The sequence below is a fragment of the Centroberyx affinis genome, unplaced genomic scaffold (genome assembly GCF_046629955.1).
Source record: "Centroberyx affinis isolate AG114_WGS23_722 - 3 ecotype Tasmania unplaced genomic scaffold, CSIRO-AGI_Caff_v1 ptg002287l_1, whole genome shotgun sequence".
Lineage (NCBI taxonomy): Eukaryota > Metazoa > Chordata > Actinopteri > Beryciformes > Berycidae > Centroberyx > Centroberyx affinis.
In genome coordinates, this window is record NW_027280563.1 from 5,231 (window position 1) to 74,954 (window position 69,724).

Here is a 69,724-nt window from a genome sequence, read left to right on the forward strand (position 1 = left end):
GGAGAGAGGAGGAACAGGTAGAGGGAGACAGAGAGGCAGGTGGAGAGATCAGGGAGAGAGAGACAGACAGACAGACAGACAGATAGATAGAGAGATAGATATTCAGACAAGGTAAGGCAGAGCCAGCTTTCTCCTAATTATGATTGGTTGGAGATTGACGACGTCGGCTACCTCCTGAGATAACTCCGCCCACTTTACATCAGGTATCAGAAAAATGCCAAACCGTTAAATCGATTTTTTGAAGATCGGAGTATAATTGAATTTTCATATTTTGTATACAGTTTTTATATGCATTCAAGACCACAAATTACATATTTACAAGAAAATCACGGATTTGCCTTGCCAGGGGCTTTAAGAGAAAAGACATGAGGGGTTAAAGTCACCAGCAGGGTTGGCATGATGTTACAGGCTGAGACCTGCAGGGGCATCAACTGTATAAACTCCAAAGTCCCTTCAAATAATAACCTTTGCTAATAAAACTTTCAAACCGAACTTAAAAACACATTTCTGGGAGACTGACAGGATATTATTATTTGGTCAGTGTGATGAATTATTAGTCATACAGCTTAGAGGGAACATTGGTCCTGAATGCTCAAACTTATTTTTTTCGTCTCCAAATACATTTCTGGCAATTTTCTGCTTGATTTCTTCTCTCAATTGTAATGACAAAAGCCGCAAGATCAAATTTGGACTCATATTACTGGGTCAGTCTAAATATACTGTCTGACTAGAGCAGGTGGTATTTGTTTTGCACTGGGGTCAGCTTTTATTAATCAGTGAAGTGATAAAAAGGGGTTGGTGATGCCGCCAACCATGAAACTGACCCGGTAATTCATAGTTATGAATAAGAAAACACTCTACAGTGACGCTCTCAGCCCATAACTTCACACTAACCCTCCTGGTGAGTTTTATAAATAACCCCCTGTAACCTACGATTAGGTAGGTAACCTACCATTAGGTAGGTTACAGAGAGGGAGATAAGAGGGAGAGGGAGAAGGAGAAGAAGGAGGAGAAGAAGAAGAAGAAGAAGAAGAAGAAGAAGAAGAAGAAGAAGAAGAAGAAGATGAAGACGAAGAAGAAGAAAAAGACAAAGAAGAAGAAGTATAAAAAGATCCCCACCAATAATAGTAATAATCATAATCATAGCCTACTAATGGGCCTGGGTTTGAACAGTAAAGTGAATGGCCATCTAAATTTTGGGTATGTTTATGTAGAGAGGTTGACTTGTGGATGGAAAAATATGTTAATGTCTTTTTTCGACACAACTCAAAACAAGTGTGTATTTTACTCCAGTGTTTACAAACATCGCAAATATAAAGAAACATTTTAGAGCCTCAAAATACATAGCTGTCACATACCATCAGTGCTGGTATATAAAGGTCAGAGGAGGAAGAAAAATATCTTCAATCCAATAAATCGCTATGAAAACAAAGCCAGTGATGGTGGAATTAAAGGTTTATCTCTACCTGTGTGTTGACTTATTTTGTCAGAAGAAGCTTTACTGAGGTATCCGATATGTGAGACCTTTGAAGTACTGCAAAAGAGGGAACCTGACGCCAGACACACACACACACAAACACAGGTCTGTAGTTTCATGTTGCACACGTCAGCAGCGGCGTGTTTACCAGTTGGAGATAGTGTGTGTTTATCTCGGGAGGAGTCGGTCGATAGCAGAAAAGAAGCATTTTTGCTCTAACCACTTGGCAACGCTCTCAGCCTTCCGTCTGCCTCCATACGTGCCTGCAGGCCGCGAGGCCTCGCCTGCAGGTCCTCCTCACACCCGCATCACACTGCATCTGCAATGCATTTGTGCTGCAGTAAACTGTAACTCTGTGTGTTTTCACGAGTGAATAAAAAACTGGGAAAACAACACAGGTTTTTAGTTTACACATGCATAACGTCGCTGTTGGGTGAAAACCTCATCTTTTGTTTTCAGGTTTTAACTTCAATAGAAGGGTTACATGCTCCTCTATGGGTTTATGAAGCCATTTCAAACCCAATTGGATAAACTGAAATGGTGCATGGTGGTCAAGCTAAAAGCAAGGCTGTTTTTCATCACTCCTGAAAAGTTTTTGGGAGATACAAGGTTTTCACCCGACAACAGCAGTAATCACCACAGATATAGAAGAAATCCAACGCAATGCAATGAATCTTCAACCAGATGATGCAGCAGGAAAGGATTCTCTCATTCAAAATGAATGAAATTCCATCAGAGAGGAACACATTCACTACATTAGGTGTATAAGATGTAGAATATGACCGCCTTGGGACTTATAGGGTAGTTGGATTATGCACATAAGTCTGCAGTCGAGGTGCTTTGCATTATAAAGAAGCGAATCCCATTTACTTGCTGTCAGAGATGATAGTTTGCGTGTCAGAGGACATGCGGTGCGATGGGATCTCATGCATAACACTCCCATGTGATCTGGTATGAATACGGCAGCGACAAAAGCGGGACGACGCATCTAACAGATTGTCGACAATCTCAGGGAGAAAAAAAGAGAAGGAGGATAAAAGGAGGATACGTAAAGGAGGGAATAAGCGTTGGGAAAAGGGACGGAGAGAGAGAGAGAGAGAGAGAGAGAGTCCGACATCTAAAGGAGCCAAGACATGAAAAAGCAGGAAGTTGTTTGGGGCGGCGGTTTCGATGACAACGGGTCCCTGGTGTTTGCGTAGCGGCCGGGCTGAGTGACAGTCAGCAGATGGATTTGGATAAAGCCGCCCTGATCGTCTGAGGCTTCGGAGAGCGCTGCGGCTGCTCCTCCGCTGCCAGGCTGCTGCAGCCGACAGCTTCAGACAGGTGGATATCCCGCAAGGCTTACGCTGCAAAAAGATACCCATCTGAACAAGTCATTCCGTCTCATATTCACTCTTAAAAACATGTTTTTCTCAAAGCGAGTGAAGAATTCTGCTGATTGGGCAAGACGATACCACTTGTTTCCAATAGAGTTTTGCTTGTTTCAGGATTTTTTCTAGAAACGAAACATTCGTTATCTTGAAACACGGCAGAATAAAGCAGACCAGTTCACTAGTACTGAATATATTTGATGAGGGTAATAGTTCTTTGCAATGCACATCTGCACACTTAGACATTACACATACTGTATGTATGGCCTTCTGCACACCTGTTGACCTGACACACATCCTGCACATGATGTGTATAAGCTGTAAATTCATATTTTATTTGCTTCATATTCCCATATTCTTTCTCATTTGTATATATTGCATATATCTAGATATAGTTACAACTTTTTACTTATTTCATACTGCATATATTTAATTTAACGGCATATTTTCTTGTCATGAAAACTCTTTTTTTTCTTTGCCTCAGCATGTTCTTCCACTATTATTTTGCACACGCTCATAATGCTGTAATTCATATTTTTTCATACTTTCATTCATCCATTTCTTCTTTCTTCTTTTGACATCTGAATTGGGCTTCTGTATGGATGTTCACCTTGGATTATGGTACAAAAGATTGCAACATCAAATCCTGATGATTGGTAAAAAAAAAAAAAAAAGTTCCCTCCATCTACTATATTCTTATTTCAATTCCATTTTTCCTTGCTGTGTGCCATTACTATCTTGCTGCTGCAACAACCCAATTTCCCCACCAGGATCATTAAAGTTTCATCTTATCTTGGTAGCAAGAAAATGACACTTGATCCAAGAATATTCTTGAAAGCGTTGATTGGAAAAAAGTCAAATTATCTCACCCCACTGGCAGATTTGTTCACATGTGCTGAGAGAAATAAAAGTTTAATACTCAATACTAGACCAAGCGACTTATGGAGAGGCATATTTTGCCATGCACCAACTCTCTTTATCTCTCTCTGCTCTTTCCCTCTCCTCTTTTCTCGCTTCTATCCCCCTTTTCCCATCTTTCGTTCTCCATCTCCTTCCTCTCAGAGGCAGATGCAGGGAGCCTGACTCACAGCCATGTCCAATTAGCCCAACATGTGACTGGACTCAAAGCAGGAATCCAGGATTTTCCCTCCCGCTGCGTCACGGATTCACATTCATGTAGCTGACTTAGCCTGAGACGACCCTGCGACTTCACTGACAGAATATATAATCTCCCCCCTCTCTCTCTTTCTCTCTCTCCTTTCACTACTGTCTCTCCCTCTGCAGCAAGACAGCACCTGCAGCCTGTAAGACTCCAGTCAGTCCAGGCTTCCAGTCATTTTCACACATGACATGGAAATGGATGGATAACCCGAGACAACCCTGACACTCAAGTGTTCTTCTCTCTCTCTGACTCTCTTTTTCCTTTTTCCCCATGTCTCTTTTGCATTCTGTCACTCTTTCTTTATGTGTTTATGTCTCTCTCATTTTCATTTTCTTTCTCTCTGTGTCTCTCTCTCTCATTTGGCCAGGTAACGGCCCTCAAGAGAGACGAGAACAAACACAACACCCACTCTGCTCACTTACGTCAGTGGAGCAATTTTCTACTTAAGGACACTTTGACACAAAGCAGCTAACCTCCCAGCATGCACACGTACACACACACACACACACACACACACACAAACACTAACTCTCCATGCGTATCGTCAGTGCAACTCTCCTCCATCCCAAAGCCAATCACAGAGTAGATACAATAGCCAAACGTGGGCCAAGACATGCATGGACTCACACACACACACACACACACACACACACACACACACACACAAACAAGCCTCCACAGTAGCCAGATCCCTCTCTCTCCTCTCCTGTCTGGGGGGGGTCATTAGCAAGGCAGTTCCCATGGCAACGTACAGGTGACTCACCAGCCGGTGATGCAGTTGCCGTGACAACCTACAGTGTGTAGCATCGCTATGGGAGCTAAGTGAAAGGGGAGAACATATCGTGGGCGTTTGTTACAGTGGGTGTTGTTAAAGCATTACGCCACGGACCAAACAACTGTTGATCAAACTGAGCTGATTGAAACGTCCGAGGCCGGAGGATTACTTTACATTAAGTCTTATACTGATATTGGTAAAGTGAACTGAATCAAGAATCAAGCACTGAGTAGTAGGTGATTTTAGTCATGTATCCCAGGCTCTGCTACACTGTTTGAAACAAACTTCTGAAAGTGTGAATTAGATGCTTTTCCATCAGCCGGACTGAAGCAAATAAATAGGCTTCCTGAATGCAGCGATATTATAAAAAAACATCCACGAGAAAATGAAAAGAGCCTCTCAAGATAGTAGGTGTCATTGTTCTTTTGTGTCAGTTATTTTTTGCCAGATTTCATGCTGTCTGAAGATGAAAATACAAAAGAAATACACTTGGCAATATTCTAATGCACCAACTAAAGGCAGTACAACATGGGAGCCTGAGCAAAAGATGAGTTCTCTGGGAGATCGTCAGATATTTTACAGACAAATGTTGCTACATTTATTATTAATTCAACAAACACATTTCCATTTCTATTTATCACGTAATTTCTTCATCAACAAAAAACATTTCCACTTCAAGCAAGTATAGTTTCCATCCAGCCTAATTCAATAATTTATAAGATTATCCAGAAAGAAAAAAAATCCAAGGCGTACAAAAATTAAAAAGCCATTATTAATGTTGCCAATTCTTGTAATTCTAATTCTTATTCATGTGGCTGATGCATGGCAATAATTAAAAAACGCACTGTTTTTTAACTTTTGCCATACATCAGCTACATTAATAAAAGCTTTTTAATTTTTGTACGGAAGAGAGTGTGCCTTGGAATTTTTTCTTTCTGGATAATCTTGCATGTGTACCCAATTTTCCAACAAGTACCTCTCCATTGTTACGTTCACAAGTCAATAATTTCTAATATGCATAATTGAACAGAATGGAAGCCCATTTCTCTCACACACCCGTAGCGAACAGGGCAATGAGTGAAAGAGCTGTCAGCAAGGGTCACGACCCGCCACTGACGGGTCAAATCTAATACTGTGGTTAGACAGTAATTAAACATTTAGTGCTGGCTGTTAACTTTTTGTTCAAATTTTGCTTTTGGTCAGTCGGACATGGTCTGTTGACCCAGTTGCACGACCGCAGTTGGCTGACCGCCTGTTAGTTTTGTGTGACACAAGCATCCTTGTTGAGTCCTGTAAGTTTGTTGCTACTCTTTTCACTGCTGATATGCTGTAAAACCGCTCAACCACCATTAATCTATTAGCAGTTGGCTAAATTGGGCTTGGAAGGATACAGCAGTACCCTTTCTGACACGTGTGACTAAGTGTGGTTTAGGGGGGAATAAAAGCAACATCGCATACTTGTTGCACAGTAGAATACATTGAAATGCAAATAGCTAATACCTTTTTTTTTTTTTTTTTTCCAAAATCACTCTTACTTTGATGTCAGTAATCACTGTGTAAGAGAATGTGTCATTTTTTACCCAGATGGTAGATATCTCTATTTGGAATGGGACTCTTCTGACAGATTTTAGAGAAAAGATTATGGAGAAACAAACAACAGCAAACATATGAAGAGCATCATAAAAAAATCAGATATGCACCATTTGGAAAAAAAGTAACACCTAAACTGACTAAATGACTACTGATATGAAAGGAAAACTCACTATGCAGCATTATTAAAATGACTGACTATCATAGGGGAGAACTGTAACTTTTTGAGGGTGGAATATCTGAATTTTGAGTCATGAATTGCAGGTGAAATGTTAATTGCAGAGTACATGCGTGGAGTTTTATGTTCGTCCTACCATTGCGAGGGCAGGCGTTGAGCCGGTGGTTGATGTCAAGCGAGCAGGGTTTGCGCGTGACGGCGGTGGTCACAGACTCGTAAGGGTTGTCCTCGTCCTCTGGCAGGAAAACATCCAGAGACGGAGAGGTGACGATCTCCCCCGAACGCTTCGAGTCCTGGGTTCGAGGAGGAGAGAGGGATGGAGGGATAGACAGAAAGAGAGAGTGAGAGAGTGAAAGGTGAGGCGAATTTATTCAACTTATCACATTATCCAATAACGGAGCACATATAATTTGGTGGGCGCTTTTATCCAAAGTGCTTTTTTTTGCATTTTTTTTCAAGACAAATGGCTCTAGTGGGAATTGAACACCTAACCAAACAGACCCACATTGCATTAGTGAAATAATGTACTGTAACAATACTGAACCAGATGTTCTCTGTTCACATTATCCTTTCCAGTGGGTCGACCAGTACAGCAGTGTTTAGAAAGCAAAGTGAAGTGACCTCTTACTGTCTGTCAAACTTCGACAAGACACCGATTGATTTGATTTTATGAAAAATATGGAGGACTGAGCCGCAAAAGCAATAAAAACTGAGCACATAAATAAACAAAATAAAAAAACAGCTGAAAAAGAAATGATTCCATGTGGAATTTCAAATGTTTGGCAAAGCAGTGTCTACCCAGAGGCAGAGGTGCCCCTCACCTCAGGTGGTACCATCATTAAAAACAAAGAGAAAACAACAAAACCTCAGATCACCTCAGATCAGTGAGCTCTCAGTTCACCCCAAGGGCATTGTTCAAGCCCAACTGTTTCTGCACACTTGGTTTATCATAAAAGATTTAGGGCAATCTTCAAAGCAAACAATGAAAATAAAGGTTGGAAAAAGAGTGTTTCATTCTTTGGTTTGATATCTTATCATTGATCTTGGAGATTTCACTGTAGAGCCTCTTGACGGCTCCGTCAGGATTTTTGTGTTTTGTTCGTTTTGGTATTGCAACCAAATGAGCTTAAGTTGCTCTAAAAGTGTTGGGACTGGCAAGAAATTAGCAAGTCAGAGGACAAGCTTGTGATGACTTGCTTGCTGAAAATGAAAATTAGCAGTCCATTTTTTTTTTTTTATTTGAAGGGTTTTCTGTGGTTTTCTGTGGTAAAGGTGTAAGAAAACGTCAACACCACAAGCTTGTGTAATATTCCTGAAGAGGTTTCTATTTTGGAAAAAAAAAACATGTTACAATGTCCTTATGTCCTTGCCCATTGAATTAACAGATGGAAATAAATAATACTGTGTTTGTATCCACAAAAAAAAACTTACTAACCCTAACCCTGAACTTACAGTATGTTGTGTTGTTCATCCTTTTAAGTATGTGATTCATTAGCAGAATTTTCATTAAATATAAACTGCATACTTGCAATACTTTTCATGATTTAATCAATGCGCTAGAATAAAGACGCAGTCAAGTGTTGCCAAAAAATGTTACATTATGATCATCAAGCCACTGATGATAAAGGTGGCTGCTGTTGCACAAAGTTGTACTGAGAGTTTCCTGAACACTCGTCCTCCTGTCCTGCTACAGTACAGCTGCCGCAGGCTCTCGTCACATGGTGTGGATTAAAAAAACAAGAGCAAAACAACCTGAGAAATATGACAGAAAATCCCCTCTTCAAGTAAACACCAATAGAGTCAAAAGTCCTGATAAGCCTATCTTATGGCAGCACATGCAAGCGGATGTGCTGCCATAAGAAATTGCTTTTCACTTCCTTTCATTTGAAATACATGTTTAGATTAAAGATATCCACCATTTGAAAAAAGTGACACACACAAAATGACTGAAAGTGCAAAATTAAAACAAATCATTGTTTTAAGGATAGCAGGTATAGTTAAAGATAATGACATTCTTACAAACTAGATTCTCTATATTTTGGAGATAATAAATAAACAAATGGAAAATGGATTTACAGTGTTTTGGAAATTAACTCTGAATTGGGATTGACTGAATTTGGAGGTGATCGGTTCAGTCTAATACTGGAGCTACATTGAAGGAACCACAGTACATTTCTCTGGGCCTCTGTGTATTTGAGAGTTTCAGATTGCACTTCATTGCAGCACTGGTGAGAAAAGGTTGAGCCTCGCGGGGCTCAGAGAGACAAGCTCAGAACCAAAAGGTTCCCTATCTCAGAGGCCGGTGTGTACCCAGAAAGAATGAAAAGCAAGAGTGAGTGATGTGGAGCGGAGGAAAAGGTTACAGGGGGAGCGTCATTTCAGCAAGAGACAAAACATTTCTTTCCAGCGCCGCAGTCTCTGGACGTCTGCCTTTTTCCCAGAACGCAGCGCTCTATCATCGTTACTGAAGTGTCACTTGGCGGCCTGCTCCTGGTTGTACCGTCCCTGTTGGGATCAGCGGTAGAGTCACCATGGCGATGAGTTGTGGGTGTGGCTACGCCTGCGCTCTAACCCGCACCCTATTTATGTCTGAATCCTACTGACTCTATCTGTTCCCCCTCCGCCCCCTCCTCTGCCTGTCCAACAGCCATTACTCTTCCTGTCATCTTCTCCTACTACATTACCCAGACTGCACTAGCCCATCAATCACACACTGAGCGCACTCAAAAAGGATTAATCATCCTGGCTGATAGAACGATCACTCCCTGGATGATTTCTCTCTCTCTCACACACACACTCATACACTCTGTACTCAATTTGAGTCTTATTTCACACTGTACTTTATTAAAAGGCCAATAAACCCGAGCCCCCTCTCCGTCTCCCCTCCCTCCTCTATCCATCAGCGCTCAATTAGACTGCCATTACCAGCTAATGGAGATCCAGTCAGTCTTTTATGCCTGCTCTCCGCAGGTGGCCGGGGCCGGCTGACGGTGATTGGACGTGACAGCCTGGTTAGCTGCAGATTTCACTCACAGAACTGGAGGAAAGGCTAACAGCTCTCTGATGGATCCAAAAGGAGCTCCTTGAATGTTCCTTTCAGGGATGTGAAAGCTCTGCACTGCTCTGTTCACTGCTGCAATCACTATCGCAATGTGATGAAAGAAAGCAGAGTTAAAAACTAATCTGTGAGGGTTCAGATTAAAGGTGCTATACCTGTAGCATTATATCACCAATAAATCATCATCGGATTAGTTTTGAGACGTTTCCGTATCTACCATAATTACCGTAAACAAACAAGACTATCACCAAGAAGACAGCCTCTACACGTCATTTTACATTGTGTACCATTGGGTCAGATTTGGCGGGAAATCCGCTGGGTTGCTTTACGGCACAAAACAGGAGGAGGGCGCTGTTCCAGCACAAACAGAGCTAAAGCTTTCAGAGTTTCTCACAATGGCAGATGGTGGAAGGAGTGAAAGGCCCATATGAAAAAATCACTTCCAACATGGTTATCGTTTTCAGTAAAGCGAAACAGAAAACAACACCAGGAAGGGGGAGGGGAGACAGGAAGTGACAGGGTTTACGGCAAATGTGGTCCTACTTTTGAAAACAATATTACTGGCTTGAGATAGAGGCTATCAATCCATTTGTTTACTGTAGTTACACCCAAGATATCAAAATGAATCTGACAGTGACATATTGATGTAAAAAAAATGCTACACATAGCACTTTTAATAGACACATTAAAGAAAAACACAAGACATGCAGACAAGAGTTCCTTGAAAGAAACAGCTAAGGAAGGAGAACCTTCAAAAGTGCTCAGAGGAAAAGAGCGATAAAGATGCAAGATGAAAAGAGACGGAAAGGGAGAGGAAAGATAGAAGGCAGGAAATGAGTCAGAGAGAAGTTACTGAAGTCATCTTTGAGTGGACAGCGATCCACAGAGAAGAAGAGGAATCGGCCATGACGCACCTTAACTTAGTCGCCTCTTCTTTTTTTCCGGCTCTTTAGTTCACATTAATCTCTCATTCTCTCTCCACTTGTCTCTCCACTTAACTCTTTTGCTCTTTAAACGTTTGATTTCATAATCTACCCTCCTTCACTATTCTACCTCTCACATCTCCCTTCTACATCATCTCTCGTCACTCCTGTTAGACTAAATCTCCGGCTTCCACCCCGCTGGCTTAGGAAGAAAGTGAAAGAGGGAGGCCAAATCTGACAGAAGTAACAAAACAATCGCCTGGGAGAGAGGAAGACGGAGAGAGAAAAAGGGAAAAAGAGGAGAAAAGGAAGCCGGGATCCAACTCAAACTTACTTTGGAGTTTTAGTGTCAATTTCGCCAAATCCCAAGGACACGAGCACAAGAGAGACAGAGAGCGGGAAGAGAGAAATGAACTTGTTCTAAGGAAGGGAAGCAGAGGAAGTGGGAGTGCAGTGAGTTAGAAGCAGGGATTTCCTCACACACACACATTCACACACACACACACACACACACACACACAAACAGTGTTTATATGCACACAAGATACAGCAAGATAGGAATAGGAAACTCTCCAGTTCACCCACATCGAAGACAGCGATGACTCCAATAGAAAGCTTTTAAGCTCAAAGCTTGAGCAATTCCCTCGCCGGCGGGAAAACTACTTTGCGCTCGATCTCGCAGTTCGGCAAGAGAGAAACTGAAAGGAAAATCCCTCACGCTTGAGTCTGCGCGGCACAGCGAAGGCCGGGAGCCACCGAGGCTGCAGATGAAATGAATCCGGCGGCGGGATGACAGTTTAGCTACCTGCTATTTTGTTGACGTTTCCTCGCCGCTCGTCCTGCTCAGGGGGTCAGGAGGCTCCAAAAGTGGGAGAAAAGGCTTCTCGCGGTGCAATGTGAGCGGGCGCTCCAACAAACAAACACACACTCACACACTCTGTCTTCATTCATTTCCACCCCTCCCTCTCTCCCTCTCTCCCTCTCTCTCTCTCTCCCTCTCTATCAGGGCAGAGATAGGACACAGAGGAACTTGTGTCTGGGTTACAGGAAGAGAGCAGACAAACAGAGGCCTCCTCCTCTGGCCACTAATTAGCAGGTCGTATGCAGCTCCCGTCCAACTGCAAGGGCCAGATTAAACGTCTGAGTGTGTGTGAGTGTATGTGTGTATGTGTGTGTGCGCACACGTATGCATATGCATGGGTGCCTGCATGTGTGAGTGTATGCATGTATGCGATTGTGGGTGCTTATATCTATGTGTTTATGCAGTGCAGTATGTGTTTGTGTGAGTGTCTCCTTATATTATGTGTGTGTGTGTGTGTGTGTGTGTGATCATGTGAGAGCTTAGGTGGATGTGTTTCAATGTGTGTACACATATGTATGAGTGCATGCATAAGTGAGTGTATGTATGTGTGCAACTAGGTGTAAGTATTTCCCTGTTTGTGCGTAGGTGTCTGCTTGTACCACATTGCGTGTGTGTGTGTGTGTGTGTATGTGTGTGTGTGTGTGTGTGTGTGCAGAGCTGATAACCCAAATAGGAAATGTGCTGTTACTTTGGTCACGTCCCAGGAACTCCTATCTTGCAGTCCTAAAACCTGTGACTCCAATCTCTCTCTCTCTCTCCCTGTTAACCCTATACTGTAAATTCCACTTCACTGCCTGCACTCCTGTTGCTCAACACACTGTACAGAGAGTTCATAGGCCATCAGATATGAATAGAGGCTATAATTTGCTGGCATTTCCTCATGGAAGCTATTTGATTAGAGACAGCAGGGAGGGCTGGACACCACAGAGGACAATGGACCCTCTTAGGCCTTGAGAGATACGCTGCAGAAAAGAGTAATGGAAAGAAAGAGATGGTAGGTTTTAAAAAAAGAGAGACAGCAAAGAAAGCCCACCTCTCTCCCAGAGTAGTTAACTTGTTGGAGAATGGGAGAGATGAAGAGATTAGCGATAGAAAAAAAGATGAGAAAAAAGAGAGAAAGCAGTTGGTCAATCCGCTTGAGAGTCACAGAGGGAAAAGAAAGCAGGAGGAGGACAGAAAGAGAGAGATAGAGAGAGAGAGAGAGAGAGAGAGAGAGAGAGTAAGAGCGAGAGCCAACCCAAGAGCCAACATTGAAAACACGAGTGGAGCCAAGTGAGAGAGAGAGAGCGAGAGCGAGAGCGAGAGAGAGAGAGAGAGAGAGAGAGAGAGAGAGAGAGAGAGAGAGAGAGAGAGAGAGAGAGAGAGAGAGAGAGAGAGAGAGAGAGATATGCAGGTTGGTCAGAGCAGTGAGCAGAGATTGCCTTGCAGAATTGGATTTCCCTCCACGGCTGGCTAATCCCACAGAAATCAGCACTCCTCAGAAAATAACACCCTCACATTCCCCATGATGGCTCCTCTATTGAGCCCAGCTCAAACTGAGGTTTCCCCTGGCTCCACGCTTAATCCCACAGACACAGAGACACAGCCAGAGCCAATCCTGTGTGACCACCACAGAGATTTCACTATGTTTAAAGTCACAGTGAAATGAAAAATGACTTTGTCACCTTGCTAGCTAACTGTCCATGTCATAATATACACCTACTCTACCAGTCAAAAGTTTGGACACACACATTTCTTATATTTAAGATTCTTTATAGATTAGCCTTGATGGAAAGGCAAAGGCTTTGGAAAGACATAGATCATCATAGATCATACATAGGCATCAACTTAAAAAAAAAATTAAAAAAGATTTCAAGCATTTAAGCATAAGCCTTTAGATCAAAATGGCTTTAAGATAATGAAAAACAGGTGTGTCCAAACATTTGACAGGTAGTGTAAGTATTTAAAGGCATATTCAGTAGGATTTTGCTGCTTGTGGCTTGTAAACACAACTTTCAAAGTTGACCCTTCCTCCTTGCGGTTGTCAGAACGGTAAAAAACCAGTAAAAAAGTACAGCGAGGCAAAACGCCAAGCAGACACGGCTCGGTCTAAAACGAGAGTGAATCTGTTGGCTTTCACCCACTGGGGATGAAGAGTGACGCGGCGTCAGCCTGTTTTCTGTTGGACAGGTAGGTGCTGGTTAGCTTAGCTATCAGCTTTTCTACTACAACAAAGCTAGGCTAACGGTAGCTAGCTGCCAGCTAGTTACCAGTTTTAGAGATCGGGACCGCTACTGTAGCCAGCGTGGCTTTTAGATATAAAACAACTTAGCAGTGGTTTTGGTTGCAGAAATGCCCAGAAATGTCCCGAACATTCAGAAATGAGAAAATGCAGGCAGAAGGCAAGCTGGATGAGTTGATGCTATTTCAAGGGGGAAATCCTGCTCAGTATCTCAGTATGCCTTTCACAATAAATGAAATTTGATTTTGGTTGACTAGTTTACATTCTGATGGCATCAGATTAAATTTCTGTATTCTTGAAAAATTGTCATGTCAGATTGATACCCACTCAACAGGCTTTTACAGTGAGTTTGTACAATGACTTTCATAGGCCTTGAGACTAACACAGCACACTACGGCTCACCAAGGATTTGAAAAACAACAAAATTGGTATCATAAGATTTTCATCGAACAGCACGTCAATTTACATGTCAAGAGAAAAGCCAGCTAAAGACTTAAAAGGTTAGATCCCACTCGCTCCGGCACAAGCCGGCAGTATCAGACAGTCTATGGAGCTGGTTAAGAGCGCGCTCAGTGACTCATCTGTTTTGATGAAGTAGCGCTCCCTGTTCCTCGTGTACCCCGTAATTCACCCGAACCTCTCAGAGGAGGTGGAGGGGAGCACTCAAGATGACAGGAGTTCCCATTTATGAGACCATTAGATTGTATTTTCATAAGTACCCCGCCTTTTATGTCTCTATCATGATGCACGGCAATGCTTTTAAGGACGAGTACTGGTCCCCTCGTTGGTTTTGGAGCAATCCTGAACACACACACACACACACACACACACACACCTTAATGATGAGAGAGCAGGATAGCATGACAGCTGATCTGCCCTTGTTTTGATGGGGGGTGTTTTAGGGGGGGGGGGGTGAAATATATCGCATGTTGGGGCTCCGAAAAGCCCTTTTGGACGCGATTATTTTGACTGAGGTAGGGCCTGTAATTGTAATTATGACAAACGGCATCCGTGATTTTAATCCATTACGCATCTGCCATATACATAATTTTTTAAAGTCCGGAAAAATCCAGTTTCATGTAACAACTAAGAATGTTTTATAATAAGATATAATAAGATTTGTCCGTCCAGCAAGAGCAGAAGTCTAGATCATGACATTTTATATTTGAGAACTTTACATACAAGCAGTAATTAGAGGAAAATCACAGAGACCCTTTATCCTGTATGAATGATTGTCTGGCATTACACACATAGCGCCCATAAATATTACATTACAGGACCTCTCCCAGTAAAAATAATCCAGTTTCAATAGTGCTTAAGTGGGTTAGTTAAGGTGCATTCCTCATCCCCTATCATCTGTAAAGGGATAAAATCCCTTAGAGATGTTCAATCACACCAGAGAGACGGAGAGAGATGCAAACAGACTGTAAGTGAAGAAGAGAGAAAGAGAGGTAAAGAGCGAAGGAAGAAATGAGGGGAGGGAAGAGAGGAGAGAGGGAAGAGGAGGAGGAAGTGGAAGATTAGGCCCTGAATAATCCATCACAACTTCGTTCCCTTGAGAAATCCACTAAGCACCATTGAACAGCCACACACGACATAAGTCTGAACAGCAACAAGGCCCCTGGCATTCAGCTGCAGTTTGGAAACACAGCAGCTCCGATGGAGTCAGGAACTGGCTGTGATCTCCCAAGATGTCTCAGTTTAGAGCTGCTGAGGTTTCCACATGTGGTCTTGACAGTCAATTGCTCATCTGCTGTATATAATAATCATTAGATTAGATTAAATGAAACTTGAATGATCCCCGTAGAGAAACTGGGTTGTTTCAGCAGCAAATAATATGATACAGCAAATAAGTATACAGGGTATAAATGAGAATTGAGTAAATAACGGTATTAAAGGTAACGCAAGTGGCAAATACAACACTAGAATATGAATGAAAAAATAAAATCAGCAGTAAACACCACCCATGAATGATTAGTCCACCACTGGGCCAATCACATAACAAATTAGTGTAATTTTGAAACTGCTAGAGTGCTTTGGTGAGATTTAAGATAATTTCTCCAAGTTTCATTAAAATCCTGTTAGTGGTGTCTGAGATCAGAAAATTACAGCCAGAAATATATATACACACAAGAGAACAGCAGTAGAACTTACTGAGATAAACAAAAAACATTAATGGAAAATTTGAAAATAATTATGATATGAAATATGACAATATATAAGAATATACTGTATATTTGCAATAAATAACAAGGCAACAGTAAACACGTCTCTCCCCCCAAAATGACGCAATCCCCCTTCTGGGGGGGTAACAATATAAGTTTAAGTAACAAATATTTCACCTTGTTTTGACATGTAATTGTAGCGCCCCCCTCGGGTCAATCAGTGTCATTTTGAAACTAGTGGAACACAGTGGTGAGATGCATCATTCCTGCAAGTTATGTCAAAATCCAATCAGTGGCGTCTAAGATATCATGTGTGACGGACAGACAAACAAATAAACAAACAAACAAACAAATGGACGGATCCATAGACAAATATATGCAAAACTTTATTGATCCTTGTAGGGAAATTCTCTCTCCCTATGCTCTCCCTCACCCTACTGCTTCAATAATTCTGCACAAAGTTCATCACCTAAGCTAGCCGCCAGGAGGAGAAATGCTGTGTGGAATAGCAATCGTGTGCTAACTATATATTTACAAGTCCTCGGGAGCCACAATACAGCGCTGCATATGAAGATTAACTCAACACATTTAAATTTAAATTTCAGGACTCCGCTGTGTACGGATTATCGAGGAGTGTGCACAAATTCATCTAGATGTTCTGACGTACGGACGAACACACACTAACAGATGCGCCTGCACACACACACACACACACAATACATTTTCTATAAATACGAACTGTGGAAATCGCTAATCTTATTTGTCCTGTTTAAATATTAGGAACAGAAAAACCTAATTACACCGTCATTTATGCATACGCAAACACGCAAAAGAAATGTTCCCCTTATCTCTCTCTGTCACCTGTGTGTGTGTGTGATTTGCTTGGCTTGGAGACACACACACATTCACACATCTGACCAGTGAGTAACTCCCCTGAAGCATTCTGGGAGTTGAATGCCTTGCTTGAGTTGTGTTCTGTACCAGTGCTGTAGATCCCACCTATTCACCTCTGTAGTCTCTCTCTCTATTGGAGCTCGTATCCCTCTTTCTGCTATCTTTTCTCCCTTTCCTGTTTACCTCAGGGACAGTCACGCACACACACACACACACACACACACACACACACACACACAGCCATACAGCGAATTCCCATGTACTCAAGGGCAGTGTGTGTGTGCCACTCTATTCGGTACAAAGTATTTGACAGTGACTAGGTGTGTGTGTGTGTGTGTGTGTGTGTGTGTGTGTGTGTGTGAAGGTCAGGTTGACAGAAAGATAGTCTATAGCTGTAGAGTCTACAGGGGATAGAGCCATTAAAAACTACTGACTCTATATACAGAGAGAGAGAGAGAGAGAGAGAGAGAGAGAGAGAGAGAGAGAGAGAGAGAGAGAGAGAGAGAGAGAGAGAGAACAGGAGAAAGCTAATGGGGAAGTCTGAGTAAGTGTATATGACAGTGCGAGAAGGAGACAGAAAAAATATGGAGGAAGAACCAGTGGTAGCAAAATGAGCGAAATGCGGCAAGAAAACACAGTTGGGGACACTCTGGTGTGTGTGTGTGTGTGTGTGTGTGTGTGTGTGTGTGTGTGTGCGCACATGTGTGCGCAGTGCTCTGACGCACCTGTGCTGATGGTGGCTGAGATTTGTCAATGGCGGACATCCCACGCCTGACATGTTATGAATTTCTGCGTTGCCTGGCAACCATGCCAACCTCTCTCTATCTGCATGTTTTTCTTGCATTCCTTCTCTCTCTCTTTCTCTCTCTCTTTCTCTCTCTCTACATCTCTGTTTCAGAGGTCTGAACTTCTTCACTGCTTCAAAGTCTTCACTGCAGTGGAAACCTCTTCCTCCACATACTTTGGCGTCAGTCGGCGTTCACATGGCGGTGGTGGGAGGAAACCCGTGTTGTCGCTTGTGACGAAAATCCACAACAGGGGAACTTTCCTTACGCAGGCACGCATGCACGCGCACACACACACACACATACGCGCACACACACACATATCAAACAGCAAATGTGACAGACTTAGTAATGACATGCTAGATTATCTGGTTTGGAACAGAGCGGGCTCTCTCTATATCTTGCGGGTGCCTCAAGTCTGGCTATGGCTAATCTGTTACGAGGTGCCACCCCTAGAACGTGTACACACACACACACACACACACACACACGATCACCAACAAGCTAATGATGATATTATTCATACATGCACACATGCTCACACACGTGGCCGTACATACACACACACTTACAAAACAACTACAGAAACACTGTTCCTCATTTACGAAAAAAATAACATAGACTTGAATCCATTCTAAGATCATTTCAAATAATATGATGAAAAACAACGCACATGATGGATTGTGATAGAAAGTATTTTGCATACACACAGTGTTTAATTATATGAGACCCCAGGAGCCATGACATGCTAGACTAGTCCAATTCTTTCACTGAGTCTGAGTGACAGCTGGACGTCAAGGGAAACTCGCCGCTCAGACGATCGATACGAAGCTTAACACACTCCTATTGAGATGAATAGTGAGGGACGAAGTAGTCAGACACACAGAGAGAGAGAGAGAGAATGAAGATGGATAGAGAGGGATGGGAGAAAAAGTAGGTGAGGAGGAATTAGGCTGAGAAAATGAGGCGAATCTCATGTGGGTTGATGAGAGCGAGGGGTTGAGACCGACACGATGGGAGCGACAGCAGCAGGGAAACTTTTCAGCGGAGTGGCTCAGCCCGTCGGTCCTCCTCTCTCTTCATGTTAAATCACCTTATTCATAATTACACAGGCCAATTTTGCACTGTGTTAAATTTAATTATGCAATAACAACTCCATTTCTTTTTCCTCTCGGACTCCCTTCCTTCCTTCCTCTCTATCACTTAAGAAACACACAAACACACACAAACCCACCCACACAAACCCAAGATGATGCCACTCAACACACACACACACACACACACACACAAGACGATGCCACCTAACACATATACCCACTTGCTCACACACACACACTCCTGCACACAAGCGCACCCACACTAACAAACACAGAGGTGCTATTCTTTCCACGCACACAACACATTAATACTCACACACACACACACACACACATACACACACACACACATCCAGGTGCGATCCTCTCTAGGCAGCGTGCCAGTCAGTCAGGCAGGCGGCCAGCAGACAAGACAGAGTGTGTGTTGTGTTGTAAATGTCAGGTGTCCTGCTGTTTGAGCCAGGCCCCGTCCCAACGCTAAACACTCTCATCTGCACACACTTAACCACACTTATATACACACCATGGAGGAATGGGGAGGGGGGGTTGGAGGAAGGAGGGAAGGAAGGAAGGAAGGAATGAAGGAGGGAGAGAGGGAGGGAGGAGGGAAGAGGCTACAGCTGCCATAATGAAGCAGGAATACTAGAAAGTCGGGGAGGATTCGGATCAACTTACTTTTTCTCAACGGATCGGTAAAAGCTGCGCTAGTTGGCGGCTCCAGAATAGCGGAAGAGGTAATAGAAATCATGTAATGTGAGGTCAGTAAACACACAACCCGGCCGGTCTGTGATGCTTTATACCAACGATACCAAAGGGATGAGAGAGGACAAGATCTAACGTTGGTAAGTCCAGCTTTCTCTAGACGGAGCACTCACCGCTGTTTAGGGGACAGTTTGGATTTCTGGACACCAGAATTTGATCTATATCAAATTCTGTTGATCCATATGGTTTTATGGGTATATGGAGGGATATTGACATCTGATAGCCAGCAGTTCCTCCTGCTTGGAAAGCCTAGCCTAACAAAATGAACTGAGGGCAACCCGCAGTCTGGACTGATGAACATATTCAACTTTTTATTCATGGTACCTGGTATGAAGACCAAAGATGGTAAATTACGGCAAAGAGTGCAGACAAATCCATAGTTAAAGTTTCAGATTTGTTTTGACTCCTCTGCTCTCCGGCTGCCAAAATCTTAAATCTCGCTGGATGACAGGTTAACAAAATTCTGTCCAATAAACAAGCTACTTGTGAGTCCATGTGACTTTTTTTTACACTTTGCACTGGCTCACTTGTATTTGGGCAGTGTCAACCTAAACAAACCAAATACAAAAATGCTACAAAGTAAACTTTCCAACTATGGTTCGGACCAAAGAAAACCAACTGTAGGTGTGACGTACTTTTAGTGTCCCATGATGTGTCTCTTTCACTTTTCTTTGCTGTATCCTATTACTACTTGCTGCTGCAATGCAAAAATTCATTCTCATCTTATCTAATCTTTCAGTTCAACAATATTCATTTGCGTACGCTTGAAGTTTCTCCTATTCGTACCAGAAGGCGAGAGGCTAGAAAAAAAGGCGAGATAAGAGGGAGATTTTTAGAAATTTCTGATAAAGGAAGAGAGAGCATGAGCGCAGATGAAAGATAGGCAGCACTAAAACACGAGGTGTGAAAGCGAGGGAGCGAAACAAAGAGACAGATATCGAACCGACTATCCAGAGCTGCCAGGCGAGCCAGTCTCTCTAGTGACGGCTCATTCACTGTGTTCCCAAGGTAACCAGTGAAAGTATTCACTCAGAACAATGGCAATATTCACTAGCCTATCATTTCACAGTAGTGGAAGCAATGTGTGTGTGTGTGTGTGTGTGCGCGTGTGTGCGTGCTGCTGCATTACGTGTTGATTATAAAGTTATATGATGTGCGCACCGCAAAATAAGCAGTTACACGCAGACACACACACACACACAAGGAATCAGCTTCAACATAACACAATATCCTGTATGTGAGGGTTGTCCGATTAGTCGTTCAACTGAATTCAGATTGTGTGTGTGTGTGTGTGTGTGTGTGTGTGTGTGTGTTTGTATACCTGGGACAGGCTGGAGAAGCCCAGGTTGCGGCAGCCGTTGCAGGGTGTGAGCGCTTCCCAGAATCCCGTGGGGCCGCAGCTCTTCTCTGCCTCGTCCTCCTCCAGCGCCGTAGCAAGAGGGGGGGTGGGCCGCTGTTTACAGAAACACACACACAGTTTTCAATCATTTATGCACACCCTGATCCAGACTAATGATCTATACTTGAAACCAAATCTATACTAGGATCCATACAGATATGCAGCTATACTACATCTATATATGACATTACATTGTCATTTTTAGGCATCGAGTCACACTCTGACATTCAAGCTTCAGTTCCTAGATCACCAACATTATTAAGGAGTGCAAAGGTGCCACAAAGTGCCCCAACAACATTCATCTGACCCTTGAAACCTACTGGGAAAAGAAATAGAAGAGAGAGAGAAAGTGAAGTGAAAAGCACAGACACACAAACACTTATGTGAATAAATATGGATGAAGTATCTTTTCAGTCATTTCATCTCGTATTGAGTCTCAAAATCTTAATTTCCTTAAAACAAGGGAAAAAGTGGGGTGAGATAACTGCACTCGTTCCCCATTGCAAATCAACTTGTTTCAAGAATTTCATTGAATCAAGTTTCATTTTCTTGATACTAATGCAGTGATCTGCCTCATTCTGCCTCTTCTGCCATTCAGTTTCAAGATACTGACACTTGTTTTAAGGAAAATCCTGCAACAAGTGGAATTATTCCCCCTCTAAATTTTCAGACAGAATATGAGTGTAAATGACTTGTTAAGATTGACTTTTTTGCAGTGTGGACAACAAGGACTTTGTTATCCAGAGAGGAGGCTGTAAGAAGAAGAGACTAACTTTAACACACACACACGCACGCACACACACACGGTGCCCTTTCCTGGGGCTCTTTGGCTCCCTGGGGGCAGGTGTGACGATGAGCGATGTGACATGGGGCGTTAGAGGGCAGACACGGCCGACCTGATATCTCAGTGAACCGTACGATGCAGCAGAGGACGCAGGTCACAGCAGATTACACCTCCAACACAGACAGAGAAATATCACTGCAGTGTGTGACATGTGCACTGGCAAAAGGCAGAGAGCAAGGGCAGGTCCGGTGACGAGAGAAAGAAAATTAATCAATATAACCCAGAGGTCTAAAAGAAAAACAAAGAAATGTCCCGTGGGTAGAAGCAAAACAAAGAGAGGGCAAAGCAAATTGAAGCAAAAGAGGGAGAGGATGAAGAGGAGAAGGAACTTATAGAGGTGTTACAGGCGCCACTGGCAGGAGAAGCTGGAGAAAACTGCGAGAACAAAACAGAGGGAAGCGAGTGGGACAGGGACAGACAGATGGGACGAGCGAAAGAATGGCAGCGAGATTGGAGACGGATGCGGAAAATGAGGCTGGAACCAAAAGGTCACCAATCTTTCCAGATTGCAAAGGGCCCGCTGCAACACCGGCATACTGATCAATGCAAAATGGACTGCAATCCTCCCAGGAGACGTACTGTATGCATACACAATGAGGCCAGGCAGATGTATCGGACCTTTCATTAAGAACCATAGATGATATTAATTATTCATGATTAGTTACTGTATGATTGATTAATACTACATTGGTTGTCTATGGGAAGCCCTTAACCTGAATTACCAAGCTGCAAAGAATACGATTCTGAGGGGGAAAACTGACTGCTTGTGATTTTTTTTTTAATATTTTGACATGAAAATGGTCAAATTCAAAATATGATCAGTATCAGTAAAATATTGATTTCTGTGTCACCCAAAAACCCATACAGGTCTATCCCTAATGCACACACATACTGTATGTACGCACTTGCACATATGCACAAAGGTTATGTGTGCATTGTTCCGGTGGTCATGGGTTTTTCATATTTTATTCATGTGTGATAGACATACCAAATCACAGTGCAGGGACGCAGAGCATACTAATGGCTACAGCCACATGTACAGATGGCTGCCGGGGGGCACATAAACACACACACACACACACACACACACACACACACACACACACACACACACACACTGTGAAAGTCAGTAATGGAATACAAATAGGTACTTATAGAGAGAGGGGGACATAAGATGGATCGAGATAATTACAGCCTAAGTGAGCGGAGGTGTGTGTGTGTGTTATTCACTATGTGTGTAAGCCTGTGAAGGTCTGAATGCTTCCTGTACATAAACACACATGCTTCTGCTTGCTTTCATACTGAGCATGTGTATTACAGTAATGGAATTGATGATAAGCTATTGATCACTGTCACAATAGCCCCTACACTGAATTGTGTGGCTTGTGTTTGTGTCTGTGTGTGTGTGTGTGTGGGGTCCATAGGCTCAGGTGGGGGTTCAGTATGATAGATGACCTGTGTCCTGCGGTGCGTCTGACTTCCAGGACAGCGGAATTGAAAAACCTATGAAGCTTCTTCGTCACGCTGCACAGCCTGTTAGAAATAAGCTGCAGCTGTGATTCTCTGGTCAGCTAATACTGATAAAACGCTATTTTCACCACCTGCTGCATGTACCGAAACGGTTTAATCAGTTTTCCTGTGTGTGTGTGTGCGTGTGTGTGTGTGTGACGAGAGAAAGAGAGTAGGGAGAGAAGGAGAGAGAGAACGAACAAGCGAGAGAAACGGCATAAAAAGCATCAACAAAGCAACAAGGTCAAAAGAAATGTCTGCAGGCTGGGAGTGTGAATGGCTGTTTTGAGCGAGAGGCGAATAACAATTACAGTTTGAAACAAATCCAAGGCAAACAAGGAAGAAAAGCTGCTGTTTGAGCAACAACAAGTGAATGCTCATTTTGACCCTGCGGCCCGGCAGCGTCGCTCTGACTGACACTGCCCTCTGCTGCTGAGCTGGACAAACTACCACCATCCATATGGTTAAGAGCGCTCCCTTACACTCACGGCACATCTGCATCTTCTGCTGTGTGACAAAACCTCTAAACAACATCAAGCACACAAAAATAGATGCAGAGGCGATATGCATCCGCACGGAAATGTCTGTCATTATATGAATTAAACTCCGACGTCTTATTTCATGCACTGTGCACAGCGAAAGTGGAGTGTGTTTTTCCTCTCTACAAAGCAAATTACCTACTGAGCGAGGATGAAATGCAACAGGACATATGCATGGCACTGATAAGATACCCAGTGATTCATGCGTTTCAGTACAGGCACAGCGAACTGACTTGTCAGGAAACTGGATAGAATGATTCATGTACTGTTTTAAGTGCAGCATCCAAGTTTTTTTCCACTTAAAGAGCTTTATTTTTCTCAGCTTTACACTATAATACAAGTCAATAAGAGCAAACACACATTGGAAATCCACATCCAAAATCCAAAATCGCCTCTTGTGGCTTAGTTCTCCAATATGCTGCCTTCACGCAATGTCCAAAATATCATAATAATGAGTTGAGCGCACATAGGAAAGAAATTTTAATATAACTGGAATTGCTGAGTTGGGAGTTGCTTAGGGGGCAGAGAGCATGGCTGGTGCGTCAACAGCTGATGGTAATAGTGATGTATACAGCAAGTTGAAGATCAATCACATGACTGATTTACATTTCCTCCTCTTCATTCTGCTGCAGCAACACAAAGCAGCTCTGTGGCACTTGAGTTCTAAAATGAAACAACAGCCACCAAAAACATACTTTTGTTTACTGGGTCTATTTTGTTATTATTTCGCAGCAAAAGCACTTGCATGTGTGACAAGTCATGACTTCTGAACTCAGAAGTAGGAGCTAACAAGGAGAGCTTGAAGGCAGCAATAGACCCAGCATGCACAAATTGGCCCCTAGTGGCTCAATTCTCCCATAGACCAAGCTGCTATTTATCTATCATACCTCAAACATGACCCAATACATCAGCTCTTCTATACACCCATGCCTTCCAGCACATCAATCCTCCCATACAACCACATAAATTCTTCAATTCACCTCCCGTACCCCCCAAGACCCAACATTGCGGGTGCAGAGAAACCGTACCTTGCTGACTCGGGTCAGGGTGCCGTTGGGTCGGTCGCTGCGCTCCTCGTCGGAGAGCCGCCCGCTGCCGAAGCTGTCCATGGAGTGGGAGGAGATGGTCTGGCAGAGCTCCTCGAAGGAGTAGTCCCTGTCCCGGCACTTCTTAATCTCATGGAGCAGTTTGGACAGCTCGCCCGTCACTGCATCATCTGGGGGGAGGAGGAGGAGATTGGGGGAAGAAAAACAGAGTAAGAAATATTTCCAAAGTCCCAGCGCCACGAGTGCACATATTTTTAGTATGGGTGCAGTGGAGGATGAACCCTGATCCCTAGCATTGCTGGTGCCACGCTCTAATAACTGAGCTACAGGATACACAAATGGTAAAAATAGCCTTATAAAACTGATATAAACAACCACCATTCACCCAAACCACAGTCCATATCTCACCCCACTGTTATGGCTACTTCTTTGTTTTTGTCTACCTTTTTTCTGGTGTAACCTTGATCTTTGATTGTGAAGCACTTTGTGAACTTTGTCTTAGAAAAGCACTATACACATAAACGTATCATTATTATTATTAAATGGTAACACATGGGGGGTTGAAACAAAACATTGAACCATTGAGGAAGAGGAGAGATGATGAAGTCACATGAAGGAAATACAACAAATTTCTCTCTTTATCTGCCTCCTTTCATCCTTTTCCTCAACCCTCCACCAGTCAACACTGAACTCTACGGGAGTTAGGATAGTTGGAATTGGATTCCACTATCCTGTTTGCCTGATTGATTGCTAGTTTCAACAGTGGGCTAAAAGGTGAGGATGGAACTAATGGGTGCATAACACCCCCACTGTCCCTCCACCGGCTCTCTGCTTCGCCATGCTGAGGTGTTCAAAGCCGTGTTCAGGCAAGTGTTGAGGAGCAAACTGTGCTAATCACTTTCTCTTCCCTCTCCCTCCTGCAGTCTCCAAGGTAATCAAGGTAATTATGGTATGTGCTGACAGTCGATGAGAGAGGAGAGCGGATCAGCAGGAATTCAGACATGGATAGCTTGCTGCAATGTTGCTCTGAAAACACAGGGGGCAGCGTTGGCCAGGGCAAACGCATGGGTGTTCAGGGAGGTAGTGACTACTTTCCACCACTAGAGGAGCTGCTCACCATTTCTGGATTTGTGTGGCTTTGTTTTCCCATGTTGCAAAACATTCCTCACATACTTCAGAACATGTTTAGTTTCAAAATCTACAAAAGGGCAAAACAATGTATTTGTACATGCTGATGACACTCATTTGAAATACATTTTGAACAAAGAGATAGGTTTTTCGTATGCACCGTTGACAATATATATCTAGTAGGCCTATATCCAAAATATACATTTAATGAAAGTCATCTGCATGTACAAATATATTTTTTGCTGATTTATTGTAGATTTTGAAACATATTTCTAAACACTGTTCCCTTCTCAATAAGCAATTTGGCTTTCTCTTACCTCCTCTTTTCTGTGCCCGTATCTCGTCAGAAAATCGTAATATGTCTGTTTCAGCACCTCAAATCTGAGGGTACAACACTTTGTTTGCATTTGTGTGTGTGTGTGTGTGTGTGTGTGTGTGTGTGTGTGTGTGTGTTTGTGTGTGTGTGTGTGCGTACTCACTCTTGTGTCTGAGGGAAGGGGAGGCAGAGGGCGAGGGGACGGAGGTTCGAGGCGCGGGGATGGGACACTTGCGAATAGGCTCCTCCACCACACTCCGACACTCCAACTCCTCCATCATATACTCTACAGAGAGATGGAGAGGGGGAGAGAGGGGGGAGGAGGAGGGGTGAGAAGATGGAGAGGGAGGGGAAGAGGATCATGTAGAAAGAAAGAAAGACAAGAAAGAGAAAGGAAAGAAGGTTGGTGAATAGGAATAAAGAATGTGAGTTGAGAAGAAAGGGAGGGACAAAGAAGAGTTTGGGAGAGGATGGTGTGAAGGGGGGAGAGGGGGGGCAAATGCAATTCAGAGGCATTTTACTAGATCAATATAATAGCACGGCCATCAGCACGGTAAACAGCTTGTGCTGCATTCAATTCACATTTTCTCCGCACCGCAAAATCACTTCAAAGCTTCTCCTAATAGAGCACTCTGCTCTTCATAAAAGCAACAGAGAAGAATTATGGAGGGGAAAAGAAAAAGAGGGAGGAAGGGAGGGAGGGAGGACGAGCAGGTAGGCGGGGTGTGGGGGGGGGGGGTTAGAAACCAAGCAGAAGACTCTATAATGAACTAGCTAGCGTGAGGCATTAGCAGGCACGCATGCAGGCAGACCGAACACACACACACACACGCACACACACACACACGTATACACAGTGCAATCATGTGGCAGATGCCCTACAGAGTCCTAATGAGGGACCCTGTTAATGTCAGAGATGCTGCTCAGGTGTGTGTGTATAAGTGTGTGTGTGTGTGTGTGTGTGTGTAAGGGTTCTACTATGAAGCCCGGCTTTCAACTCCATAATTATGATACACAACCACATTTGCATACAATTATACTGTGTGTGGGAATGTGTAAGAGAGAGAGAGAGAGAGAGAGGGGAAGAATTAAAACACTTGACACTTTTATTCCTCTGTAATCACACATCAGTAGATTCTCCATAAATAGCAGAGGACACACAGCCTGGTGTCCGAGCGTTACAACAGAAGCACTGAACTGCACATAACCTGATAACTGGCAGTAAAAGTGAACTGTGAATGAGTTTTAACTGCAGGAAAAATCATAAGTAGTAAATCAAATGGGATTCTATTCATAACAAGAAGCCTGTGGCACCAGAAAGCCCTTTGGCTGGTACAACTGAGTAAATGACAGGTCTTCTGCTTTGTGTGTGCGTGTGTGTGTGTGTGTGTGTGTGTGTCCTTTTCCATCTCCTCTCCAACAGGAAATGGCATGCAGCTGATCCATTCACTAACTCACAGCTGTGTCCTCTCTCTCTCTCTCCCACACACACACACACACACACACACACAGACACACAAGTTCACTCTCTCCTTCTTCTAGTTCAGTCCAATTCTCTTCATTTCCAACTGTCGTTTCCTGAAGTCAGGCTGAGATGAGATTTTGATGGCTATTATTCCTGGTCGAGTGTTACTATCACACGCAGTCTGGCATTTAAGAAGTTACAGGCGGCCTATTCTGATCTAGTATCTGGTAAGTATTTCTTTTTTGTTAATTTCTGGATTTTCTACAGTCTCCTAGTTAGACAGGGAGTGCTCGCTGCATATTTATGAATATTCAAAGTGACAAGAGTGGTTTGATTTGCACTGTCGAGAGTTGAGTGGCAGAATTCAAACGATGCTGCATAATGTTAAATCCAAAAAACATTCCACAACAGGACAGGTTCAAATGGTTTTCCCTGCTTCTGACTTGAAATGCATCATAGATTGCTTGAGCAATAAACATGAAATGGGAAATTGGAATCGCCAATTAAAGCTAAATAGCTCTCCGTCTTTTGCATGGCTATATTTTCCCCGTCTTGATGTCAGCTTTAATGTCTGTCATTTTGGAGCTGTGGCCAATTCATAACATTCCCGGGATTCAATCTGTCTTCCTGTTTCTATCTTTATCTCCCCAGTTAGCCCAAATCACCATTAATTTTGGCTCTTTCTGACACGCTCTCTCTTCGTCTCTCCCTCTATCCGGCTGCTCTTCAGCTTGTCTCTCTGTCTCCGTCTATCTTTATCTCTCTCTTTAAATCATCTATAACTACGTGCCTTGTATATACCCAGAGATTACGCAAGGACAGATAGCGTAGGCTTCCAAACCGCAGATTACAGCGTGCATACTAAGCCTCGTAATCACCTCAGGACAAAAGTGTCTTTAAAAGGTGCAATCTGGAGAGTCTTTGGTTTCTCTAAGAGCCGCAGAGCAAACACACACACACAATCACTGGTGACACACGAAACACACTGGAGTAAACATGAGAAATAAAACAGGTACTTTAACGGCAGGCAGTTCCGTCTTGGTGCCTGGAATTTATTCATTTTGAAGAATCCTGACTTTGTGACAGCTCAAGCTTATGCACAAGCATTTTTGAACTTTTGAACACTTCTGAAGAGTCAATCCCTGCATTACGTCCCGCCCCAACAGGAAATAATTTGAATTACGGAAGCAAGACACCACTGAAATGCCGTTTCTTTGTGACTCTAAGCCTGGAGACAATTGACACATGGATTACGCAAAACGGGGTGAAACTCAGTATCAGGATGATATTTTCAACAGTGAGTGTATATACGCAGTAAGAAGCAGGGTTCCCACACCTTCTTAAACATCAAATTCACAGATTTTTTAAGGACTTTCCAGGCCCAATTCCCTCAACTTCAAGGACCCAACACGGCATAGTTTGAGACATGGATCAAGGTTAATTGCTGTTACAACACTGAGAATTTTTATAATGAGAACTAGCAGGCTTTACAGAAGCTCACAGACAACAATTAAAAAGAGAGAGAGGCTTGAATGTGTGAACACTTCGCAACTGTGCTGTGTTACAGTGATGGCAGACTATGTGGTCTCTTGCCTTCTCTAACAGCACAGCAAAACAATATATTGTGTAAGTTGAGTGATAGAGACAGAGACTTATTTACGATTTGAGCCACGAGTCCTGGAATTTACATTTTCCAGGCATAGCTCAAGGTTCGCTTAACATTAGCTTTCTCGCTTGCTTGCCGCTGTTTAACCTGCATCATTCGACTTTCAATCACTCATGCACGCACGAGACCGTCGCACTTTCTCGAGGCAGGTGGCGCGTGAAACAAGGACGCACAGACGGCGGGAGACACACATGCAGACAGCGGAACGTAGCCTATTTACTAACGTTAAGTGAAAAAAAAATCAAAAGGCCTTGATTTTTTTTTTCCTCAAATTCACAAACTTTCAAGGATTTCAAGGACCCGTGGGGACCTTGATGAAGAGTGATATGCACTGTCCCCTAGCACTGACTGTGAGCTCCTGTTCTCCCTGTACCATGTGTGCCAGTATGTAAATATGTTACTACATTAGTTGCTGATATATCCCTGTACTAATGTCATTAAGTCAAATTCCTGGATATTTATTGGACTTGGTGGATGAAGTGATTGTGACTCCTAACACAGTACATTGTGTGGGTGATTTGAGACTTCAGGAAAGCAGGATAACAGTAATCTGTCATTAAAAATGAATGGGAAATATACAGTATATAGAAAAAAAATGCCTCTTTACTAGATATCCAGTGAATCTATCTATCCAATAAAACAAAATACTTCAGTAAAATAAAATAAAGCAATACAGCCCCAAAAGCAGTTATCAATTTAGTTGCGCGTTCCAGAAAACCATCGATAACCATCTTATTCAAGATCCAATTCAGCCAGTTTAACAATGGCAGAGGATTGGGAAGAACAGCATATTGTTGTGCGAGTGGCGAGGACAATGGTAGGAGGCCGGGCTGGGCTTGTGTAAGAGTGGACTCTCCCACTGTGGGGGCCGAGCACAGAACACACACACACAAGAGCTCCCATTGTTTCGCAATGGAAGATAAACTTCCTGGAAAACAGAATTTATCAATCGGTTCACATCCACACGCAACGGCCACCGTGTCATCATACAGGGAAACTGTGGATCACCAGCAATGCACATCTGCAGGCCCTGCATATGTTAGCATGTCTGCAAGCTTCATTAAGTTACATCTAAGAGTTTTCAAGACCATTTTAATGCCAGTTAAAATGTTATATTTAACTATATTCGAGACCTTTTCAGGAGTTTAGTATAGTAGCATAATATATAAGACAATAATAATAATAAGACATTTTAAGACTTTCTCATGACCTGCAGACACTCTGAGTCAAAACAGCAAGAATTCCTGCAAGCCAATGGGAGCTCTGCATTAGCATGATGAACACGCTGTTTCTTTAATCTTCATTATGTTGTACTTATTGTTGTTTTTATCACTATGCTACTTTTCCTATTCTTTGCTGCTGCAATGACCCAGTTTCCCAAATAAAGTTCATCTTGTCTTAAGAGAGAGAAGGGCTTTGGATGGAGATGGAGTACGCAATAATGTTCTATATTGAAGTGTGTGTGTGTGTGTGTGTGTGTGTGTGTGTGTGTGTGTGTGTGTGTTACCTTGTATAAGAGCAGTGATCTGCTGGGATTTCTGTGCAGGGTGTTCTCTCAGGATCTCCAGAGCCGTTCTCCCCTGGCTGTCCCTCAGGTCGGCGTCGATCCCTGAAACACACACATACACACACACACGCACACACACACACACATACAAACACACACACACACACACACACACACCCACACACAACAGGGCAAAGGTCAGATCACTAAACCCAAGATGATGTCACCCAACCTAATCCTACTAAATCACAGACACATAGACATACTCCAACACACACACACACACACACACACACACACACTGAGACCCAGAACTGCTGACACACCTACTCAGTCACAAACCTCCAGTCAGCAAAAGATGAATGAGACGCAGTCATCAGAGGATGAAAGTGAGATTTTATAAATTCACAAAGACTCTATTAACAGTTAACACAGTTTTAATCAGGTTCCAGACCCCAGTCTCTCCTGAACAAAACAGAAAACTAGAGAACACTGCTGAGAACAAGTCACACACACACACACACACACGCAAATACAAACACATGCACATTCTTCTTGCATGCTCAATCCCAGTCTGATGGATACTGACACATAGAGAGAGACAAGGCTCATACACTTAAACTCAAGTGCATGCACACACAAGACACACACACAAAATAGTGACACACACACGCACACACGCACACAAAAACCCAGGCTCATACACATACAAACTCAACAACATGCAGCAGGATACACAAAGACTATAAATCTTAAATGTAATTTCTCAACTTTTGAGACTTTTCCAGGTTTGAGATTTATTTTTCATGTATTTCTAAAGAGAGTTAACAGTTTCCCTGTCTTTTCCTTTCCTCCTATCCCTGATCCATGTTACATAAATGCCACTCCAGTGATCATGCTGTGCACCATAAGATATGAACAAAAACCGAGAGAGAAATCCATCTGACGCTGACGCAGTGTGCCAGTTCCTACTGGTAGATCCAAAAATATGACAGGATATTCTTTGCTTATTGAATGGATGTTGACACTTCTACATCCTCAGCTGTCTCCCTGGACAGTACATGATTGACAATGGAAGGCTGGCTGCCCATCCTGCGTCCCTTCACACACACAAACACACACACACAAACACACACACAGTGTTTGGGATGTGTATGGTTAAAGTTCAGTAAATCGGGCCCATGCAGCGCTGTGTTGATCCAGGATGTTAATAAATCCCGGGCCAAAAGAACATGGCCGCCCACAGGACACAAGAGAGAGGAAACAGGAAGTGCTAGAGGAAAGTGAGGGGTGGGGGGGGGGGGCAGTATCAAAAGACAATAGCAGTGGACTTGAGACTCTATCTGCTCTGTCTGAATACAGGAGTGTAATGTACAAGATGTGTCTTTTTAATGTAACTTTCACATTAGTCAGTTATTTTAATACATTTAGAGGCGTGTACAGATAGATCCTCTCTCTTGCACTCTCTCTCCCTCACACACACATACAGTGCACCAACACACACATACACACTCTCTCTCTCCTCAAAACACACACAGCCACTCCACAACACACAAAAAAACCAACCACACACACACTCACACATCGCCTCCCTGTGCGAGTGATTGATTTTGACGGGAGCCACCGCTCCCCTGGGAGCAGATATGGTTTCCAGTTATCACCATGACCTCTGACCCCCTCATCAACTTTGATGACATCATGAACGTGAGACAGGACACCAGATACTCAGTCACTCAGGACAGGAGGAAAAAAGACTTGGCAAAAACAATGATAGTGATGGAAGTCTGCGATGTTAAATCAGAGTTTGAATGAAGGAGCAGACAGATGCCTGGGGAGCACCTAAGGCCGACTTCTGCCCAAAATCTGGAAAAAAAACAACGTGGCGCAGCTAGGTGCAGGTTAATGGAGAGGGAAAACAAGAGAAACACACACACACACAAGCACACACACACTGACTCACTCACCCACGCACACTGTTTTGTTTTGGTAGGGTAAATATAGAGACCCACCTGAGTCGAGCAGAAGGCGAACTACATCCATCTTCCCAAAGAGAGCTGCCTCATGGAGGGCACTGCCATTCTCCGTCTGAGAGGGAGAGAGAGTGAGAGTGAGAGAGAGAGAGAGAGAGAGAGACAGAGAGAGAGAGAGACAGAGAGAGAGGCGGAGAGTTAATATTCCATCACTTTAACAATTGAAAAGAGAGACAAAAATAGAGAGACGTGGATGTGGATTGGGAGCAAAACGAGCATTAAAAAAAAAAGCGCAGGGATTAAAACAGGAGTGAGACAAAACAATATTTTGATTTGATACAGTATCTCTCTCTCTCTCTGGCAGCTTAACAAAAGCGATTCAGAGAGATTAAAAAAAAGTCACATTCCCTTGTCTAAAAATGGCATGAGGCCAGACTGATTTCAAACCATTACGCAAGCAGCGGGGGCCCGGGTGGAAACGTCCCAATTTTCAATTTTAAATGCAGCCGAATTTGCTTCCCTCACCATACGGGCTGGATGCTGGCCTGCATCAGCCTCCAGTGCTACTGATGAGGATATTAGGGATATGATGCAACACATGGAAACTGGGGAGGGGGGGGCATTACAGGCTCCATCTTAGATCAGCACTGATGATAGAGATGATTACTCTGACAGCCCTAGTTTTAGCAGAGCACATGTACAGGAGCCACATAAGGGAAAACTAAAAAATAACAGTGTGATCACAGTTTGTGGTGGGAGTCGGAGCAAATATAACAGACAAGACAGAACAGATTGAAGTGTTTAAAAATGCTTAACAGCTCAATAGTTTCATTGTGTCTTGTATGGTGTCATACAAAGGCAAACAGCAGTTACATTCCCTGTGTTTTCAAGGACAAAGGTCATGGCTAGAGATTTCAAACCAACATAAATTATAGCCCTATTATAAGTCCTTTTTATCACTTTCTCTACTACAGTATGTCTCTATATATTTTGGTTATAATGTGTTACACAACTTGCTGCAGGTGAAATTATCCATCAGGGACAGGAAAGACTTGAACTTGAACTTGATCGCAGACACACACTCATGTACATGCAGCCACGCATCGATGAACACACTCTCACACACGCAGCGGCACACACACGCCGAGAGCATCACATCCTTCACGGTTGGTTTCCGGACAACACAAATCAAAACCTGGACTAAACCAAATTCCCAGCCTTAATGAAGACAAATTATTCAGTCATTTGGACGAGAGCCAGGTCTAGTAAATATATGGCTGGGAAATTCAACTCAGCGCGACACTGCATCAAATCAACGCAGTCGTCCTCTGCAGGGAATACTAAACGCACTGTACCCTTTCTGTTTCCTCTGCAACAGCAGTGTCATCACCACATCCAGAGAGAGAGAGAGAGAGAGGCGGGGGAAACGAGGCAACACCGGCGACTCCTATGTGCCCTCGAGAGGTCAAAGGTCAACGGTCCAATTCCCTTAGGAGAATATAGCAGGTATAAATCCCAAAGTGAAATCAGAGGAGTGATTGCGTTTGCAGCTCAGCCGACCGAAACGCACTGTGGAAGTCCTGCCAGTGGTGTCGATCTTTTACCCGCACATGAGAGGGAGGAGGTGGGAGAGCAGGAAACCATTGGTGACCGCCCCCACCCCCCCCCACCCTCCAACCCCACCCTCCCTCCTAACCCCCCAGGTCATCTCTATACCACTTCCCGTCCCGTTTCCCATGGCGATTACGCCGTGATGTCACGGGGCAGCAAGGAAGCCGATTCTCACTCTCGCTGAGTTTCCGGGAATTGAGAAGCCGGGTCTTTTCAGATTACTTTCCTATCTGTTTTCGGGGGGGGGGGGGGGTCGGCACTTGGTGTTGTCGCTGCTGGTGGCTAATGCTGCAGTGTGTGAGTACATGTAGCAGTGTGTGGATGTTTTGCTATGAATGTGTGCTTCTTTGTGTGAAAGAAAAGTCTAGTGTGTGTGTTTATACTAAACTTTTGCCCCTTGCTGGCTACCTGCCCACCCAACAGCAGGTCCCTCCATAGGGATTTCCCCTCATTATTATGGGAAGAGGGAGAGAAGGAAGGAGAGAGAGACATAGAGAGACAGAGAGAGAGAGAGAGAGAGAGAGAGAGATACTGCTGCTTTCATAAATAATTCATTCACACTCAGACAGACCTATATGGCTTGACTGCAATTACTAACCTGCACAAGCTCTCTCTCTCACACACATACACACACACACACACACTCACACACACACACACACACGCACAGATGTGCTTTCCATTGCTGACAATTTACAAGGTGGCCATCTGTGAGCCACTCACTGCATCCACTCTATACTGTCAACAGTATAGCTCTGACACTGTGGCCTTGGAGATAAAACTAGAGGGAGAGACATAGAGAGAGGGAGGAAGCGAGAGAGAGAGAGAGAGAGAGAGAGAGAGAGAGAGAGAGAGAGAGAGGAGGAATCAAAGGCCTGCAGTGTTCATCTCAATAAGGCAGAACGAGAGACAGAAAGCTATAGAGAGATGAAGAGAGAGAGACTGTGCTGCTCTGTGCATTATTATCAACCAGAGAGAGAGGGAGAGATAGAATTGTGAATTGCAGAGGAGATGAGAGGAATCAAAGGCTTGCAATGCTCACTCATCATCAGTAGGCAGAGAGACGCAGAGAGAGAGAGAGAGAGAGAGAGAGAGAGAGAGAGAGAGAGAGATTTGCAGCAGTGGGTAGTGAAGAAGAGGAGGCAAATCAAAGGCGTGTGGTGTTCATCTTCACTAGACACATGGAGCCTGAGGCCAAATCCCTGCAGAGAAACACAGCCCACCTCTTCAGATCAGAGCACGCACTCGTACACACACACACAAAAAAAACACACACACACACACACACACACAAACAGGCACACACAGCCTGCAACAAGGACAGAAGGCAGGGAAGACGGGAGCAAAGCCACTGAGTCATGCATCTCTATTCTGTCACAGCACCAGAACAACTCCTGTAACCAACAGGTCAAGAGGTTTCCGGCTCTCAAGGGATGAAACACACACACACACACACTCCAAATTCTCCAAACTGCAGTGGCTATATGTTATATGTATGTATGTATTCTGGGAGTGCAGGAGTACAAGGTAACAGAAACAAAGGAAAGTTTGATACCAGTCAGGCCTCCGAAGATGTAACTTGTCTCCTAAATAGTTTCATGTTTTCTCGCTATATTGTCAGCCTTGTAGTGCAGACAGCCGTTCCACATGCATTATACTGTATGTATACATTACACAGTTAGGGAAAGGAGGAACGCAGCATCTGCTATGTCATATATCATCTTACCCAATGAACATCAAGTTGGACCATGGTCTGGTGACACTGGAAGCGGACCTGTAGTCTCAAATACATCATACCAGTCTAAATCTCTAACTGGTTTGAACGATTCATTCTTGTATTCAACACCTCTAAGTCTTAGTCAGGAGTTTCCTATACAAAGGCTGAAGTTGATCTGGAGGATTTGTCCATTCATGTACACATTTGTTGAATAAACTCTGATATTGACTGGTCTGCCTCCACGGCTCTTTAATCATGTGAACTCTGTTGTTTCTTGATTCAGAATCGGCCGCTTCCTGGGAATTGGAGTCTGACTGAGCTCAAAAACCCATGAACCGGTTTTTCCATCCTTCACTTCACAGCATTAAGGTGGACAGGAGTCAGGGATCTCTCAGGAGAGAGGCAGCAGGTGTGTTCAGTGTGTTCTTTGTTGTGTGTCCTGTACTGGAAGATACACACATCTACTGGGAGACATAAAGTGACAGGTGGCTGATGATTACAATAGCAGTAATGATTAGTTTGACCCATGTGGGTTTTTAAACGCTGATACCATTATAATTATTTTTATTGAAACTGCTGGTAGCTGATATTTTGTGCAAATATTCAATATATTTAAATATATCCATTTTCATGCCCAAAAAGTCAAAAAAATGTCAAGAAGCCTATGTATCAGAGCATATTATCACATGACACTAAACTCTCCATTGAACCCCAGGATGATATTGATAATAATAGGAAGAACGATCATCATCATATCCATCATGATCATCATGCATACTTATGTAGAATCTAAAAAATCTGAATCTGATAACAACCAGTGTAATTGCGTAATCAGTGTGATTAATTCTACAATAACTATGTAGTCAAACAAGCTGCATCATATCCATCATATTTAAGGTGGATGACGTTTACTGGCCAATATCAGATTTTCAATAAAAGGCCAATATCGGTCCAATATATTGGTTTAACCCTAGTAATGGATTATATTAATACCAATAAATGCTTACAGCCTCAGAAAAGACAAATGATTATTCTCTTAACAGTGTGATAATTACAATATCTGCAGTGACTAAGGATTATATTGATAGCAATTAATGCTTCCGAGATCAGAAAGGACGCAAGTTAAATAGTCTTAAGAATGTGATTAGTATAGGTTGTTAAGCTCTACATCTTAGCCAAGTGCGATGAGAGCAAATAATTTAGTTTGGCAGAGAAAACAGTCACAAGAGAATGAAAACAGCCGTGAACAAAGCAGCAAAGCGAGGCTACATTCTGACAAGGCTTCACAGAGAAACAAATGGCCCAGAAAGCTTCTGGGTCGGGACAAAGCTGCATTTTAAAATCGGACAGACAACTCAGATTACACAATAAGACAAAATGTAAATGAACAAATAGAGGCCCGTGCAGCGTGACAGCAACTGTGCAGTAACAAAGATATGACAACTCTGAAGCAGTGCCGCCTAAGTGGCTGCAGCCCTGGATTTCTATACTGTCGAAAGTGATCGTGTGTGTGGAGAGGAGAGAGGAGGAGAGAGGAGGAGAGAGGAGGAGAAAGGAGGAGAGAGGAGGAGAGAGGAGGAGAGAGGAGAAAGAGGAGACTGTGAACTCCCAGGACCTCTCAGGAACACCCTGTCCTCCTCCTCTCCTCCTCTCAGGCTTCTCTCCAAATCAATTATTCATCCCTTTCCACCACCACACCATGTGAGGCACATGCTTTCTGGCAAACACACACATACAAACACACACACACACACGCGCGCATGCATCCAAGCACACACACACACTTTCAAAGGAGAATCTGCCAAGTATTTAGGCATACGGTGGATTATATATACACAAAAACGAAGACACACACTCTTCACACACCTCCTCTCTACTTGTCAAAACAGCTATCCAGTTAGAACGTTGCTATGCTGCCAAGGCAAGAGCGAAAAGTGTATATGTGTGTGTGTGTGTATTGAAACACTGTACGCGCTTTCATTAAAGACAAGACGGAGGCTTCTAAAATATTCACATACAGCAGAGATGGAGAGGAGGAAAGAGATTCAGGGTCATGGAGATTTACTCAGACAAAAGGACAAAAAGATTCCGTTCCAGTCATCTCCTCCATTCACAGTGGCATCAAATAAAACACTAAAACACTAAAAAATTACTCTTTAAAATAAAGTCCCTCCCTGCACCTACAAGCCACACAGACAGGTTTCTTTGCCTTGTATCTATATCACCTGTATTCCTGCCCCATATCATTTAAACACTGATTTTTAAATTTGACAACTTTCAAAATATGCACAACTAATGATGGTTTTAATCTTGCTAAAGCTGGTAACATCTGTAGCAATAAATCCCTGCTTCACAATAAGTCAGATCAGGCAATACATACATCAGCGCTCTACAAACCTATTGATATTGGCTGCTAAATGCAGAGAATGGGTCAGTTCTGATTGGCAAGTAAGGACCAATGCAGAGAAATTTTCAACACACTATTATCTCTTTTTGATGACTTTTGATGCCTTGCCATTGCCAATTCCTGCTCCCTGAAGGGGCAAACAATCCTTACACTGTCAAGAGAATGAAATATCCATCTTAGCAAGTCATTTGGCGTGGGATTGAGTGTTAAAGGGACATTAAGTAAGATTCTTACTGTCCCATAGCACAAAATGACCATAATATATCTGCAGGGGGGTTGACAGGGTTGTTGATCAATACCAATGCCTCAACGATTACTTGGCCTGGTGCTGAGATTTCTGGCTTTCAAAACTCACTTTCCGGCCCATACTGTTTTAGAACACACACACACACACACACACACACACACACATACACACACCTTGCATTTTCAACTCATCAAAGATGGAGAACGGTGCTATGCATGAGAGGCTGGCGTCCCAACACATTTAATTCAAAATCAAATGGCAAAGCAGTATTATTTTCAATGCTGATATATTCCCTCTTCTCGAGACGATGAATAATTTTGAAAGTTCGCCGTACATTGATTTAGCGTTCTCTTTAATGATACATGCTGCATGGAGAGAAGTACATCATAGCAAAGGGAATGGTGCAGTTCTCTCACAAGGGTAAGACTAACCAGGCTTATATCTTCAAGGACAGCCACTTGCAAGCCTCCCCCCTCCTAGTATTGTCGCATGATGGTGTTTGTACGGATGTTGTATAGGTGGGTCTCAGGAACAACTGTTGGATCTCTGCCCTAATTAGCTAGCTTAGTCATTCTATTATGAAAATGTGACTTATATTATATTATATTTCTGTCCATTACAGGCTATTGTAAGCCTAAATCACTTAAGCCACTTTAACATGTTGTTTTTCTCACCACACAGTTGACGTCCATGCCGGCGTCCAGCAGCGTCTGGACGGTGGTGTGGTGTCCGTTGCGTGCGGCCAGGTGAAGAGGAGTGTGTCGGCGAGTGTGGCTGGTCATTAGATTTGGGTGGGCGCTCACCAACATGCGCACCACCTGGGCACAAAGAGACAGGTAAATGTCAGTTTTGGGGAGATTGGCCCATTAGTCAACTTACCTGTTACTGAAAAAACACTTTAACTCTGATAAAAACAGCGATTGCTGATGTAAGTTACATTTCTGGGTCTACTTTGTTGTTTGGTGGTGTATTTTTGTTATTCCTGTGGATGTAGTCAACGTGACAACATGTCAAGATATTTCAGTTTGATAGGAGACTGCTGTCTAAAACATCAACTGTAAATGTCAAGTTTTGGTGTCAGTTCCTCAGAATCAAAGAGTGAGGGCTTCTTTCTAGAGCCGCCATTTTGCACCGACATTCAACAATCATACAGCGAGAAATCCATCGTAGAAGAGGAGAGAGACCAGTTTCTCCACTGACAGTGGACTCAATAGACCAGAATGCAACGCTGACACAAGACAGGTTGTGTTTTGAGCAAGTGGCGCATCTCTCACTTCATGTTGGTGGTGTTCATGTTCTCATCACTAACGGGTAAGTTGAACAATGGGCCAGTCTCTTGAGAACTTGGTGTATTCCTTTAATGTGTGTGCGTGCGTGTGTGTGTGTGTGTGTGTATGTGCATGTGTGTGCGTGTTTATATTAAACTTTTGCCCCGTGTTAGCTATCTCCCCACACAGCAGCAGGTTCCACCATAGGGATTTCCCCTCATTATTATTCATTGAGAGAGAGAGAGAGAGAGAGTGAGAGAGAGAGAGAGACAGTGCTGCTTTCATAAATTATTCATTTACACTCAGACAAACCTGTATGGCTTGACTGTAATTACTCACTACCTTAGTAGAGAGAATGTGATTGTGCCTGTATGCCTCTGTGTGTGTGTGTGTGTGTGTGTGTGTGTGTGTGTGTGTTTATTCTTGTACCCTTTGTCGCAGTTTTGACAAAAAGGTAGAGTATCAGTTATAAAAATGCATACTTGTTTTAACAGTGTACTCCTATGTTGCTGCCTGCCTGTGTAGTGTGTATTGGAAGAGTTTCATTCCACCACATATCCACCATATTGAGTGACACCTACTCTTACAAAATGACTAATAGCACAAAATTAAAACAAGTTCTGATTATTTTCAAAAGGTGTAAATAAATTGAACCCTTAATAGACAAAATAATGACGCTTTTACAGACTGGATCCACTGTATTTTAGCGATATTAACACTAGAAAAGCCACAGAAAATGGTTTGAGGCATTGGTATTTTGAAAGCTGAGATATTTTAGTTCTAGAGTTTTTTGGGTTTTTTTACAAAATGGATATACTGAATGGCATTTTGGAATCAAAGTCCTTGCTCCCACTGACCTGCAGTCGTCCATACAGCGCTGCCAGGTCAAGAGGCGTCTCCTGCCGGCTGTTCCTCATGGCGGGGTCGGTCAGCTCCTGCAGCAACACCGACACCACCTCCGAGTGACCGTACTGGGCCGCACAGTGGAGGGCCGTTTCCCTCTCATGGTTCTATGGAGGGGTGGAAGTAGGGAGGGAGGGAGGAAGGGATGGAGAAAGGAAAGGGAGGACAGAGGCATGGAGAAATGGTAGGAAGGGATGTAGAGATCATGGGAATGACAGAGGGAGGGCAGCGAGCGATGGAGTGAGGAGAGGGAGCAAGGCAAAAACATAATATGGGGAAGGAGGGAGGGATGGAAGGAGGCAGCGGAGAAGGTCAAGAGAGTGAAGAAGAAAGGCAGGGGATGGAAGAAATGAGAGGATTAGAGGGACGGGAGGCGGCGGAAGGAAAAAAGAGCGAATAGATGAAGGTACAAGGGAGAGAGAGGGGTGAGAAATAGAGGAATAGGAGTGGATGAAGGTGGAGATTTAGAAGCAGGGTGAACGGGAGTCAAAAGGGGATAAAGGAAGAGAAGAAGAAGTGGAAAAGGGAAAATAGGTTAGCATTTGTATCAAAACACAGACACAAAGTGGGATTCTCTACAGACATTATACCACACACACACGTCTCGGTCAATATATCACAGTGCAGGCACACATTCCAGAACCATGTCCAGGTCTGTGACAGCTGTCAGGGGAAATCTACTGCTTCCCGTCTGTGTAATGGAAGCGATGACTGAAGTCTGAACGTTTTCCTCAAACCCGCTGGGCCTTCTTGTTCAGACACTTTTCTCTAGGCTCATTGATCAAGAATCATGTCAGGTTCCCTTCAGTTGGTCAATCTGCCTATTCAGAGCCAGGTTTTATCTTCTTAAAAAGACCTTATTACCATGTAACTTACATCACTTGGTTTGTACTTATAATGTATATCATCTCTATACTTTCGATTTATATCCCAAAGATTTATATCAGCATAAAAAGATGGGTAAACTGTATTTCAGGTGGGTTTACCCTCCATAACATCCATGGTCAGGACTAACAGTAGCTGTTTCTCCAAATTGCAACACTTCTTCTCATAATATTTACGTCCTTTATAGTTGACAGTACACACCTCATTTCACTTTTTCCACATCCACAAGTATCCTGAAAATCCATTTTTGACAAATATGTTACTATCGAGCTGCCTGCCACCTGTTTGACTCTTACTGCCAACACATTGCATTTAAAATGTGTTGATAATGTGGCCAAATGCATCTTTGACCGCCACTGGAACTGGATTGGGTGAGTGGATCTGTAATGTGTCTTGGGTGCATTTACACATGGATTTTATGATGTTTTTGCTCCATCTGAATATAATCCAGGACGCATGTTAAAGAAGTCATAGATTAGAAAAACCAGATCTAGAGAGTCCAAGGCTAGATGAGATATCTGCCTCTATCTTGGTTACAGTTTTCATGCACAAAAAACTGTTTTCATGTTTAGCATCAGTTGCTGAATTAATATGTTCTTCGGCCCGCCATGCCCTGCAGAGACGCTGTAAATAAAGTTTACTGAATTGAACTGAAGTAAATCCAGGAGGTCAGGGAGTGAGATATGTGGCAACACTGGGACCATCAACACTTAACAAATCACTTCAAATGCTCAACTGTGTGGAAAAATTGTGCCCCGTTTGACCCTAACACCAATGATCATGTACATCAAATTCACTCACACCTCTTATAAAACCATATGTGCACACAAAGTCACGGTACGGGTGATTCTGGGTGACGTACTGGCCCGAAATGACTTGGGGAGAAGTGTGTGTATTAATGGTTGTTCTGAACTTGAGCGGCTCTCATGTTCAGAGGAACTGAGGCCACTTTCTGGTCCCCTGAGGGCCCCTGTCAGGTCGAGAACACTGCCAGTGGTCCCTGGGGCCCCACAGCTCCTGGTAGAAACGGCCCCGTAATGACTGGAAAACTGAGTAGAGGGACACAGGGAGGAGAGAGACATAATGAATAGCCATGCTGGGGGAGGGAGAGGGAGGGAGAGAGAGAGAGAGAGAGAGAGAGAGAGAGAGAGAGAGAGACCCACAGGACTGAAGTCTGTGTGTGTTCACAAGTCTGTGTGTATGTTTGTGTATGTGTGACAATCAAGCCACCATAAGGTTATAGACACACAAATGCGCGCGCACACACACACACACACACACACACGCACAGATGTGCTTTCCATTGCTGACAATTTACAAGGTGGCCATCTGTGAGCCACTCATTGCATCCACTCTATACTGTCAACAGTATAGCTCTGACACTGTGGCCTTGGAGATAAAACTAGAGAGAGAGACATAGAGAGAGGGAGGAAAAGAGAGAGAGAGAGAGAGAGAGAGAGTAGGAATCAAAGGCCTGCAGTGTTCATCTCAATAAGGCAGAATGAGAGAGAGAGAAAGCTATAGAAAGATAAAGAGAGAGAGACTGTGCTGCTCTGTGCATTATTATCAGCCAGAGAGAGAGGGAGAGATAGAATTGTGAATTGCAGAGGAGATGAGAGGAATCAAAGGCTTGCAGTGCTCATCATCAATAGGCAGAGAGACACAGAGAGAGAGAGAGGGAGGGAGAGAGAGAGAGAGAGAGAGAGAGAGCCCCACATGGATGAAGTCTGTGTGTCTTCACAAGTCTGTGTGTGTGTTTGTGTATGTGTGACAATCAAGCCACCATAAGGGTATAGACACACAAATGTGCGCACGCACACACATACACACACACACACGCTGCCTATATACATCAGGCTTCTATGGATAATATCAATGGGGAGAATGGAAAGAAACAGGGTACTGAGTCGGAAAATAATAATTTGTGTGTGTGTGTGTGTGTGTTGCTGGTGTCTGGCCAAGAGTAAACCCTACATTTTGAGTAAGTGGCTGAAATATAATACTAGGTGATGCAACTTTGAGAGAACAGAGGGAACAGAGGAGGGAGAGAAGGAGAGAGGGGGAGCGCAGAGAGAGAGGAATTGTTTGGGAAGAGAGAGCATGGATTTTGTCCCACAAAAAACCTGAACTTGAACGAATCAGACACATCAATCTCTCGCTGTATCTCCCTAAATCTGTCTCATTCACGGTTCCCACCGCAGCCCTATTTCCATGACTTCTGCACAACTTTCCATAACAAAGTCGGAGCGCTTCTGTGACCTGAAAATGTTATTCTTTCCTGGTTTGTTAATGTTGTTTTTCAAGTTAGAAAAGTTGCAGAGGTTTACAACACAGTCTGGTTGCAGCTACAGTTGGGCTTACTATGGGGAAGTGGCCATACATTGTATAAAAACCAGCCTGGTCTTGTGAAATGTTTTCAAACGTGCACAAAAAAAAGGGAGAAATATGTTTCTCCCTTTGGAGGTCAGAGTGGCAGATGGGTCAGCATGTCTTTCTTATTTAACCATGACCAAAACCTAACCTTGACCAAACTGGTTTAGTTGCCTAAACCTAACCCTAACCTTAACCAAAGTTGTTTTACTTGCTTGAACTCAACTGTTAGCTAAGCTTCTCATGTGATGAAAATTTCATGTCCAATTTGTGCTGTTATCACATAATCCTTTTGTGATGGAGGAACGTAATCTTCACATTATTCATTTCCACATAACACGTAATCTGCGTTTCAGAGTGTGTGCTCATTTCATGAAACAGCTCAAAACCGCCATCTATTGCAATGAATGTGTGAAATAAAATACATTGTGGTATATTCCTGTAGAGTGTAAAATTCCCTGATATTCCCCTGGTCTCCCAAGAGAATTTATCAAATTCCCTGACCTTCTCTGGAATCAAACGTCAAAATTCAAAAATTTCATGACCAGTGGAAAACCTGCTCATCTCTCATCTCATGGCTTTTCTTACTCTCTTTCTCCCTAGAGCCACAACCCCCCTCCCCCCTCCCCCCCCCTCTCTCTCTCTCCCATCCCCTCCTTCATTTACCCCTCCTAGCAGTGAGCGAGAGAGATGGAGAGATACTGTATGTGCGAATGAGAGAAGGAAACAGCCCCTCTACGTAGACACACACCCTCAAACACCACACACACACACACACACGCAAACATGATCCAGAGGCAATAACACGGCAGCGTGCTTGGGAGCTTTCCTTCAACAGCCAATCAGATCCCTCAGTTTTCCCCCTGGACTGCACACCCCTCCATTCGTGGCAGAGTGGACCCTTCCATACTGGAACACAGCGGGTCTGACTGCAGGTCTACTGTACTGTAACCACAATAATAACACACTCGTACATGCTCTAATTCACATAAATCATACTTTTATTTCTATGAATACAGTCTACTGATGTGATTGCTGGTTGAATTATGTTTAATACCTCCTATTTGCTCTATTCCTACATGAATATTCTACTTTTTTTTTTGCTGTATTACTATTTTCTGCTGCAACGACTCTGTTCCCCCCACAGGAATCATTGAATTTACATATTATTTAATCTGTACATTGTCTTCACCACAGTGTAACACGCTTCTATCATGTTCAAAACCACAATCAAGGTGGCCCAATCAGCCATCTTCTGCTTCTAACAGCATTAAGTGTGGGAAATGAAGGTAACGTCTGCAAAATAGATTATTGATCTGTTGTAGGTTAAATGCAAGAGCACCTGAGAACAGAGGGCAACAACACAGTGTGATAATCAACACATTTTCAGTGTTTAGAGAGATTTAACACCAAATGTGCATGCAAAAGTAATGCAAAGTAAAGCAATCACACACACACACACACACACACACACGGGCACAAATGCTCATTGACAAAGCTCGACTTGGCTATGATAAGAGCCGGGACGAAGATTGTAGCGGCGTAGCCATCGTGGAGGCTGCTGCGGACCCATTCTGTCTCTGCCGCCTTTAACGGACAATAAAGCTTTGTCAGTCCAATCCCTTACGCCTCACACAGACAGCTTAAGATAGGGAGAACGCAACGCAATTCCCTGACAGACAGACAGAAAGCGAGAGAGAGAGAGAGAGATGAACAGAGAGAGACAGAGTGATAGAGCAAGGGAGATACGGCAGGAAGAGGGAGAGAGAGAGGGAGAAGGGGGAAAAAATCCTTCCTCCATGTTCTCAAAGGAGGCTATATATTTCCATTACGCTCCCTGTGACAGCTTTCCGATATCATCTAGCGCCCGGCGTATTGTTGCTGATTGGGCTCTGAGCAACAGCCATCTACTGATGCCACATCAATAGGCATAGCAGCACATTATTGACATGCCCATACAAATGGCTGTCAGCGCTCGTCTCTCAGCGTAGGGCGCCGATACACAGTTAATGGTCAGAAATATATGGGGGCTGTGTAATGAAAAGAATCGGTGTGTGTCAGACAGTGGAACGGTCTTGTTAATGCTTTATGAGCCATTTGTTACCATTTTGTTTATGGTAAAGCATACATGCAGTATCTCCTCCGTTCTGGACCCAAGAAACAAAGTATACATGTCTTTTCCTCCACTAGTACATTTTCTGTTTTTCTGTCTCTCTCTCTCTCACACACACACACACACACCACATCCCATGGCAAACACTATCAGCGCTATCTAAGTCCGCGTCGGTCTAAACAAACAGCGACATCCATGCAAATAGGCGAGCCTTATCAGACGGGCCGGTGCTGAAATGAAGCCGGGGCGGGTAAAGCAGAGAGGTATTTGTTTGAGCACACGCTGTGTTAATGCTGATGGACTGATATGCAATATGAGCTCGCTCTACATTACAGCGCCTCATAATCCCACCGGCTTAGGCTAGCGCCTGGGGGGGACTAGGTAAATAAATGGAGAATGAAAAAGACTAGACAGACAAGGTGAAAGAAAGATTGTTCTCTCTCCGTTACACTCTTGTCATTCTTGTCTTCTATTATGTGGATCTATCTCTCTATTTATAGATGACATACATAAAACACAATACATACACACGTTTATTATGTGTTTTTTATCCCATTCTCATATAACCTACATCAGTTTGATGCTACTTACTATGACGTATACTATCAATTGTGCTCATAAAGACTCATATCAGCCTAAAAAGGTGGGTAAACTATATTCTGCAAAGAAAAGTTTATGTGGGTTTCACCCTTCACCACATCCCTACTGATATATGAATAATATATATATAGAGAGAGAAAGAGAAAAAGCAGGATAGAGAAGACAAGGATAAGTCCCCTCACACTTTCTTGCCTCTCTTTCCAGGGTTAAAAGGCTCAAGCTGAGAAAAAGAGAAACTGTCATGGGTAAAGAAGCTGGGGTGAGATGGAAAAGCCATGAGGGAGAGATGGAGAAGAAAAAAGGAGCAGTTATTAAGAGAGAGTGAATGGAAAGTGAAGGAGTATACCCGGGGCCAAGAAGAGTGAAGAGTGGATGCGAAAAGACGAGCGAGAAGATAAGAGAAAGAGATGAGAGGAACAGGAAGGAAAGGACAGACGGAGGGGGGGGGGAGAGAGAGAGAGAGAGAGAGAGAGAGAGAGAGAGAGCGAGAGTGAGTGAGTGAGTGAGTGAGAGAGTGAGTGAGAGAGAGTAGAGAGCAACTCTCCAGTGTCTAACACTTCACAGCCAATTGACCCATCTCTCACGCTCCTTGGTATACAACACAGAGGGGGAGGCCAGGAAACAGATACACACACACACGCACACACACTGTTTATATGCAAATGCATACACACCCTTGCCAGCACCTACAAACATGATGAAGTTGCACATGATAGTAGATAGCGGTGGGAAAGCTCACAGTACACAGAATCATGACGATACTTCTGAACACTTTGCTTTACAAGTATTGTGATTTTCACACTGTGATTATATTGTTCTTTTGTTGTTGGTTTTTACTGTTGTTTTATTGACTGCAGTAAAACGTTACGAGATCCCTTAAGGCAGTACAAGGTTAAAACCAATTACACTTAAAAGGGCCCTATTATAGGGATTCAAGCTTTTGTTTGAGTGGTTAAATTTTCATCCTTTTTTACAGGCAGTTTCGGACTAACTCCAGTCAACAAATCACAACTGATGGTTTTGATTCCCCTTCAAATTCATTCAATAAAAATCCTTTTAACTAAACTACATTCTTTTGCAAAATATCAAGGACATTATTGTTATCCTTAGCCATAGTATATTTGAAAACAAAATCATGAACAATGAATAATGGGACCTTTAAGTGTAAAAAGACACAAATCAATTACTAAATTAAATGCTAGATCTTGAGACGTTCAACCACTCCACTTCAACCATTACATTCCAGTATACTGTCAGAATATCATGAGGGAAAATACTGCAATATTACTCTGTCTCAATATTCCCTCCTGGCCTACAATACATACACGCACTCTCTCCTCTCAGCTTGCAATAATCACTCAGGGTTGTAATATGTTTTGACATATGGCGAGATGAATCCATCTTCTTGTAGAGAACTTTAATTAGGACGCCCACTGGCTACAGAGCGGCGTCAGGCTGTGGAAAAAACATGACATAACATTTTTTAAATAGAGCGACTCATAAGAAAACATCCTATGGCTCAGTGTGTGTCTGTGTGTTTTGCCAACAGTTGGCACGGCGGTGACTGATGCTGAAGCAGGGCTTTTCCCAGGGCGGCTTCTCCTGGTGGCGGTGGTTTGCTCTCAGAGAGGACGCGTTCACACATCGAAGCATTCCCCATCAGGAAACATATGGTTTCGTTTACAAGTGTGGCAGCAACACGTGTGCATGAGCGCGCACGGGAACCACCGAAAGCGCGAGATGAAAACACACACGCACAAAAGTAGAAAGACACTGGCACAAAAACGCACACAAACACACACAGCAGGCAGCGACCTCCTGCCCTTTCACCTACGCCTTACTTCACACAGTCTCTAGGCTCCCAGGAGGCCTTGCTGCACCTGGCCAAGGGCTGCAGGAAATATTAGCACATGCACACACACACACACACACAAAAAAACACTTGAAACACTTAAAACACACTGGCATTCGCTCTTCATTCACAACCAACATGCGCTGTCCTTTCTAATCTCTTTCTCTCTCTCTTTCTCTCTCCCCTCTTCCGAGAGAGAGAGAGAGAGAGAGAGAGAGAGAGAGAGAGAGAGAGAGAGAGAGAGAGAGAGAGAGAGAGAGAGAGGGGTGGAGAGAGGGAATGGCGTAACCTTTCGTCCTCCTGTTGGTGGAAAAGAAAACATTCCTGGGATGTGTCTGCAGCACAGGGGGACATATTCAACCTAGTCACACACACACACACACACACACACACACACACACACACACACACACACACACTCACCCTCATGTTGATTCTTATAGAGGCCCCGTATAGAAGAAGGCCCAGAAGTTGTGTGCTGGTTCCCACACATAGACCACATCTGCTCTACTTCACTGGGACAAACAGGCTGGAAGACCCAGCTGACCCACAGACCACCAGGGTCACGCACAAGCAAAACAACTTTTTTAGTATAGCTTCAATTAACCCTGGGCGAGTACAGTGAGGGAAAATATCTCACCGTTACTCAATCAACATACTCAAGAAGAAGAAGTTGCCTGGTATTCAAAGGGTTGCTGGTTCAATTCCCGGTGCCAGAAAGCCTCTAAGAATGGGCACCTAATGGATATGTACCAACCTGTGGTACCACATAATGTTAATGCATTTATCCTGCATCCATTCTGAATTAACACTGCAGACCATTCTTCCTTGAATGCTATACAGTAGAAAAAAGTGAGTACATTTTAACATAAAACTGTCTCAACCAACTTCTGTTACATAAGAATTTTTTTGAAATTTCTGATGGCTTTTTTTTTTTTTTACTTAAAAAATTAAGTGGAACTTGTACAGTGGCTAATCTTTAACATTGTAGTTGTATCTGTCCTTGTAAAAAATAAAACTATACTTACATTAAACTTTAAATTGATTGGGAAACTGTATTGATTTTCTGCCATTGGACTTATATATGTCATTGCATGGAAATACAGTATGAAGGAGCTATGTGGGCTGGCTATAAATGCCTGGGGTTTAATATACTTCCGGCTTTCTCCCTGACCAGACGCTCTCTGCTTTGCTCCTTGCCAGCTTATCTATTTTCAGCCATATTTTCCTGTTTTTTCCTGTTTTTCACCGCTGACCAACTATTTTTAAGTATTTTTCTTTCTGTTGCTGTTCTTTTTTATCTTTTATTTATTTATTTTTTATTGTTACTGTGGGAAAATGCCGATGGTTAAAGTCAGTGACTCTTCCTCCTGCTCTGACTGTGCTGGCTGCCTTCGGTTATCACAGCAAATTACTGAACTGGAAGGAAGGATTCTTACTCTTTACCAAATCAGCCAGGATGAGCAGCTCATTGACACGCTGTTTGAGTCTTCAGCCCACATTCCTCATGTAAAAACATCTGGTAAAAGTACAGACTCCAACAATACGACCCATACTACGGACCTAGCTGACACTCTCCCCTGGGTTGACCCAACTGCAAATGAACACGCTGCAAATGGACCAGCCGTGGAGGCATCCCCTCCGCCACTCGCTACAGACACCATCTCCGAGCCGCAAGGTGGACTGGCCCCGGAGGCATCCCCACAGCTACTCACCACAGATATGGGCTATTGGCACAGCAAGGGTGCTAGACCAAAAGTCTCTACTCCTGGTGAGCTGTGGTCGGACGTTGTCCGCTGTAGGGGCAGCGGAGGAAACAACAACAAAAACAAGAGGAAACCCCAATACTCTCCCCAATACACTCCCCGGCCAGGACTGCAACTGGAGAACAGGTACAAAATACTCAGTGAGCCGGATCCAGTGACTGCTAATGCTAATGACGGCACTTCCATGATGCAGCCCAGTACTAGCCGCAGAGCTAATGCTAATGCTAATGCTAATGCTAATGCTAATGCTAATGCTAATGCCAGCACTGGTCCCAGTGCTAACAGTAATGCTACCCCCAGGCACTCAACACCACCGGCTACCTCCAGGCGGAAAATGCGGCCTGTTAATCAACATGCTAGGCCGAGGGCCAGAAGAAATGTTGCTAATTCCTCAGCTGATAAGCCGAGGGCCAGAAGAAATATTGCTAATTCCTCAGCTGATAAGTCAGACACTATTCTGATTGGGGACTCTATAACCAAGCATGTAAGAATGGCAAAGACTGAAAATCTAACTATGGATGACACATCTGTCAGAGAGCTAACAGGGCTGTTGCCAGTCATCCTCTCTACACATCCAAGTAACATGAGGATTATTATTCACACTGGATCTTTTGACATTCTGCGAGGGAAAACTGGCTCTGAGATCCTGAAAAAAGACTTTTGCCTGCTACTGGAGAAGCTGAGTGACTGTCAATCGCAACATGTATTCGTTTCAGGCCCCATTCCAACCTTGAGGAAAGGAATCGAATCCTTCAGCAGACTCCTTGCCCTGAATACATGGCTAACATCGGCATGCCTCACCCATGGGATAAAGTTTATTGACAATTTCAATATCTTTTGGAACTGTAAAGACCGCTTTATGCCTGATGGGATTCATCCGAACAGCATTGGTTCCAGATTACTCGGCGCCAATCTACGTCATGCTCTTGGGATGCCACACCAAAACAAGAATGCACAGATAACCACGAAGGACAAGGACTGCACACACAGGCAGACAGCCTGTACCTCTCCCCCCTCACCTGACCCTCGGCTTCACATCACCCAAGGCATTCAGAGGAGGTCTCTGTCCCAATCAGGGATCCAACGCCCCCCCTCCCCCCGTCCACCACACTCACCAATCAAGGAGTTAGTCAAAGCTGCCACGCTGAAGCTCAGCCAAATTGACTCTCCAGCATCCACTCCCTCCCCTGTCTCTCCTCTTAGGTTCACAAGCCAGATGGAGGACTTGGTGAAGTCTGGGATCAAAATGATCCCACTCACCCCCAGCTTGGCCAGGTCACGGGTATTGCCATCACCTATATGCCGCCCACCAACGCCCCCCCGGCGCATCTGTCCCCCCCCAACGCCCCCCCGGCGCACCGCTATCAGTGTCGGCAGCAACTAGGACACACTGGGCCTCTGCTGTTCAAGAACTGTTATTCATAAATTATCTGATAGCAAGCTGAGGTCCTGGGAGAGAATAACCTTCCCAAATACAATAGCCACAGTGTCAAGACAAAGATTACATAAGCGGGTCACAGTAAAATCTTCCAATCCTACAAATTTGATTCACATTCCCTGTAAGCCAAGTATCTCAGGCCCTGCTCCAACAAACCTAAAATTAGCCCTATTTAATATCAGGTCCCTGTGTAACAAGTCACTTTTAATCAATGATTTTATAACCTCTTACAAGCTTGATTTTATGTTTTTAACAGAGATCTGGCTGGACACCAAGAATGGGAATGCTATCCTTATTGAATCCACCCCACCAAATTTCATATTTGAGTTTGAAGCACGACAGAACAAAAAAGGAGGGGGTGTTTGTGCCTTTTTTAGGGATAGGTTCCTTTGTAAGAAGTTATCATTTGGAGAATTCTCATCCTTTGAATATGTGTCGTTTAAAATGGAAATGAAATTCTCTCCATGTATTCTATATTTAGTTATATACAGGCCACCAAAATACTCCCCACATTTCCTTGATGATTTTACTGAGATGCTTTCAATTATCTGCACTGAATTTGACTGTGTAGTCATTACGGGTGATTTTAATGTACACATAGATAATGTCATTGACAAAAATGCCAAAGAACTTTCAGCCATACTTGACACGTTTGATCTGTCTCAACATGTGAAAGGGCCGACCCATACTAGAGGACACACTCTAGATCTGGTTATTACTAAGGGTGTTAACATTTCAAATGTCACTGTGCTTGATGTTGCTCTATCAGATCATTTCTGTGTATTCTTTGATCTGTCTATTACACCAAAAATCAACATTAGATCTGAAACTGTTAAAAAAAGGTACATTAATGAGAATACCACAACACTTTTTATGGAAGCCTTCAAATCTGAAACTGCCCCAGCTTCAAATCATGTTGATGATCTACTGAATACCTTCAATTCTAAAATTACAAATGTAATTGATGCCATTGCTCCTGCTAAGGTTAAAATGATTGCTAATAAGCAAAAGGCACCATGGAGAAACACTCATTCTGTAAGAGCACAGAAAAGGGAGTGCCGGAAAGCAGAGCGAAAATGGCGTAAATCAAGCCTCCAGATTCACTTTGAAATCTATAAAGAAAAATTACATATTTACAGTCTGAACTCGAAAAGCGCTAGGCAATCATTTTTCGCTGAGATCATCAACAAGAACAGTAACAATTCACGCATCTTATTTGCTACCGTTGACAGGTTAACTAACCCTCCAGTTCCAATATCCCCAGAACTAGTTTCTACCAGCAAATGTAGCGAGTTTGCATCCTTCTTTAATGACAAGATTCAAGGCATCAGATATGCGATTAACTCCTCAATGCCAAACAAAAAAGCATCATCACTGCAGTCTCCCAGATGTAACTTGGTAGGTATGACACAATTTAATCCCATTGACGATAAAACACTCAAAGAAACTGTGTCAAATCTCAAATCATCCACCTGTTGCCTTGATGTTTTACCCACTAGCTTCCTTAAAACAGTTTTGAGCAGCCTGGCAAAAGAACTAATACTTGTAGTTAACAATTCTCTCCAATCTGGCATTTTTCCAACGGCTTTGAAAACTGCAGTCATTAAGCCACTCCTAAAGAAGAGCAGTCTTGATGCAACTGTACTGGATAACTATCGACCGATATCAAACTTACCGTTTTTAGGTAAAGTTATTGAAAAAGTTGTTCACCAACAACTTAGTAACTTTTTAATGCTGAACAATTGCTTCGATAACTTTCAATCAGGATTTCGGCCCCATCACAGCACTGAGACTGCACTCATAAAGGTACTAAATGACATTCGCCTGAACAATGACTCAGGTAAAGTCTCTGTTTTAGTACTGTTGGACCTTAGTGCTGCCTTTGACACTGTGGACCATACAATTCTATTACAAAGATTAGAAAACTGGGTGGGACTCTCTGGAACTGTCCTTAAGTGGTTCAAGTCATATCTTCATGACAGAAAGTACTTTGTCTCCATTGGAAACTGTGTGTCCGAGCAGATGGCCATGACCTGCGGGGTTCCACAGGGGTCCATTTTGGGACCTCTCCTGTTCAATCTCTATATGCTTCCATTAGGCCAAATCCTACAAAATAATAAAGTAGCCTACCATAATTATGCAGATGACACGCAAATCTACATATCACTTTCACCAGGTGACTATGGACCTGTTGAAACTCTGTGTCACTGCGTCGAACAAATCAATGACTGGATGCGGCAAAATTTTCTCCAACTAAACAGAGATAAGACCGAGATAATTGTCTTTGGAGCACAGAAAGAAAGGCAGAATGTCTGCTCTCACCTTGACTCCCTGTCCCTCATAACTAAGAGTCAAGCCAGAAATCTTGGTGTTATCCTGGACTCAGATTTAAATTTCAATAGCCACATCAAATCGGTAACTTCGTCAGCTTACTACCATCTAAAAAATATTGCAAGAGTCAGAGGACTAATGTCCAAACAAGACCTAGAAAGGCTTACCCACGCCTTTATTTCCAGTAGATTGGATTACTGCAATGGTCTGTTCACAGGGCTTTCAAAAAAAGCTCTTCGGCAACTCCAACTTATTCAGAACGCCGCTGCCAGGGTCCTGACAAAAACTAAGAAATACGACCACATTACACCAGTTCTAAAATCCTTACACTGGCTACCAGTCACTCAGAGAATTGATTTCAAAATCTTGCTGCTTGTCTACAAATCACTCTGTGGCTCTGGGCCCAAATACATCTCTGACATGCTTGTGCCATATGAACCTTCTAGGAACCTTAGGACATCTGGGGCTGGCCTACTGGCTGTCCCAAGAGTTAGAACAAAACACGGTGAAGCAGCGTTTTGTTATCATGCAACACAGACCTGGAATAACCTCCCAGATGATATTAGACAGGCCCCGACTCTGACCGCTTTTAAGTCAAAGCTAAAAACTTTCTTATTTTACTCTGCCTACTCTACCCTGTAATGGCTAAAAACGTATCTTTTCAGCTCAGCTTTTAAATAACCTTAATTTTAACTCTTTCTGTTTAGGATCCCAACAGAGCTGACACGGGCAAGTACGAATTTTCATTTGTCTTGTCCAGGTAATGCTTACTTGCGCATGAGTGAACACTATATGTGGGGGGGACAGAGCTTTACCCTGTGTGATTCTCATCCATCTCTGGATGGTGAGGTTTTTGACCAAGAGGAGAATCTGTGATTCTCGTCTGCCTTAGGCAGTGAGATCTGACGTAAATATCAGATCAAGAGTAGAATCAGGAAGGACAGGGGAAAAGAAAATTACAGAAAAACATATGGGTTCACTCACAATGTGCATCTAAAAGTGGGAGTATTTGTTGTATTTGTTGTGTTCTTTCATCTTTCTATCTCATTTGATTTGAACTGCACTAGTTTACTTTTAAGTCTTTTATCTTTTGTATCTCTTGTCTTGTCTATCTCTTGTTTTTGCACTTTTTAATTGTAAATCTTTTACCTTTACTGTATTTTTATCACCCTGTAAAGCACTTTGAATTGCCCCAGTGTATGAAATGTGCTATACAAATAAAGCTGCCTTGCCTTGCCTTAATAGTGTAATAGATAGGATTCATGTGTCTGGTATGTATGGTCAACACTTCGAAACATGCTCAGTGCTTAACACACACACACAGGCAAAATAGTCAGCCTCTTTTACTGCCTGTCTCTCCCTCCTATCCCTGTTCAATGGGCTTTTAAGAACATGAAAACCTGTCCCACACAAACGCACAGGTGCAAATACACAAACACCGAGCGATCGCTGCAAGCCCTGAAAACACGCGCTTGGCCCCGCAAGCACAGTGCAAGCCTTGGGTAAACAAGCAATCTTTCACTATCCTTCACTGTCGCACAAACAGTGTGTATAATCATCTTCACCAGTCAGTCAGCCCCCGCCTCTCTTGTACACACACGCACACACGGTCCCACAGTAAACATAAACAGCTGTGAATGGGAGCTATTGGGACCAATTAGGCAGTAAACGGTGGGCTGGAACTGGTTTACCGCCAACTAATAACTGCAGCTAACCTCAAATAATCCTCTATTGGATGCAGCGTGGAACTGGCACACCTACACACTTCCGCTACCTCTCTCTCTCTCTCTCTCTCTCAGTCTCTCCCATTTTTCTTTCTGCTTACGGTACCTTTTGTACTCATTACAGCTCCCTCCTCCTATTTGTCACCTGCTGTATATAGCTGAGCGCAAACGTTGTGTTTCTCCACCCTCTGATCTCTCCTTCATGCTACAAAAGAGCAAACATTTAGACGAAGCGTGTGGCCCTCCTGATCCACCCGATAAAACTGAGCTGTAAACACACACAGATACGCAGATACACACACACACACACTCGACCTCTGACACGAGTAATGGTGCGCGTGGGCAGAGTAATATCGTTGAGAATGGGGTAATGTGCAGCCGACGGCTTGCCGCTGTAAGTCTAGATGATGTGTGTGTGTGGGGGGGGGACTACGTATATCACGCTGACTAATGTATGCAGGCCCTGCTCTCTCCTGCAGACAGACAGACAGAGGAGAAATATGGAGCCGGGGCATCGTAAACACACAAACACTCCATAAATCTTTCTCTCAGATTTATGCCTGCAACCTGTGGACAACTGTACACTCGCACTGACGATGCAAAACTACAACTGTAGGCACTTGCACATGTGTATTTATAGTATAAACACACATACACACGTTTGTATTACTATACATGTGAAGACCTTAACCCTAACCACTGCAATCCATCCTAAAACACTGTTAAAATGCAGCTTTTAGCGATGCACTTTGTTTTTCTGGGTCCATTTTGATGTTTGGTGGTGTATTTTTTCTTATCCCCGCAGGTAACTGGCAAAGTATACACATTGTGACATCACCTTGAGATATTTCCAGCGCAGCTACAATGGAGTTTGATACTGGAGAAGTTTTCAGAGATCAAAAACATCAACAACGGTAAACTTTAGGTTTTGCTGTCAGTCTCTCCAAATCAAAGAGCGAGGGCTTCTTTCTAGAGCCGCCATTTTGCACCAGCGTTCAACAATAATACAGGGAGAAATCCACCATAGAAGAGGCAGAGATACTAACTCTAACCTTAACCCTAAACCTAACTCCTAACCCTAAACTAGCCCCTTGTAGAAGTGAAGACCTTCAAAATGTCATCCCTCTGAAGGATTTTCCTCATCTTTCTATCCTGGTGAGGACATATGGTCCTCATACGTAAAGAAGAAGAACATACACACGTACACACAAACGTACGCATGTTCTGCACTCTGAACTCAGCATCTATGCGTCTTCTGAAACAATCAGCGTCCTCCACTTTGTGTGTGTTCACGCTGCCTGCACCGCACCGCACAGCAGCCCTCTCAGCTCTGTGTATCATTGACGGGGTAAAAAAGAAAATTACCTTCTCCTGCTGCTGACGAACCTCTTCATTTGTGGGGCAGGGGACACCATTCATCACCGCAAACAATTAGGCTCTAATGACTCTCAGAGGGAAACGATTTGGCTAATGGCTACAGAGGAGAATGTGCTTATTAGGTAAGAGTAAATAACGGTCCAATAACCTGGAGGGAACCGTTACGACACCGGCGTCCCCGGTGCTCAAGCAAGGGGGGAAAAAACAAGACATCTTAGTCATCACCATTTTAGCCAACACTTTTGATTAAACACCTCTTCCCGTACGCCCTGTGCACATCTTAAAAACAGCACACCAATGAGCCGTGACATCATCAATATGCTGCGAGCGGAGACAGACAGAGAGAGAGACAGAGAGAGGGAGGAGAAGGAGGTCATTTTCGCTGATGAGAGATGACAGCAGTGGCAGGCTGAATGCTCCCGGAGCTGAAACACTCGCCCCGCTGTCAAACAGATCGCTGGTAACTGTAAAGGAGCGGCTCTGCTGGACGGGCGCCATAATGAGACAACCTGTGGTAGCGCTGGCTTCAGATGCCCAACTTTCTGCATTCTGATCTTTATGTGAATACAGGAGACATAAGACCAAGCAAAACATTTGCCTCCCTCCTTTCTAACAGGATTCAAAATCTAATCAGTCATTTAACACGATGGTTCCCAAAGTGGGGTTCAGGGACAAAATGAGGACGGTTTAATTTCAGCATTGCTTCATTAGCTGGAAGTTAGCAGCACAACGACCGACAGAATGGCTGTTCTGATCAGAGCTTTCATTCTCCCCACCTACAGTAGGCCAGACATGTATTTTTAGTGATGCTTTAATGATTCCCGTGGGTGAATTCTATTTTTGCTTGCCTCCTCCAGAGGGAGGTCAGAGGTCAGAGGTCAGCTACACAACAGCATACCTGGAACTAGTGATTCAGTGTCTTGCTTCAGCAGGATGGACTTTTGCCAATACATTGCTTGAACCTCTAATGAGCCTCAAATTGAAGGACAAAGGCTTTTCACAATGGGGTTTCTCGTCTAATGTAGGTCTAATTGGGAGTCCTTGATATTAAAAAGTTTGAAAAGCCCTGACTTAAAAGACTAAACTGAAAATGGAAGTATGGCTGTCTGGTGCCTCTTTTTTCTCCACTACTATCCTTCCATAGGAGTTCTTGATTCAAAGAACGACAGACTGTGACAGTGTATGATTTTACTTTGTACTTTGAAGCTGCTATTGCTTTATTTATGTATCCTCAGTCATAATGAAATCCAAAATTCATGAAGTAGCCTTATTCCATCACCAATTCCTACCCATCAAGAATCTACAGGTAGTGATGATGGTGACGAAGGCTTAGATGGTGATGTAGGTGATGTCGGTGAAGATGGCGGTGTGTACCTGTTGGTTGACGCGGCAGTGTGAGTGTCCGTGGTGGATGAGGATGCGGACAATGTCCACGTCTCCCCGCCAGGCGGCCAGATGCAGGGGGAAGCAGCCTTTACTGTCGGCCACGTTGCTGGACGCCTCGAACTGCAGCAGCTTCAGTACCACCTCCCTGACAGAGAGACACACACATAATGTAACCATAAATTAAACAAGATTTTGCTTTTTAACCCCCGGTACACATTTAGTGCTAGCGTCATGTCTCTCTGACAGCTAAATGTATTAAAATGCAAGGAAATATGGAAGGAAAAACTTCAACTTCAAATCAGGTTGGTGAGAGATTCATTACATCGTGTCGGTGCATTTTCAGTACACCGCCCAGCCTGGAGGGAAGCAGGGAGAACAACTGGAGATGAGCGGGAATAGAGGATGTAATTGCTTCCGTGTTGCCCTCTAATAAAGCAATCTCCATTACATAAACAGATAAAGTGACAAATCAGTGCGCCGGGTTTTGTGCTGAGCGTTTATTTAGCTGCTGCCGGGGGACGGGGTAACGCCGGCGATATCGTTTCATATTAAGAAGTCTCCGGCTGAAGTTGTCACCTCTCTCTGAAGAGGAAAGGTGAGGCGCTTCATTTGCATTCAGAATGTCAGAGTGAAATGGAGGAAGGAGAGAGGAGAGAGAAGGGCAAAACCTCTCTCAGGAACAGGGGTGAAAGCGACACTGGGACACTTAATGAACTGCATTGTTAATTTCAATAATTTATTGGATTTTTCTATAATTTACTCTGCTTTTAAATGGCAGTTATGAAGGAAAATCACATTGGGAGGAGCTCAGAGTCAAATAGGAGAATATTCAAATTCTTGGTGGTTAGATTCAGCCTGCACAGATTACCAAACAGGCTTTTTTTAGTAGGGTGAAAAAAAAAAAATCACACATAATAATTAAAATGATTTGAAAAACGATTCAAAGCCAGTCTCAATAACAAATCTCTGACTACAGCGCTGTCGCCAAGTGTCTCCAGTCTATATTTTAATTGCCAGTTCTCTCCTTTTTCTTTGCCACCTAAACGTTAAATCACTCCTCTGCAGAATTACACTGGCGGCCTAATTTTCACTCTGAGGCTGCATTTTTCTTTCTCTCCCTCCTCTCCTTTCCAGTTGATCTAAAGGAGGAAATCCACATAATTGCCCCCAAAACACAGCGCTAATCCTTCAGTTCCGCTAAACTGGGATACCGGTCAGGCCCGCCGCTAATCCACACTGTGTAAGGGATTTATCAGCAGGCCCAGGTGAACGGAGGAAGCTGCATTGCGGCACACTGTGTGTTTTCATGCACAAACACACACATGCACACACACACAACACGCACAGAAACCTTGTGTATCCAATTTCAACATTTTAGTATTTTCACTGTTATTGGCACCTGACTTGTTGCCTAGGAGTAGACAATATTTCAAGACCCTGGTGCCAGTCAATGCCAGTTTTAACATGCTGTCATCATGACAAATCTCATAACACTGTCATGATTTCACTTCATATGAAGAATTACATGGTCCTCTGGGTTTAGAAAATTCTACGACCCTTAGGCTAGTTTTTTAACTTTTCTCCTTGACTAGTTAATTTATCAGACATGCAAGGCTTCCAGGACAACAACATATACATATCGACAGGTGTACATACACATAATACATCACATACTCACACACATATACAAACACATATGTACAGACTTGTATGTACGCACACACACCTCTTTAGATTCTTCTGTATGAGTGTGCATTTGTGCATAGTACCGCTCTCGCTTCCTTATACACCTTTATTCCTATTCTCTCTCTCTTACTTATTCCCCACCCACACACACACACACACACACACACACACACACACACAGACACACACGTACCTGTGTCCGTTGAGCGAGGCATGGTGTAGAGGTGTGTATCCTGAACTGTCTGTGCAGTTGACGTTCAGGCCCTTCCACATGCTGCGAAGAAAAAGAGAGATACATCAGGCGTGTTTTCTTAAACGACAGGCTCAACATGGGTTGGAAGTGTATTGCTGGAGGGTCTTCACATAGTTCACAACATTTTGCTTTAATGCGCTTGGGTCCTGGGGCGAGAAGCATAATTTCTCATTTGGACTGAGGGCTAGGAGAGTTTAAGTCCTATTTCATCATAAAAGCATCTAAAGAAAGTGAGTGAGGTCAACTCTGGTATTTGCAAAGGGCTGAGCAGGCAAATAAAACAGAATCTCACAAGGACGGCCAGCTAGGCACAAACTGTGGGCATACAACACACACACACACACACACACACATATACACACAGACACTCAACCAGCACACACACCTAAACCCACACTCCGACACACTCTCTCACATATGCACAGACCAGGGTTTTCCCAGGGCTATAATTATATGACCTCTCTTTTTCACATGAACTCCTCCAAGCGCGTCAGAGAAAAATACTAATTAGCTGAATTTCTCTCTGAACAGCTCTGGGCTGAAAGGCTGAATCAAAACGAGCAGGAAACTTCCAGAAATTGTACCTTTTCTATTATTAAAGACGGCCATACAGTTGGTTGTGTTAAGCAAAGCTGAGGTTCAAGAGTTTCACAGTACATATTATTGTCACATGAGGTATAAAGACAACAGGACAAATGGACAGTGCAAGACAGTCGATTCAAGATCAGTTTGAGACATGTTTGTGTTTACAATGATCTCCAAAGACCAATGTGCTAAAAAGCATCTATTAAAAACAGCATTTCTTTTTTATAAAGGTATCCTTAGTTCACTGAATTTTACTGGTTTTCTCTAGAAAAGTATTAGATGAAAGTATCAAAGATCATGAAAATACAATGATGAATTCTGGGTTAGGTTATCAAGGTTTATCAGACACTCCACCTTAAAAGAAGAATTCTTCCTTTTCATGTTTTCTTTCAATTTATAATTAAAATTTTCATTTTATTTCCCTTTTAAGAGGTGAATTATACGCTTTGGGGTGAATTTTGCCTTGCAACATAACAGCATCTGTACTTTAAAATAAGTTTTTTATTAGATTAAATTAAATTAAATTTTTAATTAGATTTTATTTTTTATATCAAATTGATTTCTTTTGTGTGTGTGTGTGTGTCTTATGGTGAATTTTTCCTTTTCGGCAGTCTGAACAAGCTCAGGCTGCTGGCAAACAGTCAAGTGTTGCGGAGGCAGCAGAACATCCATTGGGTTTGACAGACATCAACACAGTGATCAAGGTCAGAGCTATTATGCAGTGGGCGCGTGCACGCACACACACACACACACACACACACACACACACACACACACACACACACACACACATTACCTGCACACACATAAACCTAAACCTGAATTTACAGTGGTAGTCTGGGGTGGGTGTGCACGCACACACACACACACACACACACACACACACACACAAAGAGAACACAGTGTTCACCAATCAATAGGACGCAGGTCTGGTGAAGTCTAGACAGGCCTGAGGCGGACTGACATTGGTTTGGACAAATGTGGAAGCAGGAGGGAGGAGCTGTACTTTATTTAGTCGAATTCACTTTGACTGATGGACCAACATAATGCATCCTAAAATAGACAGCCTTAAATCAGCTTGGGTCCAAACATTACCCTGGAAACGGCATCCTCCACACACACATGAAGTAAATATGAACACAAAGGCAACGGGCACAAATATACAACTGAATGCACACAAAGAAAATACACACATTGACGCACGCACACACACACACACACACACATAGGGCAGAGGGCAGGAGAGAGAGACAGCACAGGCTTGTTCTGCTGGGTCAGTTGATCCATACACGCTGAACCACTGTGTGTGTGTGTATGTGTGTGTGTGTGTGTGTGTGTGTGTGTGTGTGTGTGTGTATTGATCGGGCTGCTCTGCTGACCCCTTTCAGCACTGACCTATAGAACCACTCGGATAGGTTGTTAGGGAGAGCAGAGTGACAGATAGAGGATGGGAGATGGTGACAGCAGGTTCACCATGAGGAGGAAAGAAGATAAAACAGCCAGAAGAAGTGAACGTGTGATAGAGATAGAGATAGAGATAGAGAGAAAGAGAGGAGTGCAGTTGATAGCTGTTTCCATCCAGCAAATTTGAAGCAAACTTTTGAAGCGGTGCAAAAATTAAAATGTGAATCAGGTGTGTTTCCATCAGCTGGGAATGGACAGTCTTTCAAGAATTGATCAGTATTGGTTAAGTCGTTATGGCCATATATTTCATGCTTTCATCCAGACATGAAAACTAAGAAATGCACTGGGCAATACTGTAATGAACCCAATAATCGTTTTGCATCCACATACCAGGAAGTAGCCTGTTAGTTTCATAACTGCAGCGGCTAAATCAGTGATTCTCTTAGTTCCAACAAGACTGAGCTACAGCAGTTTGGTGGTAACAGGTGGAGTTTTTAAAATCACCACAGATTCACTCACTCCAGTCATGCATACAAGCCCCCCCACCCCCACCCAGGCACCAACAAAGAGTTAGCACCCTTGTTTATTCTACAAATGTTCTTCCATCAATATTTATCACATCATTTCTTTATCAACAAAAACCTTTTCCACTTCAAATGAGCACAAAACTGCTTTTGTGATGCTGCAGACATTTGTATCAAAATCTGCCATTTCCATCCAGCCTTTCTAGTTTAATACATCATAATTTGCATAAAAATACTCGGATGGAAACCCAGCTAATGTTCCACACTCTCCCTTAAGCTATTTTCAGTATCTGATGGTTGTTTATTGAATCAACCAGACCTTAGACACTCACACACACACACACACACACGCAAGTACTAATACCTTCAAACAACCAATCTGTACACCAATTCATTAACGCTTCCCTCACAAAGAGCCCTTCATGTGAGCGGCGTGCTGCACGCCCAAACACAATCTATCTCTCACACACACCCATACACACACCGCATTAATGCACAAACACAGCAGTCATACGCCCTCTCGCACAACCTTCATAAACAGTCTCCATAAACAAAACACTACTTTGTAAGGGAATGTGTAAAGCCTGTCGGGAGTGTGGGTGAGCCTCTCCGTGACAGGCACAACACAAGGTGACGTGTTTTCTGCACTCTGTGACACCTTCGTCCCATTACGGCGTGTCGCTGCACACACCCAGCAAGTGTCTGACGGAGGGTGACATTCAGGAGGAGGCCGAGTTCAACGTCAATCCAAATAAGCAAGCGAACAAAAATTTCACAAAGGCTTTGGAAACTGTTTTGAATTGATATCAGAAGGATATTTAGGTCCCAATTTTCACAAAATGATGCTGCTATGGAGAACTAGTTTCACTTTGGTGCTATATTAACATACGTTTTCACTATTCAACGTTAAATGCCACTTACTGTGAACTGCAAGGAGTTTTATTAACATCCATGTGTCTAAATCAAAAAAGAGTAGAGGTTGCCCTGACATAAAATTGCTAAAATACTCCTATAGGGACTTATAGTGTCTGTGGTACACAGTGGTGAGTTTATACTGACATTATTGTATTTTATGGTATTTACATTTATCTCCCACAGTATGATACCACTATCATATTCCTATAATATTTCTGTAAGCTTCCTATAGGGACTTACATTGTGTCTGTCCTACTCAATACAGTGTTTATTGTGATCTTATCACTCTGTGGTACTCAATAGTGAAATTATAGTGACCTTATCACACTTTAGGGTATTTGGTATCTCCTTCATGTTATTCCTATAATATTTCTATAGAAACTTTTAGTTTTGCTGAGATATTTGTATAGTATTCTTCTAAAATGTATCATAGGATTACTATGATTCTTTTCCATAAGGGGTGCAACAGTGAAACAATCCATGGCCTGCATTGTATTTTGTCTACTGCAGGTGGCCTGTTGCAGCTACAAATTGCCAAAAGGTACAAAAACACACAGACTGCACCTTTTAGGAAAATAAACACTTCACATTTGATAACAACCAAATTGAACTCGGTGAATCACTTCCCGGCAAGACCCGTTCTCTTATCACAGCCGTTCTATTCTACCCTGCTGCGTCCCACCATTCAATTCCCAAACTCAGTCCGGTGCCATATTGTTCCTCTATTGTTTTCTGTGCTTTCAGTAGGAGCATAAAGCCAGCCAGCAGAGTTTAAATTGAATTAGTGGGCAACATTAGATTAGATAATGGAGGAGAGGTGGTGCTGCAGGAATGCTGCCTCTTGGCAGATTAGTCAAATATGCAGACGACGTCCTACCCAATTAACCTCAGGAGCTACAGCAATGCAAAGCACAGCTCTGGTTAAACTGCTGTCTTACTCTGTGTGTGTGTGTGTGTGTGTGTGTGTGTGTGTGTGTGTGTATGTGTTTTTCTCTCAGCATCTTCCACACTCTCACATTCACATTCAACTTTTATTGGATGCGTGTTTTTGTGTCTGTCTGGCTTTTCATCCTTCACACACACACACACACACACACACACACACACTACAGTCAGCTTCTACTGTGCGTGTGTGTGTGTAACTCTTACTTCAACAGCTACTTTCTCTGTCTGCATCGAGCTTTCTCTTTAAAACCTCTGGACGGGGGTTATGTTTTCGCTCCACTCAGTCTGTTTGTTTGTTTGTCTGTTGGCAGGATAACTCCAGAAGTTCTCAAAAGATTTGCATGAAACTTTGTGGAAAGTTTGGTCATGGGGCAAGGAAGAACTGAACTCAACACCGATTGATGGCTTCTCATAAAAAGGCACGTAACTTCCAAAGGGATTCATGCAACACCATGACCACCATCACCATTTTGTGGAAAGGTTGGTGGTGAACTGCTGCCTAAGTCCTTGTGCACCATCTGAAACTGCACTTTCTTTGCCAAATATACAGCATAGAAAGCAGTAACAAAAGTTTAATTTGGTCAGCTATCTGACATGTGGACATGGCATATCTTGACAATAGCTGGCATTGGTGGAGGTATGCACTCTACTGAGTGCCATCTTTGTAGTTCTTTCTGTCTCCCACTGAAGCTTTCTTCTCCTCTCACTCTCTCTGCTCTTCCTCCTCTTCTACCTGATTTTCGTTGTCCCCTCACTGAACTCCCACCACTCTAGCAACAGTTTTCTCATTAAAGAGCTGAAAGGTGAGGAGGTCAAAGGTTGTGAAAGGTCACCCAGCAGGCAGAGAGCAACGCTGCCCTCTGTTTGAACTCCTGTTCAGTTACAGTCTGAGAGTTTAAATCACTGTACAACACTGAATACAACACCGACATTATAGAATATCTGAAAAGTGGAAGCGGCAGGGATGTAGTGGAGGGCAAACCCACCAGTTTAACTGCCTCTTAAACCTGACATGAATCTTTATGAGGTAAAGTTATAGTAAAAATTATAGCAAGAAGTATCAAGTTATTCGAGGACAGGGTCTTTTAAGGAGGGTAACAGAATAAATGTATCGAAAAAAGAGTATTGAACTGATTTTTGTTTATATTCACGGTTGTTAGCCTTATGAGGGTGATCACCAACTGCACAACATTGTTTACCGACCTTTAAATTCAGCGCTACATCACTTCTTAACAGGACAGATCGATTAAGAACAAATTCTTCTTTACAAGATGGTGTGACAAGAAGCAAACGGCCTCCAAACCCACTCACTGAAAATTGATTTGGCCATGCACCGAAGATAAACACTTGGCAAAAAGTTAAATTTAGAGGATGCAACGATCTGCTTTTGAAATACTGATCAATTAACCCAAGGAAATGGTACTTTTGAAGACAAAGAGTTCTGTTTTGAAGTGCTATGTATCCCATTTGGAAAAAAAAAAAAAATGCATTCATTACCTTAAGTTAATCATTCGGCATCTCGAAAATAATGAAGAGACAGTCTGTACAAGTGTTGTCACTTCATCAAACAAGGGCTTAAATTATTCCCTGTTTATAACTGTTTTGCCATCAGTCACTTTGTAAGTGTCGCTGCAATGTTTTTCAAGTAGTGAACGTCTCATTTTGGATGCAAACTCTTCAAATGTCTCATATGGCGTTTTAGAACGAAAGCCTTCATTTGTAGCCGCTTCTCACCACGGATGTTAAAGCAGGCGTCACGTTGCAACAAAGTTCAGGCGACATCAAAGGAGAGCATTGTCTTCAAAGGGAAAAACGAAGGAATTGGGAAAACCTTTGTAGTCCTGGGCTCTTTTTAGTGGGAAACTTTTTTTTTTTTTTTTTATTAGGGAGGGACAACTTTTAAGCCGACTGAATCAAACAGCCAGTCGAAGTTCATTCCACTTAATAAAATGAAAATCAAAGGCAACGGAAAGATACGGCGAACTCGACGACGGCAATAACTTGACGGGAAATCAAAAAAGGGGAACCAATATGAGCAGAGGTGTGCGCGCCTTCTGAACAGATAAGAGCAGATGGGAAGTGGTGTTGCTTCATTTCCTGTTTTGAGCGAGAAGCAGAAGAGATACCTATTGATTAACACCAGCCGCCATGAGAGCAAGAGTGTTGCAAGAGCGCACTCACTGATATGACCCATGGGATGAAGAACACACACACACACACACACACACACACACACGCACACACACACGGCTTTCCATTTGAGCTCATACTGAATAAATCCCCCCACCAACGCACACACACACACATCCTCCCCTGGGACAGTCCACCTCCCATGCTGCTTCAGGGCATGAAATGCTGCTTTACACACTAATACCATTAGCAGGAGTGTGAGGTGTGAGCGTGGATAAGGTGCATGTGATTGGATATCTGTGTCAGTGTGTATGTGTGTGTGTGTGCATGCATGTGAATAATGCATGTGTGGGTGTCATAGGTGAGATCAGCTCAACCCCACAGACAATTATAGGGCAAGGAGCGTGGAAACCCTCAAAAGGCCAATTACATTTCTGCAGAGAGAAGTGAATACACCACTATCTCTCTCTCTGTCACTCTCTCTCTTCCTCTCTCTCTGTTATATCCTCTCACTCACTCTCTCTCTCTCTCTTCTCTCTGTCTTTGCTGTAGGAGCTGCAGGCTTTCACTCTTCGATTCACTTCTAATTCTGTCTCTCTGCTGAAGGAGTGGGGAAGCCCGTCCTGAGAATTAATTAGTCCACTCTACTGTAGAGTGTTGCCGCATGCGTGTGCTTGTAGTGCCTGTGTGTGTGTGTGTGTGTGTGTGTGTGTGTGTGGGCTGTAACATTATGTAAAACTCCGCAGGCCACCTGCTGGCCTACCACAGGCCTGGAGTCTGTATGCTGCGTCTTTGCTGCAAAAAAAATTATCTGTGGGTCTACTTTGACAGCTAGATATAAGAAAACTATAAATGTGTGTATATTGGGAGATTTATGGTATACGTGAAGACCATGCAGAGGGAGAGAGAGAGAGAGAGAGAGAGAGAGGAGAGAGGAGAGAGAGAGAGAGGAGAGAGACAGCGACTACTTCAAAGAATACTCCAGAAACAAGCCAGTTTGTATGCTCATGTATGGCAAACCAGGCACTTCAAAGGATGCTTGTGCTGTAAATGTGCCTACGGCGCGCACACAAACACACACACGCCCATACACACTCCCTATATGCACACACAGGCATAGTATGAACAATCCAGAACCCCACCCCCCTTCACACACACACACACACACACACACACACACACACACACACACACATACACTGGCTGTTTATTGTTAAGTGGAGATGTAAGGCTTTCACATGCTTGCTGTGGAAAGGAAAATTACCAAGAGATTTACCTTCCCCACCCACTCACCCCCTACACCACACACACACACACACACACACACCTCAGCCCCACACAAACACACTCTACTGGATTCTACTGGATTCCCACAGACTACTCTGTGCCCTCCGACATGACAGCAGTCTCATTTTCACCTCCTATTCCCAATGCCATCAAGAAGAAAATCCCATTCGCACGTCCTCAACAGGCAATCCTGCATCGCGTTCGCAAATAAGAGGTGTTTCCTTCTCTCGCCATCTCACTTTTCTTCCAAATCTGTCATTCTCTGCCGCTTCACGTCTACATGCAGCACCGCGAATAACTGTTAAATCCATAGTATGGCTCATATAAGAGAAAAAGAGACATTAACACCTAGAAGAATCACCAGTGTGCGCAAAGTAGGTTACCATCTGTCACAAAAACAGTCTCTTGCTGTGTGTGTGGCCATAGAGCAACTATTAGCACTGCATTTAAAATTCAGATAGAAGTATTTAAAATTTTCTGATCGAATAACACATCCAAATATAGGCTTTTGAAATACAATACTGAATCGCTTCCTATGAGAATTAAAAACTGCAGCCCCTCAATCAGAGGAGATTCTATGATGTTATATGATGGAGTCCCAGCGATAACCTTGGATGCTTGGTGTGTCGACGTCGAGGCTGATCTGATCTCGCTCTCCACATCAGCTTCTTGCAAACCCCTGAATTGCTGAACTAATTCTTGCAAAATCGCCTCGTGTGTTTTTGCATGTTTTTCCAAACACCTCCTCGTTATACAAAACTCCTCGTTAGCAAAGTTTGTTCATCTGAATGCGCTGCAGTGCCCCACAGCATGGGACTCCATCCAATTTGCAAGCCAAGTCTATCGCCGCCTAGAACATAAACAATCTAAAAACAGGCTTTATTTTCTGAACGGCTCCCCCCAGGAGAAGTTCATGCACAATAGCTAACAACACCCTAGCCAACACATCTCACCCTCTGTAGCTGTCAAACCAGGGTGAGGTGTCAAAATAACACTAGAATTCTCAATAAGAGCCTCTTTTCACAAGTTATGCAATTCCAGTGCTCTGCAGCTAAAAAGGCGACATTGGAGAGTTTCTAATACAGTTTCCACTTGCTCTGGATCCTACAGAACACTCTTGAAGAATTCAACATGAAAGGTAAGTAATGGGAGTCTATTCAAAACCAAGCCCGCTATTGCTGCTAGAATGGAAAAACACTACAACAGTTTGTGCAGATTCAACACCAGTTAAGTCGTAACACACACACATTTAGAAGATCAAGGTTGTGGTTTTGACTCAGAGCACAGAGAGA

The 69,724-nt window shown here is 43.3% G+C and overlaps 1 protein-coding gene across 1 annotated transcript; it reads right to left on the minus strand.

The window, feature by feature from the left end:
* Positions 1–6,688: 6,688 nt before the first annotated feature.
* LOC139655497 (ankyrin repeat and sterile alpha motif domain-containing protein 1B-like) lies at positions 6,689–60,662 on the minus strand (the record flags this gene model as incomplete). The annotated part of the gene is made up of 10 exons (XM_071532932.1): positions 60,583–60,662; positions 58,692–58,848; positions 40,816–40,968; positions 39,365–39,508; positions 32,748–32,823; positions 30,739–30,840; positions 26,264–26,386; positions 24,639–24,826; positions 20,641–20,772; positions 6,689–6,845 (listed from the first exon to the last, which is right to left on the minus strand). Coding segments are annotated over exons 1-10 (1,312 nt in total), but the record flags the coding sequence as incomplete, so codon positions are not given.
* Positions 60,663–69,724: the final 9,062 nt, after the last annotated feature.